The sequence below is a fragment of the Heteronotia binoei genome, chromosome 2 (assembly GCF_032191835.1).
Source record: "Heteronotia binoei isolate CCM8104 ecotype False Entrance Well chromosome 2, APGP_CSIRO_Hbin_v1, whole genome shotgun sequence".
NCBI lineage: Eukaryota > Metazoa > Chordata > Lepidosauria > Squamata > Gekkonidae > Heteronotia > Heteronotia binoei.
In genome coordinates this window covers 68,486,050-68,547,141 of record NC_083224.1, presented here as the reverse complement: position 1 = coordinate 68,547,141, position 61,092 = coordinate 68,486,050, and the positions used below count along the sequence as shown (strand labels likewise).

Here is a 61,092-nt window from a genome sequence, read left to right as displayed (position 1 = left end):
AATGGCAGTCAGTCACCCTTTAGGAAGTATAATAGGCTGAATAGGGACCCTCCAACTAGAGGGGGCCCAGAGTGTCCTCCTTGTCCTTAAGAAGGAACCCGCACAGTAAGTCCAATGTTCCATTCTTTCTCAAGGGGAGGCAGACACTCCAAAACGCTTGGAATGTTACAAAGCTCATCTGATGCAGCCCAAGCACAAAGATAACAGTAGGACTAGACCACTTGTTGTAGGGACTTTCTGCCCAAATGCTGCATCCATCATGGCGATGGAGTCCATCTGATGGTAGCCTGGAAACAGTTCTTGTCAGATGATGCAAGAAACAGCTACAACCAGCCACCCTGGATCTTCCTCAAGTATTGTCCTTCCTACATAATGGAGTCTCTAAGAGGAAGCCCCCTCTGTCACCACATAGCTGCTCTGAACATCATACTTCAACAGCTAGCAGTGCACCAGTCTCCAGGTACCCAGTGGTGAAGAGATTTCTAAAGGGAGTTTGTCTCAGCCCCCTATAGCCTGCTTTGGAACCATGTTTTTGTCAAGTCACCAGAAAACATGGATCTGTGATTTTTTGGGTGCAAGCTATGGCCATGGACTTGATATGTGATTTGATGGTGAGATTTGGGTGATCCAATGCAAAACCCATGAAGATCCAAACAGGATCTGTGCTTCAGAACCATGTTTTTGCGCTATAGTGTTGCCACATAGCCATGGATCTGTTTTTTGTGGTGCAGACTCTACCCCTACACATATGTGATTTGATAGTTTGCAGTGACTCAATGCAAAAACCTTCAGGATCCATGAAGATTCGTGCTTCAGAAACATGTTTTTGTGCCATGGTGTAGCCACCAAACCATGAACCCGTGATTTTGTAGGGCTGCGTATAGACTAAGACATGGCCTATAGTATGATGGTAGTTTTGTTTCAATGTAAATATCATGAATGCATGCGCATCCATGCCTCAGATCGTTTTTGTGCAGCTGCAGTGCAGCAGAGTTGGAGCCATGTTTTTAATGGTCCAATCCATAGTCTTAGCTTCCACATGTGATTTGACGTTTTTTTTCACTTTTAAAAAGTGGGGGATTCATAAGATTCCATGCAGATGCAACTTTTACTTTCCCCCAAATTTACTAGTGCAAGGCCATTTATGAGAGCTGAAGACTGGCCATATTTGTTATTTGAAGCTACACCATACTGCATACCAATAATTTGTCTTTAAAACTAACCTGCACATTGGTCACGACGGAAGATTCATACATCAAAACAGGAATATAGCCAGCATCCTGTCTGCTGTGTGTCTTTTGCAGCTTGAATTTCTTATAGCATGTCAATTTGCAATATTTTTCCACTGCCAACTTTTTTAGATGTGTCAATGCAGTTGTATTCAATATAATTGTCATTGTTAATATTGTAAAATGTATTCTTTGATAGTGTTCTTAATCATTGTTATTGCTCTGTAATTTGGGGATTACAATATTTTTTTCATATTTTTGCATTTTTTCTTCATATATGCACCTTCATTATTCCTTCTTATATATATTATAATTATTTTCAGACCTCTGGTACCCAGTACCTCCTCCTTTATTCCTGTCTCATCATGATCCAAGCCCGATGATTCATGGCCTATGGCTCTCGCCAGGAGTTCTGCTGCAGTGGAACAGCTGGACAAACAGGTTTGCAGGAACTCCCTACTCCTGCTACCTGGGGATCACCTCCCCCAACACTACTTTGGAGGAGGTCCCATGGTCAGAGACCCCAGCTGCAGACATCATGGTGACTGAAGCAGCAGGCAAAAGGCAAACAGCTTCGGGGAAGACAAAACTAGAACAACAAAGTTTGTTTTATAAACAAAGGGAGAGGCCCACACACCTGAAAAGACAAAAACAAAGTGCAACCAAAGGAGCTCCTTAAAGAAAAATCTCAGTTCTTTAAATCCACAGCTCTCTCCAGCAGGGGCAAGAAAAAGCCAGAGGGTGGGCTCCTCTCTCCCCCCTCAGATGGCAAGTATAATCAATTTCCTGCCTCCAGGGATTGTGGGAAGAGAAACCCAAGCATATCAGAATGTCCTCCTGAAGAACAGCTGTTTGCCAAGGCAACTTTCTCCATCCTACCCCAAAACCCTCCTAAAACTTCAGATTAATTATTGTTACCCCCAGAATTCCAGGAGTCTTTTGAATCACTTTGGGTGTAGCCAAGCTAACCCAAAACAGCCATTTTGGCGATCATTTTTGGCTTGAGTATATCCAAATGTATACCCCTAAAAGCCAAGGCAAGTTTTGGCCACAGCTAATTCTATCATATAGCTCCTGCAACAATATTTCAAAGCTATCCCATTTTCTTCACTGGTAGTCTTCAGTATAATGCAGGGGTGGCCAACAGTAGCTCTCCAGATGTTTTTTGCCTACAACTCCCTTCAGCCCATCAGCATGGCCAATGGCTGGGGCTGATGGGAGTTATAGGCAAAAAACATCTAGAGAGCTACTGCTGGCCACCCCTGGTATAATGGAAGAGTCACTCACATTTAATTAACCCTATCTGTACTTAAACAAGGTAAAGGTAGTCCCCTGTGCAAGCACCAGTCGTTTCCGACTCTGGGGTGACGTTTTCACAACGCTTTTACGGCAGACTTTTTATGGGGTGGTTTGCTATTGCCTTCCCCAGTCATCTACACTTTCCCCCCAGCAAGCTTTTTTACCGACCTCAGAAGGATGGAAGGCTGAGTCAACCTCAAGCCGGCTACCTGAAAACCCAGCTACTGTCAGGGATCGAACTCAGGTCGTGAGCAGAGCTTAGCACTGCAGCTTTACCACTCTGCGCCATTTTCAAAAAAGACAAAATGAGCCTGTATTCGGGTAGGAAACTTTCTATGATGAGACTTGAACAATAAACATCTGCCCCCGTGTGGCACAAGGAAAAACACAGCATATATAGCACAGACTGGGGCTTCCACATTTTTTCACTAGGCGGCCTCATGATCAGAAATCCATGTATGTTGGCTTTATGCATTTTTATTGATAACCATGGCAAAGCACAGCCTCCTAGCTATTCATAGAATCAGAGTTGGAAGGGACCCCCAGGGTCATCTAGTTCAACCCCCTGCATAATGCAGGAAACTCACAAATACCTCCCCCTAAATTCACAGGATCTTCATTGCTGTCAGATGGCCAACTAGCCTGTTTAAAAACCCCCAAAGGAAGGAGAGCCCACCACCTCCCGAGGAAGCCTGTTCTACTGAGGAACTGCTCTAATGGTCAGGAAGTTCTTCCTAAAGTTGAGCCGGAAACTCTTTTGATTTAATTTTGATTTAATTGGTTCTGGTCCTACCTTCTGAGGTCACAGAAAAAAATTCCACACCATTCTCTACATGGCAGTGCTTCAAGTGCTTGAAGATGGTGATCGTATAACTTCTCAGCCATCTCCTCTCCAGGCTAAACATCCCCAGCTCCTTCAACCTTTCTTCATAGGACTTGGTCTCCAGGCCCCTCACCATCTTTGTTGCCCTCCTCTGGACCTATTCCAGCTTGTCTATATCCTTCTTAAAATTTGGTGCCCAAAACTGAACGCAATACTCCAGGTGTGGTCTTACCAGAGCAAAGTAAAGCAATACCATCACTTCACGTGATCTGGACACTACACTTCTGTTGATACAGCCCTAAATTGCATTTGCCTTTTTAGCCACATCACACTGGACTCATGTTCAGCGTATGGTCCACTAGATCCTTTTTGCACTTACCACTGCCAAGACAAGTCTCCCCCATTCTATAACCATGCATTGGATTTTTCCTACCTAAATGCACAACTTTACATTTAACCCTGTTAAAATTCATTTTGATTTTAGCCCAGTTTTCCAGCCTGTCAAGATCATCCTGGATCCTGTTTCTGTCTTCTACTGCATTTGCAACCCCTCCCAATTTAGTATCATCTGCAAATTTAATAAACATTCCCTCTATTCCCTCATCCAAATCATTTATAAAGTTGTTGAACAAAACAGGTCCCAGGACAGATCCTTGAGGCACTCCACTTGTCACTCCTCTCCAAGAGGATGAGGAACCATTCACAAGCACTCTTTGGGTGTGATCTGTCAACCAGTTACAGATCCACCTAACGGTAACAGGATCCAAACCACATTTTACCAACTTGTCAACAAGGATAGTATGTGGAACCTTACTGAAATAAAGATAAATGATGTCTACAGCATTCCCCTTATCCAGCAAGGTAGTCACTTTCTCAAAAAAAAAAGATCTGGTTAGTCTGACATGACTTGTTCTTGAGAAACCCATGCTGGTTCTTAGTAATCATAGCCATCCTTTCTAAATGTTCCAGGACTGTTTGATTATTTGTTCTAAAACTTTTCCAGGTATAGATGTCAAGCTGATGGGTCAGTATTCAAAAATACCAAAGCAATGCCCAGAGCTTGGTCATGTTGCCAGAAATTGTAGGGTACTTCTGGGATTATGTTTTTATCCAAAATTCCAGGGATGCTATGGTGTTCTTCATGGCACTAGTTCACTTTCAGCTTCATCAGTTCCTCTTGAAACTAGCCATGCTTGTAGGAGGGGGAGATGTTTGTCAGTAATTCTTCACTTTCATGATGTAATCAGGCAGGCTGAAGCCCTGGGTCAGGTGGACTGCATGTGGTCTGTAAGTCGTATGTTGGATATCACAGAATCATAGAGTTGGAAGGGACCTCCAGGTCCTTGGTGTAGACAGAACTATTTATATGTATCTTTTAAAAATAATAGACTTGCCTTTCTTCCAAACAACTAGAGTTAATGAGACCCTAGTTCAAACACTTATTTAACAGGTACTCCAATTTGTATAGCAGAAGAGCAGACACACACCCTTGTAACCACACCAACTGGTGAGGCCGCTGAACAGCATCACTAAGCACAAAGAAGCTGCATGGGATAGGTTGCCATACAGTTTATGCTAGATGCTGTGTGAATGCAAAGCTGCAGAGGGAAACTTTTTTCTCACCAGCTACAAGCTTAAACCAGGCCTGAGACCAAAGCAGATGGGTGGCACAGAACACATTAATGTGAAAAATTTAACAGGGTAACTCAAGGTCACCTTTATTGTCACTGAAACCCATGGGACCAAATTCACATGGGCAGCCAGGATCAGCATGTCAAGTGTCTTCAGCATGCCTGTGGGATCTCACAGATGGGGCTCTGGATGTCTCCTTGGTGACTCATGTTCTGAAAACTTGACAAGAGTGCACTGCAGGGTCAACTGGGAGCTGAGAATCAGGTGTTGGAAGCTCGCCAGTGAATTTATTATTCCAACCGACGTGAATTACTTTCAACTGTACTGAGGGGTGGTGTATTAGCATTATTTTTAGGTTACTGCAAAGAAACAATGAGAGGCCTAGAAGTGGTTGAAGTCAACAAGAGACTCTTCAAATGAATGAATAATTTTCTCACTGATCGTGCTGTGTGGTGCTGCAATCAAAGCTTGTGTTGTCTGAAATTGTAGTAATACCCTACCACTGATTCCTGATAAGGTTTCTTTGCAAATACCATTTCATCTCCCATCATCTTTCAGACATCTGCACATAGCCGAGTGGCTAGGCACTTAAAATGGCTAAAAAGTGTGGCACCTACATGCAGATTCAAAGGAAGCAGAAATGAATGAATCATTGAGTGTGATGCAGCGAGTGTGGGCCAAATCAGTGACAGAGTTACAGCAAGCATACACCTGTTTAAAAATGAAAAGGGGTTTATTAAAAAACAAACTACCTTCCTTTTCCTGAAGTCATCTCTGTTCCTTTCATGTGACAAACAGGTCTTAGATTAGTGCTTATTATCAGCAACAAATCAGCATAATTTGTCCTTCTTTGCTCCAAAACATCACAGCAGAAGAAAAACAAACACCCCTCAGTAAGTTCTTCTATAAGTATCCCATGACAGTATCATGATGTCTGACATCAGCATGCCCATTCTAAATATTCTACTCCACCATGGAACTGTGACATGGATAAAATTAACAAAATAAAACGCTTGACATTGACAAGTTAGCCTATTTACCCAGAAATAGGCTGCAGGGTAAAAAAAAAGTTGGGGTTTCACAGAGCAGTTCCACAGGAGGCCTACAAAAAGATAAAAGCTGCCGGATCTCCTTTTGTTTTTAAGATCTGATAACCACATACTGCAGGAGAAGTGACTATCAGCTATCTGCCTCACAAAGGGGTCACAAATCACCAAGCCTGGTTGACCCACATAGTCTGGTGTAAGGGTTTCTGAGATCTACAGAGCAGTCTAACACACCTCTACCACCCAAAATAAAATTTCACACAATAATCTAGAAATGGTATGTAGTCGAAATGAAACAACCAGATTCAAAACAATATTTTACCACCGATGAATACTTTGCTCTCTTTGAGGATACATTAAAAAATAAAATAGTATCTTAAGTCTGAATGCCCCCCAAGTGTCCATGCTGCAGTAGCAGGTGAAGGCAGAATCCTCCAGCAGTAACCAGAATTCAAGAACTCTATGCAGACTGTCAGATATTACCAGAGCAAGTTGCAGTTGCTCAGCACCTCAGAAGGGATGAGAACACCCTTTCCTTCATATTACACATCCAAAAGCCAGAAGACACAAATGAAAAGAAAGCGTCCTCCCTTGTAACTGTACAGCGAGCCAAATGGACCATTTTCCCCTGGTCCTTCCTGAACCAGCTTTGCCTTCAGTATAGACGTGGCCTCACAGAAGGCAAGGGGCTGGGATTCAAAGACCCAGACAAAGGTTTAGGTTCAACCAAGCAGACGTTTTTGCTTCTCCCCCATCCTAGTTCTTTGAACAGAAGGTCCCTATGCTATTGTTTCCAAGCAGCATGGGGACCTGTAGTTCAAGAAATATAAATCCCAAGAATTTTTTGAGTACATGGAGCAAGTTCAACTATTCTATTCACCTAGGCCACAAACATCTATTATTCCATGACAGGGGTAGTCAAGGCAATAAACCCCCCCTCCCACCATTACATAATCTGATGATGAATTTTTCCTCTATAGAGCAGTTGCAGAAGAAAATTCAAATCTCTTAGCATTACAGTCATGGCTAAGGAGTGCTAGAAAGACTGTCCAGAGGACATTTTATATATGGCTCATGTTTTTATGTTTGATGTATACATCCCCATCCCTGCCAAGAAGCTGCTGTGATTACAAAGCATTGCATTCTTAAGGCAGAGCCCTTTAAAGTGATGCTCTCAGCAACGATGGGACCAAGATGGACGCTGACAATGGCCAAGTCTTTCAAGGCTTCCTTTGTATCATCTCTGTTCCTGTGGCTGATTACTTCCCTATTTCTTCAGTTTAACTCAAATACCTATCCAAAGTCGGCAGGTAAATTCAGTTTTCATTTCCTCATTAAAAATCCTCATCTTTTCCTAATTGGATGTTTTGAGAAGTACAGTGAAATTTAAAAGACAACAAATACATGACTTTTGCAGACAGATGCTCAAGTAGGCCTGTACCCTGCAATGAAATCTCTATTACAGGCAGATTCAGACTGGTGTAACAAGCAGTTGGTATGAGGCTAGCCCTCATCTAAGATGAAATAGTTACAGGACCTTTCTTCTAAACTGCAAAGACAGTTGTGTTCAACCCCCAGGACATGACAAAACAAAACAAATGCTATTCCAGGGAGAAGGACTCAAAAAAGAACATATAAAAACTATGCACTAATGTCATTATTTGTAGAAGGATGGCTATTCTGTGTTGGAACTACATGATGTAGAACCTGATGGTCCCATCCAACAGTCGTTAAGGAGCCTTTGTCTGACGGTGACCATGACAACCCTTTCACAAAATCTCGATGAGAGCGGTTTCTGAAACTGAGAAGAACATGAAATAATGTGCTGTTATTTGGTGATCACAATGCCACAGTCACAACCCACAAGCAATCCCCTCCCTAATTCTTGGCGTTACTAGAAACTGAATATATCTAACGCATGGTAGAGCTCACTGATCATGAGACCTTTTTTATCTGTAGGCTGAGGGGCTAACAGGCCTGTTCTGGAATATCACTGAAATAAATTCCAGTCCACGGTTTCCCAACTATCATGTAATCACTCAAAACAGGGAAGTCAGTGTATGAGGAGGGACAGAGACTGCCTTCCCTGTGTGATCCCTCCAGTAACTACTTTAGAAGACAGTCCATCACTCAAGTTGTCCCTGTAAATTGACAATAGTCCTAATGAACCATTCACAGGTTCCCTCCCTCCTTCCTTGTGAACCAGCAATGGTTTGGATGGACTGCAAAAAAATCTCCATCTCTCCACAGCTCTTCACCCATTTCAGCAGATCTGGAAATGGGCTCAGCAGTGTGCCCTGTTTTGCCATGCTCTTCAGTGGCAGCCAGGTTGATAACCCTCTATTGGCCCTCCAATCTACCTCTCTCCAGCAATGCATTGTTGATATCTGGCTACCCACTGATGCTGAGAGCCATGAGAAAAGTAACTTATTGTAAAGAGTGTCATTCTGGATTTGTGAAAGTTTAGATACCTCTCACAGGAAATGTCAAAATGAAATAATGCAATTTATTGGAAACACAAACAAGACTGATTAAGGAAAACGAAATCTCAATTTTTGGCTAGCCAAAAGTACTTTCCTGCTGCCCTTTCCCCTTGCCAGAGTTTAAACTGTTTATTAACTGTGCTGTTACCCAAATCAAACACCTACACATTAATGTCTAAATCATGCCTAATAAGATGGCAAGGAAGTACTTTGTACTCACATTTCTGAAAAGCTGGAGTCAAGAACAACTACAGAGCAGTCTTCACTGATGGAAGCTAGAAGGGGTGAACTAGAGACAGGGGAAAAGCTCATGAGCACATGCAGTGACTGGCATTTGGTCATGGTGGGCCACACAAACACAATGAAAAGAAAACAAAGGTCTGCACCAGTTGGAGCAAACTGATGAAGAGAAACTGGTTTAGTGGAGCATCACATTCTACAGATCCCCTGAGGAAGCTTAATGGAAAACATGTAGGGGTTACTAGTATTTTGGAATAAAGTTTTCTTCCCACTGCACTATTGTTTTTATTTCATCTCTTTGCACACGAAAGCAGGCCAAGGATAGTCTGCTACATTTTTAAAATATTATGTAGTGCCATCAGCATACTTGGGCTATTTAGAGTAACACAAGCAATAAGAGACAGGTCACAGCCCCAGGGTGGGGTGGTCTTTATGCCTTAATGGTTAAGGCAAAGCCTTCACAAAGCAAGTAGGCTTTGAAGGAAGAGATGTAGGGGTTATAGTTGGGAGGCAGTAAGGGAAAAATCATGGAATAGTTTTAGGCTAGAGTTGGTGGAATGCTTAGAATGCCATCCTAAGCCAATCTATTCAGAATCCTACTCAGGTCTATTCACTGGGGCTTATTCCCAGGAAAATGTTCTTTGGATTGCACTGTAAATCAGTTACTATTGCTTAAAACTGAAGATGCAGGACTATGCAAAGACAGACTAGCAATGAACAAAACTGAGGCTGATAATACTAATGATTGGATCTAATTTTAGTGAAATCCAACTTTGCTCCTCCTAAAACCTTTGGTTCAAATATAAAGCATTTTCAATGTGAAACAGATACACTGGATCTGGAAAATCAACCTGCTTCTAGGTGTCATGATTTCCAGAGAGGAAAAAAAGGAAACTAATATTTCTGTTATCACTGATTCTCAGCGCAGAACACTGCTTCACTTGGGAAATAATTTAGCTACTTTCAACATATAACTGAACTACATAAGTATGCAGTGCATATAAATAATTTCCTTTTGAGGAAAATCAACTGTACTCTACAAGGGAAGAAAGGAAATCCCAGCTTCGAATGAGCATCTCATATATCACATGGACCTACCCATCGGAAATGATGCTGTCTATTCAAAGCTGGCTTTACGGTACTTGCATTCATGGCTACAAATGCCAACACCTGCTTCTAATATGGGTCGTACCTATGTGCAGAAAAAGCAAATCCTGTAACACTTCGAGAGTGTACAACTGTGCTGAGTGCAGAGTCTGGTTTCTTTGTGTCTACAAGGACAACAGTTCCACTTTCATCACCTTGGAAAGGGTGAGAGAGACCAGCATTATTGTCAAGTCAACTGGAGAGAAACCAAATTCAACCATAATGTCTAAGTAGCAAGAACCAAAAAGTGCTCCTTACCCAAAACAAAAGTGTCATTTTGATGTGGATGCCACACCAGCGAGGTAGAAAGGTTACTAGAGGCACTGCAGGCTACACAGGACAAAAAAGAAAGAAAGGAAATGCAGTAAGTTTATTCTTATTTTATTTCCTAGCAGAACTGATTGCTTTAAACCAGAGAGGCAGAAAGGGCACAGAAGCCTGGTTTTTATCGACTTCTTCAGTCTTAGAATATATAACTATTCTTCCCCCAACACTGTCCATTTAGTTCCATCTAAGTTGCAGTACTTTGGGGAAGGGTTGTAGTAAAAAAATTGGCATCTTACCTACTGTACTACATTGAGCTTCAAGAGATCTTACTCTTTGGCCACTGAAAATTCAGGAGGATCCAAGATCCTTTTGCTGGGCAGCAGTTGCCTACATTTTTTTGACTTGCAGTAGCTAAACTAATCTGCCTGTATAGTGCTAACCACCACAAAAATTACATGTCTTCCCAAAGTTTAGTGTTGCACGGTTTGGACAATGCCAAGATGTTTTGCACATTTAACAACACTACCAAAAACAAAGTGTTTCCTTGTTTAAAAGCATTTTGTTTTAAGTATAGAATTTAAATGGCTGAACTAGATTTATTTATTGGACATCAAGCAAGGCTGCTCTATACAAAATACTGTTATAAGTAATGTAGACTTAGCTGGTCGGAAGCCCTGAAGGAAACAGGCTTTCAAGGAAGGTTTTTTGTTTTTTAATCACTGGGTTCCAATACAGTCCTAATTGAAGCATGGCATAAATTCTTGGACACATTCCTTCCACCTTGCACATAATTGCAACTTTCTCTTCCATGACTTGCTATGAAGTTCACTTAACCTACACAGGCACTAGAAATGATAACAGGTCTAATGAACCAGCCTGAGGCAAGATGGCCTGAAATCATGGCTTAAATTGTCAGCTGTGATTTTGGGCAATCCTACTTAGCCTTAACCATTATTGGCACCAGGCCTCGAATTCAGTGGGAGCTCACAGGAGCACAGCTCCTGAACCTGAGAGTTCCACCTCCTCCTTCTGAGAGTTCCACCTCCTTGTCCATTGAATAGTATGTGCAGCTGCATAACCATCCCTAGATGAGCTCCAGCACCTATTTTTTTACAAAATGACCCCTGATTGGCACCAAAGCCTGAACAATATGAAATTCTGGTTATTGCAAACCATGGAAGGAGAAATTTGCACACATGAGGAAAGGAGGTACCATGTAAATCCAATCAGCAGGTGAGTAATGTTGAGGCTGTATTGGATTCTGTTGTTTTCCAGCTTCCAGAAATGATTTAAATGTATATAAATACATTCAATGGTTTTGGTGGTAGAACAGTCCTGGCTGACATTCAGGTCAAGCATCTATAAGACTTGTAGCTGGAAATGGTTTGCTTAATTATCACTCTTTAGGCAACTCTCAGGTTAAGCAGTGTGGAATTTCTGCAGGGCAATAACCTTTTAAATTGACAAGCTGATTCCTCTAACTCCTAAACAAGGGAAACACAAAGAACATTTGGCAACAAAGGACATACTAATGCGAGTTGCTGGTTTTGGAGACCTGGTATCCCAGAGTAAAATCCTGCTATCCTAAAAACAAAACAAATGGAAGTTATTTTTAAAAGCAAAATCAACAGCCAAGAACACTTTTAAAGGAGTAGCTGTTTCAGCCTTGCCAGATAACCCCCTCTCCCCATGAAACTTATGCTTACAATATTAGAGAGATCAAACTTTGCTTTCAAAATCATTAAGAAGCAGAAACAAGAAGCTGGCTTTACCTCAGCACAGGACAAGAACATGGTGTCCTTTCCAGGGCAGGATGCGACACATGTCACTTGACCGGAATGAGCTAGGAAAAATTAAACAAAAGGAAATAAAACTTCAGTTAATATGAACACATCTGGCTGGTCAATCCAGGCCCAGTGTCATATATGTAACTTTTGTCTGCTAGGCAGTTTAAGGAGAAAAAAGGACCACCAGCTAGGATGGTAAGAGAAAAATCCTGGTTAGCATCATGGCTGCCAAAGCAATACACTAAAAAGCCTCAAACGGCAGCAGCAGAGACTCAAGCAGTTATCACAGCTTGAGAACACCACAGACCTCAGGGACATAGCTTGCATTTGGCAACAAATTAACAAAATGAGGGCTTTGGCTGCCCCTGCAAATTCCATTATGAAAGCTTAGATGAGATATATCCTGACAGTCGTTGGTGATAATGGAGGGAGGCTGTAGGGGTCTGTTTGTGTTTCTGCTACTACAACTGCCAGATGACTCCTAAGCATTAGTGAAATCACCTTAACAAGCCCTCCCTATTTTGAACTGTGAGGGTCAAGCTGGAAAGACGAAGACAATTTTTACTCAGAGTCAACACACCAAATCTAACAACCCAGAAGTGAAAGAACTCCTCCAGCAATTTTTATAACAGCAACTAATTTCAGAGAGATCAGCATCTGAAAGTAGCAATGCATCCCACATAAGAGGGGGAGAAGCTTTTATCACGTGGTCTGCTGAAATGTCAGCCATTGAAAAACAAATGTTCCTTGTCACAGCCAAGCCTTCTCTAACTAGAAAAACAAACTCACACATTTCCCTTCCCTCTTACTGCTTTCTTCCATCTATCTAGCTTTCAGCAGAGTTAATTTTTACTTAATGCTGTGATGAGCCCTGCATATGAGAGTTTGGAAGTATGCATAGAAGGGGCTGTTGTGGAACTTACATCTTCTTAGCACTTTTAACACACAATGTTGAACATGACAAAAAAGCAGAAGACCATCAGAATGTTCAACATGACCAAGAGGCAGAAGAGTCACAGGGAGAAGGTAGACCATGCAAGCAACACTGCTCAGGAAATGAAGATTCACCCCACTCTTGATCGAAATACACTTCCACTTAAAGAAGAGTATTCACAGTCTGAGTGATGTAGTAGTCCCAGTGATTCAGACGAACCACCAAGTAACAAGTAGAGAGCCTTTAAACTGTTTGGGCTGGGTTGCCAACTGTGGCCCTTCCTTTAAAAGTGAGATTAGGCTGCAGTTTTCCATGTTCTGGTCACTTCCAGGTTGAACTGCTGGCACACATAATACATGGACTGCTTCTGAAGATAGTCCATTGGTTGAAGAGTTTTATTGGCTGTCCATTAGTTTTTGGGTTGAATTCGAAATGCCAGCTTTTATCTGTGAAGTTGTAAACCCCCCAGTACCATGAAAGCGAAAGCAGTGCGTGTCACCTGAGCCAGTCTGAGCTCTAAAATCATCCTCTGAAGCCCTGCCCCACATGCCCCCAAAGTCTCAAAAGTTAGGTGGGTAGCCAACTATTAGGGACAAGGTCTTTATTCCCATGTTGCCTGGTTTGCAGAACACCTCATCCCCAGCCTTCAATAATTTTCTGACACCATGCAAAAGCTTTATTTATTGGCCCAGGAAATTATAAATTGTTAATTTTAGCATTCTGCAGGATTTACCGAGTCCTGCTTTTCAGGGCTTTAAGATCTCACATATATTTGCCATAATTTATAGTAATTTATAGTAATAAAACTACTTTTTTCCTGCTACTCTTTATTTTTAATAGGTTTTTCATTAGGGTACAGACACCTTTTGAAATTGGGCATGTCATTGTAAATGTGTTTATATAGCGATAATTCGTAACCTATTACTAAACAAAATATTTTATACCCAGCTCTTATGCTGTTATTATGCCCTTTACTGTAATTTTGCCTGTTTCTAAACAGATTTGTTTCTAAATAGTTCCCTTCTTAGGAGAGTACAGCACAAACACATTAGCTACCACACAATCTAATGGACTACTGTTTTCCTGCCTCAAGAGCTTTTGGTCCAATATAGGCTAATAATAACACTGACTGAATAATAGCAGCAACAATAATTTTTAAATAACCAAAATGAAGACTGCAACTTGATCAGAAGGCCAACAGGGAAGGCACACTATTGAAGTTTTGCAAAAGCTACTTAACTTTAATCCTGCTTAAAAGTGACAAGTGTGAAGAGCAGAAGGAATGCAAAACCAGGAACCAATGCAGTGCCTGTACTTAGACCCTGTACTTAAATGGAGAAGACCTGGCTGCAAATACCTGCTCAACTATGAATCAAACTAGGTGACTTTGAGCCAGTCATTCTCTTTCAGCTTAACGTATCCTACAAGGGCTGCTGTGTGGGCTGTGCAGGGCACTGTACCTTGAGCTACTCTTATGGAAGGAAAGGGCAGGACAACCCCGCCCCCCAATAAATAAAAGGAGGGAAACAACCAAGCTTAACACTCACCTCTGTAGGAATTGAGCACTGTTTCCTGAGGGATGTCCCAGATCTTCACACTACACATAAAATCCAAACCATGTTAAGAAGAAGAACAGATACTTTTGCATAAAGTAGAAAAAGCAACCCCACCAAGAGTCACCTGAAGTCTTTGCTGCCGCTGACAGCCTGTGTGTTGTTGGTGAGGACACTCACTGTCGTCACAATGTCATCATGCTCATACTTACAAAACTTATTCACTACCAGAGTCTCATTCTCATCCAGCTCCCAAAGTTCCAGAGCACCTGGAGAAGATGGGAACAAATTCAGCAGACTAATTCCTATGAAATCTCAAACATGCACATGAAAGATTACCCCCTCCATTACTTACTGTTCTTGGTCCACCTAAAGACCCTCTCTCAGTATTGCCTACTAGACCACATTCATGATCCCCCCACTGTAGGACCCCCTACTGATGAACAGGTTGCATTCCAGAAAATCAGTTTGAAAGTCAGAATACATTTTCCCAGAAGTACATGAAAGTTTGCAAGCAGGGCTTTTTTTGTATCAGGAACCCCTTTGCATATTAAGACATACATCCCTGATGTAGCCAATCCTCCTGGAGCTTACAGTAGGCCCTATAATAGGAGCCCTGTAAGCTCTTGGAGGTTTGGCTACATCAGGGGTGTGTGACCCAATATGCAAAGGAGTTCCTGCTACAAAAAAAAGCTCTGTTTGCAATGAAGAACAGTAGAAAACAATAATGTTGTAATTCTGTGCAGTAATTAAATGAGACAAGCAACAGAATTAACTGTAGAATAAGATTTTAAAAACTGTCCTTGAATGCTGGGCTTGCTTTAAGTACAGAAAGCAGGTTTAATTAGCAAACATAAAGATGTATGGTGTAGATTTGCACTTTGAGGAAGGAAGAGAGAGAGGGATTTCTTTAACTCATGCCTGAACAACTAACAGAAAATACATTAAAAAGGGGGAAGGGCTGAAAATACATATCAATGCATCATCTCCCTCCACTTCTCTTTGTGCAATTCTCGTGCTTCTCCCCGCTTCACTCAACACTCTCTCCACTCTTTGTCACTCCCCTCACTGCCTTCCATGTACACCTCCTGGTCTCTGCTGTGTATGTAAGTACAGGCTGTTTGTAACTCAGAAGCTTACTGCACATCAAAAGTCCCCAAAATGCTATTGTTCCTTACAGAAAATAACATCTTTGGAATTAAACACAGCTTTTGAAGCCATTTACAGTGTGAACTTGGTCCTACAGTGACCAAGTGAAGTCTCAGGAAAACTGAAGGCAAACACTAATTCATTGCTGGAAACGTAAGGGGGAAAAAGAGACAGTTTGCTACACAAGAGGTCCTTAATATTCACCTGAATCAGAAGCTACCAAGATGCCTTTATTATCCACCCATTTCAGATCTGCTATGCCTGCTTCAGTTTGAACACCTGCTGAGCAAAAGCCTTCATTAGGAGCTTTTGATGGATCCTTGAATACCCAAATAGAACCAACCCAGCACCGTCCACTTAAGCTGGATGCTCCCAGGAGCAAGGCACCATCTGAAAAATATGAGTTACATAAGAGTTAAGTGGCAATGAAATATCTATATGTTTTTATCATCTAGCACTAAACAAATGGAGAAATGTTACTAGTGATTATATAACATTGAAATTAAACTAAGTTAAGGAATGCAGCCTCTTTTCAGAAGACTCACAACCCACACTACACTGGACAATACTAGACCAGAAACCTCTTGTTTTGAGCTTTTTTGGGGAAAGGCAGACAATAAATGCAGTAAAATTAAAAGTAATTCAAGTCCAAACTTTGCCTAGGAATTGTTCTAGAATCCTGACTGCCAGAAATCTATACCCTCTATGGACCAATGTCCTAATAAATCAACAAGACAAGGACAAATACCATTTGAAAAGCAGTGGAAAATCCTTCACAAATTCATTAGTGTAACTGAACCGGTGTTTCAAAAACAGCGCTGGGGATGGTTTCAGGATGTGTAGAAGAGAAAAAGAGAATTTTACAAGATACAAAAAAAAAAAAAATCAGACTAGGCATGCATATCACCATACCCCAAGATATTTGGGGCGGGGTGGGAGGACAGCCTTCCTTGCACCTATTATACAGGGGAAGGAACATCCCTTATTATTCAATCAGAATCAGACCACTTCAGCATAAGAATAATAGTTTCTTTGTAGAATCACTGAACATGCCTGCTGGGTGAGTAGGATGCCTTCTGCCTAGTCAGAGCAAGTACAATTGAATTAGCTGCCGAATTCATAGAAATATCTAAAGGATCACTCCTCCCTATATGAACCCATGTGTCAGTTTTGATCAGCAATTGCTCCTAGCGCTGCCCTTACTGCAGCTGGCTCTTACTACCACTCATTCAAGTGCCTTCTCTATTGCCACCCCCTCATGCAAAGTGTTTACAGGATAAGGAATGCTTTATCCTCCCTTACAGTCTTCTAAGAAGCTGGCAACTCAAGAATGCAACTGGATGAAGCTAAATTCCGATGCTGGTGGCAGACAAATAGTTTTCATGGTGGACAGGGATTGTGTGATGGTTAGTTTATTATGCAAAGTTGATTTGAGTGCTTCTATACGGTACACTGAGTTACTTGGAAAGGTAGGAGATGTTACGACACAAATGGCTGTGTAGTTTGAAAGGATTGAAAGGATTTGCATGACTGCAACCCTCTGAAGCAAAGGGATGCTAAAATGACCTAGTTCCATTCCCTCCCACATAGGATTTCCCCTCCATTTCCCCCTCTCTTTCTTTCTGGCTGAGCAGTCCGTTTATCTGTTTTTTTCTTTTCTGAAGATCTATGGCTGTCCCACCCTGTCACTTTATTGTATTTTGATGCTGTCTCAGTCCAGGAATTTGAGGGAAGAGGCAAAATCATCCTCTTAATTTAACCTTCTGAAAATAGCACACAAGAGGCTTTAGAATGTTCAAAAATAAACGAGGTGTTTATTCAATGAAAAAGGGGAAGGTCAGGTGAAATGTCTAAGGTAAATCAATAATGAATGTTGAGGTAATGTTGAGGTAATTTAGTAATTTCACAGTCAAATGGTTCCAACAGAACCATTTTTTTATACCGTCATCACCTGTGACTCCTTGAGCGCTTTCATCAGCACTGCCTTCGCACCATCCTCAACATCCACTGGAGTGACTTTGTGACCAACACTGAAGTCCTCAAGAGGGCGGAGGTTACAAGCATCGAGGCACTGCTGTTGAAGACGCAGCTGCGCTGGGCAGGGCATATTTCTAGGATGGAAAACCACCGCCTTCCCAAGATTGCTCTGTATGGCGAACTTTCCATCGGCCATCGAAACAGAGGGGCACCAAAGAAGAGGTGCAAGGACTCCTTGAAGAAATCCCTTGGCACCTGTCACATCAACCATCACCAGTGGTCTGACCTAGCCTCAGATCGCAAAGCATGGAGGCACACCATCCACCAGGCTGTCTCTTCCTTTGAGAACGCACGCATAGCTGGTCTTGAGGACAAAAGGAGATTGAGGAAGAATCGCACTGCTACAGCACCAACCACAAATCAGACTTTTCCCTGCAGCCACTGTGGCCGGATCTGTCTGTCCCGCATTGGTCTTGTCAGCCACCAGCGAGCCTGCAGCAGACGTGGACTACTGCACCCTTCTTAAATCTTCATTCGCGAAGTCAAGCCGGGAGAGAGAGGTTCCAACAGATTAGAGTTTAAAGCTTTTAAAGTCTTAGAATCTCAGAGGTGAGAGACTTCAGTTTTTCTTAAGACACTCCAGTTCACTTTCATGAGTTTAACTTTACTCTTCAGTTTTCAGAAAGCAGGGATACACTACAAAGTACCAGAACTGCTTCTCTAAGGGATCACCAGGGATTACTCCATTCTTCAAGCTATCTCCCTTTCCAACTGGCAGGGAATTACTTCTCTATCTAGAAGATTGATCCCTTTTTCTGGCCAAAATGGGGGTCTTCACTGATCCTCCCACTCCTTCTTGCCAACCTTCCCAGTCCTCTGTCAATATTAAACTTTTCCCAATCAATGCTAATCTCTCCTCAGTCAGGGCTACATTGTTTTAGTTCTCAGTCAGAGTCAAATCAGTCCTCTTCAGCAGTCAGTTCCCAAGTCCTTCTGCTCAACTGACACTAACCAATTAAATCTCTTTGAGCAGCCTATCACTGTAGGCTCTCTAGCTCTGTGAGGCATTAACTCTTCACAATCCTTCACATGTTTACGCAGCACTTATGAGCTTTTCCAGCAGTCCCTCACAAATGCCAATTTGAGGAGCTTGGTGCCTGCTCTCTCTGTCGGGTGAGTACAGGTGCAAAAGGGACAAAAGGGCTACAAAGTCACTGCTACCACAAACTAATACCCAACATATGCTACAATATATTACTGACAGGCTTTACCTGGGACAATTGTACTTGCATTGTGGTTACAAAAGTTAACAGCAGGAGAATAAGCACCAGTAATCCCTTTGCTCACCTGACAGTCTCTTGATGACAGAAAATGCACATGAGGTAAGCAAGTTCTCCACTGACTGACATTAAGTGTGCAACTGAATAACAATTCACAAGCATTCTAGGGCCTGCGGCCTGTATTTTGGACCACAGACTACCCTCTCCACAAGCTAAAAATGTGGGGAAATCTCCATGTTACAGAAATGGAAATAACCAAGGTGAGCAGCCACCAGTAATCCAAATGCCAACCAATCCAAGTGCACAGATATATCACACTGCATAGAAACAACTGCACAGAGTGCTCCTGTGTCTATTTATTACTTATTGAGAGACCTCACATGTGCCAGTTACTAATAAGTGACCCTCAGGAACTAGTGGTTGCAGTTAAGCAAATAAGTTTCCATGTATTGGCTCTTTGTCGGTCTCTCTGAACTGCAACACTTTGGCTTTTTTATAATACGCTGTAGCCCCTGCAATAAAGCAACCCAGAAGCATTTTAGCGTATAAGCAGTTAGCTACAAGGGGCTTCTAAGTGCTGAGAGTCAGTTTGGTATAGTGGTTAAGAGTGGTAGATTCTAATCTGGAGAATTGGGTTTGATTCCATACTCCTCCACATGCAGTCAGCTAGGTGACCTTAGGTCAGTCACAGTTCTCTCAGAACTCTCTCAGCCCCACCTACCTCACAGGAACTCTGTTGTGGGCAGAAGAAGGGAAAGTGATTGTAAGCTATTCCAGGACTCCTTTGGGCAGTGAAAGGTGGGGTATAAAACCAACTCCTCTTCTTTGCATTGTCCCATAAACGTATTTCCCTGATAAACACTGGCTATATTTTAAGTGCTTTGAGATCATTTTGATATTAAGTCAACAGTATGAGGGCTCACCTTAATTAAGCTCCCAACCCTATTTTCTTTCTCCTGTCACACAGCTTGAAACCCAATATTACTCAGTTTAAAAACGAATCACCAAGCCTCTTAAGAAAAAAACGGTGAGTGCTGCAGAAAACAGTGACAAGAATCACTGAAAAAGTTAAGGCTGCATGCAGTACACAGAAGGCTACAAGGGCTCCTGCGAGAACCGTGAGTTGAAAAGGGAAGCTATGTACCAGGCGTTTCTGTTCTGCTTTTCCTCTCCAATTTTATTCTCACAACCCTGTAAGGTAGGCTAGACTGAGGGGCGGAGACTGACCCAAGGTCATCCCACGGAGTTTCAGGGCCCAGTCTTCCTGACGACCGGCACTCTAACCAAATAAAGACAAACCGTTTATAGCCGGGGAACAGAAGCCTGACCATCAGCCCAGCTCCCACGTAACCAGGGCACCGACTCGCGATGCCCGGTGGAGAAAAAAACCGTTTTGTTTGGAACCAAAGACTGCAGGTGGTGCAGCGCTTGAGAGAAGGCGCGAGGGCCGCGCGGCTACGAGAAGGTTGGCGCCTTGACTGACTGGAATGCACCGAAGTCAGAAGTGCCCAGAGGCGGCCACACTGTTTAACAACGGGACACGCTCGAGGCGACTACCTGCTCGATAGTGGGCTCCGTCAAGGTGCCGTTCCATGCAGGCGGGCGCGTTGGGTGGGATGCTCCACTCGGACCCGGCCTCTCCATCCACTGCCTGCCCGAGATTTGGCTTCGCTGTGTCCATGGCGGCGGCGGCGGCGGCGCACGATTCTAACCGAGCCAGAAGAAACTCAAAGCGCACCCACGTGCTCCCAAGACACCGTTCCACGCCCCCCCAAGGAGGTCACGCTAACCTATTCTCGCGAGAACTAAGCGTTCACACACACACCCCGTCATAGAGAACAAGAAGTGTAAGGTCAGAGTGGACGTTCGTTGGTCTCGTGATATGAAAGGAAAATTGCGAAAGGAAAATAATTTCTCTTTTTTCAGTTAGGCCCTTCTCATTGAATTAACCGCGGCCACTTGTGTCAAACCTAGATGGCCTCTGGCTGAAGGGGTATAATGTAACGTTATTATTTTGAGCGGAAGTAGTCATTGTTCTCAGCCCCATACTCCTCTCCTGTGTTGTGTTCTCGCGTGGATTTGCCAGCACTCGCGGGATTGAATTCAATCTAGCGTGTTCATGACGGCCGCCCAGTGACAGAGGGGGAGGTTCTCGCGAGACTTCCCTTGTGGGGGACGCCATCTTGTTGCTGCCACAGCCGGCGGGGGTCACAGGGACAGGAAGGGCAGCGCTGCTGGAGACGCGATGCTGGCCCGGTTGGTTTTGCGTGGCTTGGGTAAGCGAGGCTCATACGGGGTGGTTGGTGGAGAGAGGGTGCTGTCCTTCGGCTGTCCTATGATTAGCTGTTTCCTTTGTGTTCTGCAGCCCCTGCCGCCTTGAGGAGTTTGGCGCCCGCTCTCTCCGTGGGGTGAGTACAGGTGCAAAAGGGAGCTGGGGGTAGTTGGACTCTTGGCGGTGAAAGGCGGCTCTTGTCGGCTGTCTCGTTCCGAGTATCTGGGTTTATCGCGGGTGATTGGCATGGGCTTTCCCACCTTGTTTCTTTTCTGTGCGGTGTGCTTAGCCGTTTGATAGGGGGCGCTGTTTCCCAGTTGTCGAATCTCTATAGAGCGCTTATTCGGGCCTTTGGGCTGGGGGATGGAGGATTTAGTTAACGCTGTTCTCCCAGAGACCGAGGCTCAGTTTCTGAGTCCATTCACTGGGCTTTAGATTAACTGTGAAAAAAGATTAGCAAAATCAGTAAAAGTCATTTTTTTAAAAAAAAAAATCTTAGTTATTAGAATCGTAGAGTTGGAAGGGGACCATACAGGCACTGTTCAGTGCAGATCAGCCTAGAGCAACTCCAACATGTGTTTGTTTAACCATTTCTTAAAGACTGCCGGTGAGGGGGAGCTCACCACCTTCCTAGATAGCTGGTTCCACTGTTGAACAACTCTTACTGTCAAAATGTTTTTCGTAATATCCAGCTGGTACCTACCCGTTTTTAATTTAAACCCATTATTGCAAGTCCTGTTCTCTGCTGCCAACAGGAACAGCTCCCTACTCTCCTCTAAGTGACAGCTCTTCAGATGCTTAAAGAGAGCAAATGTCCCACCTCAACCTCCTCTTCTCCAGGCAGAACATTCCCAAGTCCCTCAGCCTTTCCTCATAGGGCTTGGTCTGCAGACCCCGATCATCTTTGTCGCTCTGTTCTGCACCCACTCCATTCTTTCCACATCCTTCTTGAAGTGAGGCTTCCGAACTGCACAGCATACTCCAGGTGCAGCCGGACCAATGCAGTGTACAACGGAACTATGACATCTTGCAATTTGGATATTATTTCTCTGTTGACACACCACAAGATGACATTAGCTTTTTTTTGCCACTGCATCACACTGACTGCTCATATGTAACTTACAGACCACCCATACCCCAATATATTGTTCACACATGTTGCTACCCAGAAGCGTATGTAGAACTTGGCACTTATCGTTAAATTGCATCTTGTTTACTTCCACTCACTTTTCCAGTATGTTCAGATCTTGTTGAATTCTTTATTTTCTGGTGCATTCACTTCTCCTCCCAATTTGATGCCACTGAAAAGTACTGGGCCCAGAACCAAGCCCTGTGGCACCCCATGAATTTTTAAAAGGACGGGGAGACCAAAGTGGTCAGTTTCTCACTTATTGGATTGAGCCAAGTTGGAGTATAAGTATCAGTCATCAGGCTGTAGAGAAAATTGGTCATCACTGATGAACGAAAGTTGGATTCTAAAATTGCTTGCTAGGCCAAATGTTTAAGTAACGTAAGACCAGTTTCTAATCTGAGATCCATAGTGAATGTACATCTAGGCACTTTAGGAATTGATGTCAGGAATTTGAATTGAATTAATACAAGAGAAGAAGTAGCCACCAGTATTCAAACCAGAGCTGTGTATAGAAGCTGATTTTGCAATTTTAGTAGTAAATAATTGGAGTTCTATTGGAATATACTGCATTCCCATCGCCCCAACCTCCCTTTTGGTCTTAACTAGGATTGATGCACTATTCAATGTCCAACATAACATCAGAAATAATCCTAAATTATTTATATGATGGAACCTGTTCAATTTTATATTTTCTTATCACCCAGCTATTTATTGCGTGAGACAGTTTCAAAGGAAATTACTTTGATCTTACCAATATTTATAGAGATTTCTTTTTCAAAACAATAATTAAATAATGTCTACAAGGTTGTCTTTAATACAATTTTTGTTAATGAAATATATCGTCTGCGTATAATAGAGTAGAAATTCTTTCATTGCCCAATTGAGCATATACAATTCTGTGCCTGAAAAGTATTTGCTACATCACTTAAGTACAAATTTCTCAGGCAACATAGAATAACTTATCCCATCTTGCTCTCATATCTTTCTTATGACTTTGAGTTTCTGCCTTCAGTTTACATTTAATTATACAGTAGTCTTGGGGGATTTTTCTTGATCATATTAAGAACATAAGAACATAAGAGAAGCCATGTTGGATCAGGCCAACGGCCCATCAAGTCCAACACTCTGTGTCACACAGTGGCAAAAAATTTTATATACACACATACACTGTGGCTAATAGCCACTGATGGACCTGTGCTCCATATTTTTATCTAAACCCCTCTTAAAAGGTGGCTATACTTGTGGCCGCCACCACCTCCTGTGGCAGTGAATTCCACATGTTAATCACCCTTTGGGTGAAGAAGTACTTCCTTTTATCCGTTTTAACCTTTCTGCTCAGCAATTTCATCGAATGCCCACGAGTTCTTGTATTGTGAGAAAGGGAGAAAAGTACTTCTTTCTCCATCCCATGCATTATCTTGTAAACCTCTATCATGTTACCCCGCAGTCGACGTTTCTCCAAGCTAAAGAGTCCCAAGCGTTTCAACCTTTCTTCATAGGGAAAGTGCTCCAGCCCTTTAATCATTCTAGTTGCCCTTCTCTGGACTTTCTCCAATGCTATAATATCCTTTTTGAGGTGCGGCGACCAGAACTGCACACAGTACTCCAAATGAGACCGCACCACCGATTTATACAGGGGCATTATGATACTGATTTGTGTTGGAAATTCAGTTTAAACTTCTTGTAAATGGAATTAATATTGCATCACTCTGCCTTTGTTACTGCAGAGTGGTGCATATCTCAAGACCACTTCACACTAGTCAACAGCACTTGGCTCCAGTGCCACCTCTGCCTGAGACAGGAGGTAAAATTCGTCATGGGATAATCCCTGAAGAGTTTTTCCAGTTCCTGTACCCTAAAACAGGAGTCACAGGTTAGTATGCCTGCCAGCATACATTCTTATATGAATGTTATTATGGGGAAAAGCAGTTCCTGGCTAATGGTATTCACAGAGTTGGATCTAAGCACCACCAATGAAGTTAAGCTGGTAGAATGGGAATTCCCTGCCCCACTTGCTGCATCCCACTGAACCCCTAAAAGAGTCTGACTGAGGATCACAGGAATGGGGAGGGGAGCGTGAGTGAGAATGGTATTAGCAAAAATTACACTTTCCTTCTTCATAAAGTGCTATGCTGTCGTTTGGAACTGTCCCAGAATCTTTTTAGTGTGGTGGTTTAGCATGGTCCTCTGAACATATGGTATTAAATGTTAACAACTGACAAAGTGAACAGAGACAAAAGATCTCTGAGAAGTCATTCAGTGTTAGTGAAAAAACACCTTTTTCAAAAAACTGCCAGGTTAGAAAGCACACAGTGCAATCCTAAGTAATGGTCCACCTTTATAAGTCTATATAAGTCCATAGAATTAGAAGGATGAAACTTTTCTTAGCATTGACTGAGTGTTCTATCGTGACAAATCTGCATGAATGTGGATGATAGAAATTCTCAATGTTCCTATACGATAGCTTTCTTTTTTAAAAGCTCAGTTTCTGTTATGCAGAGTATCTTGCTTGTTTATGTAAGGTGGATTTTTTTCCCCGTTTGCTTGCTTGTAGGCCCCTATATGTTGGGAACTGGGCTTCTGCTCTATTTACTTTCCAAGGAAATTTACGTAGTTAACCATGAAACACTTTCTGGAATTTGTATTGTGGGAATCATCATCTATGGAATTAAGAAGTATGGTGGAAATGTAGCAGCTTTTGCTGACAAGCTCATTGAGGTGAGAGAAGAAACTTGTATTACTGTCACTAGTAATATGTTGTTGTTGGTATTTTGCAAGTATATTGTAGCCTGCATTATGCATGAAACACCAAAGCTTTATCAGCCAAAATGTGTCCCTTTTTTTGTATTTGTAAATAATGTGAACTGTGCATGCACATCTCTAAACTTAACACTCCCCACTCCTCCCACCCTGGACACATAATGATTAGGCTTATTTTAGTACACTAATTTTTTTTCAGTGCAATTCAACAGTTATCCTTTAGTTCAAATTCTGGTTTCTTTTTGTTTTTAATAAGCATGCAATCTCAGAATATCCAAAGAATGAAGTGAATTTTAATTGTACATTACAGTAATAAGAATTTTAAAATCCTTAAAACTACTGAGCTTTCAGGACTTTGAACGTTTTAACACTTTAAGGTTAAATCTGTTTTTCATGCTGTATGTAGAAGCGCTGTTCAAATACACGTTTTTTTGTTGCATAACACCTTGTAAGATTTTTTTTTTATTTGCTGGCACAGTAGAAGAAACTTCATTGTGTAACTATGGCTGACTCTGCCTCTTGTGACTGCATTCATCATGCTGTGTCAGAATTCCAAAGGTGCCACAGGCTGAAAAAGGTTGGGGAACCCCATTCTACAGAGTAGGAACAATATGGAGATTCCACTTAGCATCTGATAGTAGCCAGATCACAGTATTCTGTACCAACTGGAGTTTCCATAAGTTGTTTTAAATTAGTCAGAATGAGAAACTTATGGCAAAAGATATTTTTAGGTTGTAGTTTCTCTGTGTAGGTAGAGAAAACTAAGTTGGAGTATTTGAATCTGTTCTTCTAAAGGTGATACTTCCCTCCAGCCAAAAAGACCCTTGACTGATGAAAGGTCCAGGCTTTAAAGAAAAGCATTGCTGTTAGCAGAATGGATCCACAGGAACTAATCCTGTAATAAATGTACCTGTCTGGTTTTGGGTTGTTTGTGCTCCTTTTGAGTACCGCTAAAAAAACCCCACACACATCTAAATCAGATAGCAGTACTACAGCTTCTAATTTTTTCTGCTGCTTCTAATGTTGCCTGGAAGATAGGCTGTAAATGCCAAGTTAGAAGTTGTTCAAATTAATCTGGTCTAATCTTTCTCTGTTTCTAGGAAAAAGTATCTAATTTAACAGCTGTAAAAAATAGTATGATAAACGACTTGGAGAAGGCAATTGAGAATGAGAAGAAAGAACAGTGGAGGGTTGAGGGTCGCCATTATCTTTTTGATACCAAGAGGGTACAGTATTGCAAATATATAAGCATTGTCTGTAATTTTACATGTGTTGAATAGCATTATGGAAAGTTATTTTGAGGGAGCCTCTGGACTTCATCCAACCATTTTCTAGAACAAAATATAAGTTCTTGTTGAACTGGTGTTTTGTCTTTTCTCTAAATCCCAAATTCTTCTGAATCTTTATTTTGTCCTTGTGTGATTACTTTGAACCTGTGATAGCACCGTATAGTAAACTCCTGTGAAAAATATTCTGAAATTTTGTTGGGAAAATATTTTGTTGGGAAAAGACTACTTATCTTTGTATACAAATAGAGATTTTGTTTACAGCATCAAAACATTAGCAGAAATTCTTAAATAAAAGATTTCCTAGCATTAATGGCCAGATAACATAATTACAAGATTTGTGATAAAAAATAGCCTGGGTCATCTGAGCTATTAGGAGAATGCTAAAATTCTAATCTTTTAAAAAAATTCCTATGGAGATATAGTGGAGAAAATGAATAATTAATTGCCTGTTTGTTCCCTGCCATCCCCCCTCCATCTCTATATTTCCAGATTTGGTTTGCTTTATTTTGTGTTGTTAAAAGGTCTTCTAGTTTTCGAGAAAATAAGTTGGAAGTACTGTTCATGGACATTATGGATATTTAGAAACAACTTTGGGGATTGCTATTAGTAAAGAAACAATTAGCTATTAGTTAAATTGGGGTCCCCAATGTGTCCAGGCGCAACTCGTATCCAGCAGAGCTTCTGTTTAGACATTGAAACTCTAATTGGCAGTGCTGATCACAATAATATTGCTTTGTTAGCAGCTGTTACCACAACGTTGGCTTTATTCTCTGTTACTGCTCTTTCCCAGTATATATTAAAAATTACACCTCTTCTCCCCAGTGCTTTTGGACCCATTTTGGTATGTAGATGGCTCTTCCTCCCAGGGCAGCTATTCTGTGGTTGTGCCTACCACCTGGTGTTGAGATAACCCAGACCAGGATGTCCAGACTCTCTTTATTTTTGGCACTGGAACTTCCATGATCTTCCTGGTGGCCATTTTTGAGATTCCTAACTTTATTTTCTGATGTTATGCCATCTACAAATGGAAAGATGGATGCACTCGTGGATCCTTTTATTATTAAAAAATTTGTGTAACAGCAAACTGGGGATCTGTATCTCATTAGTTTTATTCCATAATGTGAGCAATTTTGATGCCATTGAGGAGACAACTGATGTGGAACATTGTTAGCGGTAGAAAAAAATGGTGTGTTACTGGAAGAAGAGACATACAATGTATGAGGTAGCTATGTTTAAATTGACTAGTAGTATCTGGTACAGAACTGTTGCCAAGATAGATTTTATTTCAAATTTATCTTCATTTATGATGTTTGTTTACAATATCTATATGTAAACTTTAAGGGTATTTAATACTCTGTGTATGAATCGTGTAGTGAAGTAAATATTATTGGAAACGAAGTATGTCATACTGAAGCAAATATTATTGGAAGAACTGCCCTTGAAAATTGGTTTTCTTTGCCCATTTAGAACATTGTAGCTATGCTGCTGCAGAGCAACTATAGAGAGAGGCTGCTCACCGTATATTCTGACGTGAAGAAGCGGCTAGACTATCAAGTAGCTATGCAGCATTTCATACGGCACATGGAACAAGAACACATGATCCGTTGGGTGGAGCAAAATGTTAGGAAGAGTATAACGGCTCAGCAGGTAATTACAAAATGATTACCATCGTGTATGTCTCCTTGTAACTGATACTTTATCCCTACAAAAATTGCTTTACCTCTGGAGAAGCAGCAAATTGCACTTGGTCTACTGAAGAGAAGGGATGTTATTTATGTATTATTATTATTATTAGGGCTAATGTTTAGGTTGTTGCATATGAATTTTGCTGTGAAGAAGATGGATGCCATTGATTCAGATATGTCTGAAGCTGATGTTTGTATTCCTACATGTATTGATAGCTTCAGGTAGGAAGCTGGAGACTGACAAATATGAAATTATTAGCTGATCAAATTATTACAAAATAGAAAAATATTTTATATTCGCTATAAATGACAGAATTTGTGTTCTGATTACAACATATTTGAACAAATTAAGTTTACAGTAATACTCAATGATTTCTGGATAACATTGTTTAAGGCATTACAAAAGAAGACCATAGTCCAATTACTCCTTTGTTCATTTCAGTGAGTTTAGTCATGCCTAACTTCTTTTGTAGCTCACTTACACAAAGCTTTATAGAAAATGCTGATTTGGTGCAGGCCAGCATCTTTACATTGTTCCTGAAATCACAATGTATGAGGAAGCCACATATCTGTTACAGAACTGAGGTACAGAGTAGTTTGTTATTTACTTATTGAGGAAAAAGTCAAGGAATGCACAAAGAAGCCCCAGTTGAGTGCGTTTAAATCAGATGGGTTTAAACCTGTCCCTGGTCTACTTCTATGCCTGCCTGCTCTGTATGTTTGCAGAGCTTCATGCAGGCATCATACTCCTAGCCCCTTAATTCCAAAAGGGAAGACCTTGTCCAGGGATACTTTTTCAGGGTTGGGCTAATAGGTTTTTCTTTATCTTCATGATACTTGAAGAAGGCTTTGTAGATCCAATATAATTTTTGTATGTCCTTAAACATATCGTAAGTATTTCTAGGTCTCTGTTGATAATTTTTTCCATAATGCTCACATGGGCAAAACCTGAGGAAGCCTTGTCTTGAATGTGATGGGATTGCGTATTCTTTCAGAATTGTTCCCTACTGTATGGCATATAACTTCAAAGCAGTGTGGCTTCATACTAGGTTGCCTTAATTTTTTGCCAGTTCCCTAGTATAATCTGGTGACAACTGCACTTTTTTCTTTTGAAAGCCTCTTTTCTCCTTCTCCCTCCCCTCGTGTCTCAAACTGTTCATTTTCTTCTGTGTTGCAGGAGAAGGAGAGCATTGCCAAATGCATCTCAGACCTGAAGTTGTTGTCTAAATCTGCACAGGCAGCTGTCTAAATTCGGCATTTACTTGCAACCCAATAAACTGTATGATTGATATTCTTAATTAAAACATCTGTACTATTGTTGTGCTCTCATTCTTGCAATTGTAGAATAAGTTGCATTCCTTCCACTTGTTCATCTTACGGCAGTTTAATTTTGGCTCAGGGATGTGTCTGTGGCTTGAGCAAATGAATGAAAGTGCCAAGAAGTGAAATTAATACAATTGTTTTAACTTTCTGTCCTCAGCCTTTTAAACTAAATGGAATTTGGCACACATTACAGTTTTACCAAAGTGATGGCTAATGAAGGACATATTAGCCTCAATACATTGGAGTAAATGGTCCTTGCTTTTTTCTTACCCTCAACAGTATTGAATGTCAGTCTTGTGTTTGGATTTTGGATTCCAAGAATCATCCACTGTTTGTGTCTGGCATTAATCCTCCCCCAGCTTTGGGAAGTAGACTGGTGAGGAGGGTGGGTGATGGGTTCCTCAGCGGATCCAAGTGAAGCAAACAGCAAGGAGCTCCTGCCCCACCCCCTCCCCAGCTGTGGCTGATGTGAAGAAGGGCTTGGCCCACTGAGAGGAGAGGGGGTCCCAAGGTAGGGGTTCTGGCACAAGAGGAGGGAAGTCCAATGAGAAGCCATTCATGTTAAGGAGCAGGATGGGGAGGGGTATAAACGGGAGCTTTTTCCAACAGGCAAGGGAGGAAGAAGAGCTGGCAACTCCAGTTGCAAAGAGGGGTTATTGTCAGGTGAGAGGACAATGACACAGGTGGTTTAACTCCCTCCCCTCTATTTCTGAGGCCTGGGAGTCTTCACACTACTCAGCACAATGGCAGAAGGCAGCGTTATCCTAAGGATGGTCACAGACTGTGACAAAGCAAAATGGAGGAATCCATATTTATTGGTAAAATAACTGGCATAAGTATTTACATTTCACAGGTATAACTTTAATAACTTCAGTTATAATACTTGTTGGGTCAGTTCACACATTCAGCTGTGAGTCACAATGTCCTGAGCAATAGTATGTATAACATGGTATTAAGCTATGTAAACTCCATTACTGTTATCTAAAATGACTAATGATTGCTTCACATAATGAGAGCATTAGTAGAATCGAATAGGTATATATAGAGGAAGTATGACAGTACTTAGTACTTTTTTAAAATGTGTAATCTAAATTGCTCCCATTATCAAAAGGAGCTTATTTAGAGTTCTGGAGGGAAAACTCAAGGCATATGAAGGAAGGGACGTTGGGAATGCTCCAGGATGTGTATGGAACATGTTCTGAACATCTGCAATTTCTCACAGCTCTGCAATGTTCATTAAATTATATGCATAATTGTGAATGTGGGTATAAGCTTTTGTGTGCATGCACACTTCATCAGATAGGTGGGTTAGGTAGAGAGACTGTGTGTGACTGGCCTAGTGTCACCCAGTGAACTCCATGCTGGAGTGGGGCAGAAGGCTGAACCTGGGCTTCCCATGTCCTGGTACAGCCCTCTAACTGCTACATTCTGACACAATTTTCCTTTGTGAAGAATCAGTAGTAGTATAGCATCAGTGCTATGTATTCTAAGGCATAGAGTAATGCATGAAAAAGGTAGGTCCCTGCTCCAAAGACCTTACAACTGAACTACACTATAGGAGGGAAAAAATGAATAAAAGTATGGTAAAGAACATGAGTTAATCAAGCCTTGAAAATATAAAACTCATACCTGCCCAGTTTTATGTCTTTTTCTAATGTACTAGAGAGGAACTAGCACACTGGTAGAGAACTTACTTTGGGTAAGTAAAATCCTAAGTTCAGATTTGTGGCATCCAGTTAAGAACAAGCTCCCACTGGCCTTAAAATGTGTTCTGGCTGCCATATCAGAGAGCCAGTGTTGTTCAGTGCTCAGCTTGCAGGAGCAAAGGTCTGACAACTTCCCATGTTAAGATGTACTGTTAAGTGCGTGTTCTGGATCCTTGCATAAGATATAAATTCTTAAAATCTGGAAGCATGTTTCCCTGAATTTCTTTATCTTGAAAGCATAGACAATGGGATTCATGGCTGAATTTGAGTGGGTGAGAAGGATGCCCATATACCACACATGCTTGGGGATCTTAAGAGCAGGGTAGAAATAAAGAATACAGTTCATGATACACAGAGGAAGCCAACACACAGCAAATAAGAAAAGGATCAGAGCCAAATACTTGGCTGTCTTAAACTCTTTCCTGTAAAATGTTCTTCTTCTTCCAGCATCTGTTGACCATTGCCTTAGCTTTGTTCGGATGATACAGAAGACTTTTCCATAGAGGACAACCATGATGATCAGTGGGATGAGGGTGCTGACAAAGAAGCTAAGATAAACCATGTACTCCATTTTCATTACTCCAGTGAAACTGCATGTCTTCTTGCTTGAGTTTCTATAGTCTGTTGACAATGGGTTTTGTGCCCATCCAAAGATAGGTGTAAACCCCACCAGCATAGACAACAGCCAAACTGTTCCCAGAGCCACCTGAATTCTTTTCTGACTGGTTATTATTGTATACCTGTTTTCAAAGGGAGAAAACTGAATTCCATATCAAGTAATCTTAAGAGTTCCAGTTCATGTGCATTTGTGTTTATGAGTGACTGCTCTTGGCCATATTTTTTTAAAATTTATTTTTTACAAAATTCTGCCTTTCTGCTCTCACAAGGGCTACAAAGGCAGCTAATAAATTAAAACATAATAAAATCTAATGTTACAAGCAACCAAGTTATTAAACAATTAAATCCATATGTTTAGTATTGTACCACGTGGTTTAAATCTGCTCTCTCTTAAGAAGCTGATCTTGGGCACTTCTAGTAGCTAGCAGTATAATCTGCCCTCATTCCATTGTGAAGAAATAGTTTGGGTGGGGCAAATGTTCGTTGTATGTTGGCTTGATCTCCATGAAAGAAATAAAGGCATATGACTTTTATACCCAATGTTTTAAAAGTTCTCAAGTCAAAATTTGCCCCTCTTGAGTCAGTATCTTAAGCAATTCCCTTTGTTACAGTTTTATTCCATTGTTCCTCCAAGTAGTTCAGGGCTGTGTTCTTGAGTCTCTCCCCTTCATCCCCCCGCCCCCACACCGTAAGTGAAGCAAAGCTGAAAGAGAGAGATTGGCCCAAGGTTGACAAGGTTCTGGCTGAGTGTGGATTTCAGCCCTCTTCCTCTTTATTTCGCAATCATGGTTTGATAATGGAGAGTACAAGCCCAACAGGTCAGACATTCAAATAGTCATCTGCCAACCATAAATGCAGACAATCCTTTGCATATTATTCAAATGTTTAAACCCAAGTATCCAAGCCATCCTTGGAACAGTATCTTCAACAAGAATTACTCACCTGGTAATGAACCTCACTCTCAGGTATCTGTCAACCGCAATAGTGAGTAAAGACATGACCGAGGTTTGTGTAACAGCCACCAGCAGGCAACACATGAAGAGGCAGGCTTCAAATGGGAGTGGAACATCTAAAGCCACCACGATGGCCATTGGCATCACAAGCCCAACTGCAATATCTGCCAGCGCTAGTGAGGTAATGAAGTAGCAAGTGGTTGTCTGAAAAGCTGAGTTCAGCTTCACTACCCAAATGACAAGGGTATTGCCCAAGATAGCAAGCAACGCAATCACAGACTCCAGGCATGTATAAGCCTTATCAAGATCCATATTGAAAACAGAATTTCTCAAAACAGGAGGCATAAAATTGGAGCTTATTCAGCAGCTCTGACACCAGTTAGCCATAAATACTAAAGCACAGTGTTGCCAGCAGTTCACACTCATAAATTTCTGAGAACTAATTGCACTACCCCGCTAAGTGCTTTGATATTCTTCGGAAGTGAGGCTTTGAAGAGGAAGCAACACTTTGTGGTTTCAGGCCTTGATGCTAGATAAAGTTTTAAAGGCACTTTATATTTCATAACTATAGAATGACCCCTTATGGAGCAAGCGGATGGGATTCTGTGGTGTAGTACTTCATACTATAAGGACGTGGGTAAGGGGGGGGTTGTACTGTGAAAGCACCCTCATCACTTTGAAAGTTATATAATTGAAAACAGTATAAACATGTTGATAATTAAAACACACGGACACAGTCTAGGTTGGTTCAGTGCATTCTCTTGATGTAAGGTGTCAAGGAGACAGAAGCTCACACTGCAGGTTGGTTGTGTAACTTGGAGCTCTGCCCACTCATACCAAGGGGTCCCTGGGTTGGGACTTTTTGACAAGGTATCTTTAGTGCAAAGACTCTTGTTTCCTGTGCCAAGGGGAAAAATAATTTGTTAACTTGGGTTAAAGGTATGCTTTATGTAAATAAATATTTGTGGCACTTGAAGCACTTTTAAACAATAGCTCATGTACATCTTCACAGCTCCTTACATTGAATTCTTAACTATGACTTTTCAACAAGAACTACAATGGTTATGTGTGATTTTCTCTACCTTCCTGTGCAGTCTTGATACTTATAAATTCTTCAAAAATCAAATACATATAGTTTGTCTTCCACCTACATTTGGCCACACCTGGCCCACCCAGGGCTTTAATCAGGCCCATGGGGCTCTTTCCTCCCTTCCTCCACCTCCTGTCCTCATCCTTTGAAGCTCCAAGGCTGATGAAGTTCCTAGCTCTTTCTGCTTTGTCTTTGCTGGCTGCAGCATAGAGCAAAGCTGCAAGGAAAACATGAAATGGATTTTCTATTAAGGTCTATGTGTCCAGATAGATAGGGCCCAAAGACTTTCATGGAAAATCCATTCCACATTTTCCTTGCAACTTTATTTGTGCTGCAATGTGTTTCAATGGAGTGGAGATAGTTTTTCAGCTGAAAAACTCATGCTTCCTGGAGTTCTTTGCAAATAAAGGGTTGATGCTTTAAGCCAGCTTGCCTCTGCTGAATGGACCTGACTTAGTGAGTACTTTAACCTGGGGACCCATGGCCAAAGGGGGCTATTTCACTGAAGAGCCATTGCCAATCTGAGTAGACCCTGGGGTGAGGCGAGAAGCTTGCAATGTCATTTCATTGTTTTCCCAAGCTTAGCATCTTATATTTTTAGTTTCTGCTGTGGTCCTTGTGTTTTTTCTTGATGTTTTATTTTTAACAAAATGGATTACCAGATCCCACTATTCCAAATACATGTTTTCCCAGGCTCAGAGCATGTTATATTTTTAGTTTCTGCTGTGATCCTTAGGCTTTCTCTTGATATTTTATTTTTAAAATTGCATTGCCAAATTCCACTATTCTCCCACTTTCCATTTTAAACAAAATATTGCAAGAGTTTTAAACATGTTTGTATTTTAAGTTAAAATATAGTATCTTTAATTGTGTTTGTCTGTGTCCTTCATAAAGTTCTTTTTATCCCCACTACCTCACATTACATTTTATGGCACACATGGCCTGGCCCCACAAAGCCTCATTTGTGTCAGATGTGGCCCTCCTAACAAATGAATTTGATACCCCTGACTGATATGTTATCATTCAACTCTTTCACAGCTACATGTTCACCATGGTTGCTTTGCAGAGTTGGGAGTTTGCTCATATAAGTACACATGAGCACATTTTCAAGGAGACACATTTGGACTGCTTGCAGAATACATGTCCTCAGGTGTTAGCAGGCTTTTCAGCTGATATACACCCAGCTTCTTGGTATCATCTTTGGATTCCAGCTTCCATTCCCTGCCAACAAGATTCCAGCTTCCATTCCCTGCCTTTGGGTCATGCCTCTAGCACAGGGGTCCTCAAACTTTTTAAATAGGGGGCCAGTTCACTGTCCCTCAGACTGTTGGAGGGCCAGACTGCCGTTACTGTACAAGGCCGCGGGCCGTCAGTTCTCCGTCTTCTGTATCTCTCTCCCTTCCCCACACCACACACCCCGGCCTGGGAACTCACCTCACCTCGGTATCACCTCACACTCTGTCTCCGCCGCCCTCAGCCCAGTGCCGGAAGTGTGCGTTGCTAACGCGAGTTTAGGTCGAACGTCACTTCCAGTCTGATTTTGCCATAACCTGGTGGGCCGCATAAACGTCCTCAGCGGGCCGCATCTGGCCCGCGGGCCGTAGTTTGAGGACCCCTGCTCTAGCAGTTATTAGGTCTTGTGCCCAAAGGGATTGCTGCTAGAGAACTGAATGGAGAAATGTCTATCCTTGAACTCTCCATAGACAAGATGGGTCATTTGTACATAGAATATAAGCATAATCTGGTTTAATTAATTTTATTACAGACAAAATCTGTCATAGGACCAAAGACCTAATGACAGAGAGGTGCAATTCCCAGTTCTGCTCATAAGAAGTGTGCAGCGGGGCAAGCAAAACATTCCCCACAAGGTAAGCAGCCTAAATAGCCCAGTTTCATTAGAACTTACCAAGGCATGGAAACTAAGCAGGTTTGACAATGGTTAGTACTTAGAAGGAAAACCTCCAAGGAAGACTGGGGGTACTATTTATTTATTGAATTGCATTTATATGCTGCCCTCCCCTGACAGGCTCAGGGCAGCTAATAACAATAAAAACAACATGGTGCTAAAATAAAATCACAATAAAATCATTAAATATTTCAAATAATTTTGTACAATTTAAAAGCATCCTTCCAGTTTCAATTTCATTCCCTAGAGCCCAAGATGGCATGGGTAGTTTTTATTGAGCACTACATGTAATAATGATGTTAGGTGTTGCTTAGTGCTCTACATTTATAATGGGATGGGTTCAAATACCAGTGCTGTGGGATGGTGGAATAGTGGTCGCCTCCCCATTAGATGTTAAATGCCAGCCTAAACAATTCTGTCTTGCAGGCCTTGTGGAATTGTGGCAAGTCCCGCAAGGCCCTGATGTTTTTGGGGAGTGCGTTCCACTGGGCAGGGGCTGCCTGCAGACTATGCAGAGGAAGGCAATGGCAAACCACTTCTGCTTGTGTCTTGCCTGGAACACCCGATAGATGGAGTTGCCATGAGTCAGTTGTGACTCAATGTCATGTTCTTCATGACATCCAAAGTGCTGACAGCTCTCTAGAGAGCCAGTTTGGTGTAGTGGTTAAGTGCGTGGACTCTTATCTGGGAGAACCGGGTTTGATTCCCCATTCCTCCACTTGCACTTGCTGGAATGGCCTTAGGTTAGCAGAGGCTGTCCTTGAAAGTTGCAGCTGCTGTGAGAGCCCTCTCAGCCCCACCCACCTCACAGGGTGTTTGTTGTGGGGGGAGAAAATAAAGGAGATTGTAAGCCACTCTGAGTCTCTGATTCAGAGAGAAGGGCAGGGTATAAATCTCCAGTTCTTCTTCTATTTCCATCACAAGGGTGCTAGAAGAATTGTTGCCTTGGGTTCTTCAACTGAGAAAAAGTCTTGACTATTACGCTGTCATAGTACAAAGCCTCCATCATGCTGACAGCTTTCTTTAAAGTTACATTGAGTGTCTGATTTGTCCCCCGAAGATTTCTTTGCACCCAAGGAATGAACTCTGCCCTAACTAGTCTTAGATATTTCATAAGTACATCTTGCCATTGAGCAGGGGTAGTTTTAATCAACAGGCCACAGGGGAAGGTGCTGTGGGCTTCATGCAGAGTGAGGGTGACTGATAATGACCCCACATATCCTGATGGAGAGGGCAGCTGGCTTGATAGCAGTGGCTGCTTCTGTCTGCACTACCCAAATCTCGGGCAGATGGCTTCCAGTGGTGGAATGAGGGCTCTTGCTTGGACCTCAGTGGGGTAGGTGCAGCTGGGGGTTTGGTGAGATGATTCTTGGACCCCATTCTGCCCAGGATGCTGGAATCACCCTTCCATATATATTTCTATATATGACTATATACATCTCAAAACGAACATTTTGAAAGGGCCTTATGAAATTGCCCCATATCTGATATCTAAGCCTGCCACAGTACTTTGCAGTTGTAGTTCCCTTCCTTGTGAATGGATCACAAATGCAATGAACAACTCAGTGGCTGGTGGTTGGATAATGAGGAAGGAACCAGTGATACTAACTGAGTCTCTGGTATGTGTATTGAACGCTGTCTAGGTTGAAATTGTTCAGTTCTCCATATTTACCTCCCTTTCATCCATCCAAACTGATTTGCATATTAGGCCACACCCTCTGTCATAACCATTGTTTCACACATGGCTTTTTGTAGAAAAAGACTAGCAGGAACTCATTTGCATAGTAGGTCACATCCCCTGACACCAAGCCAGTCGGAACTGCATTCCTTTGCGTTCCTGCTCGCCCCCCAAAAACAAACACACACCCTTGATGTAATGGTGAATGCTGTTCAACTTCAAAAGAAACAGCTCACTGCTTGCATTTCAGAACATAAAACAGACCAGCTTTTGAATTTTAAAAAGTGATCCATAGGTTTTCTTTCATAGTGTGCTTCCATTCACCCTATCAGAGGTCCCTCTGCTGAACAGCCGTATATCTGAGATGGAATCAGATTAAAAATATTCTTCTGAACTTTCTACATATCAGTGCTGACATCAGAAGTTGGTCAGGTTTTCTCTGAAGTGGCCATCTTGGGAGAAGACAAACAGATTTCATAGTGCTGGATGAATGGGTAAGAAGATAAAGTTGCCAGCTTCCAGGTGGAGTCTGGAGATCTCCTGCTATTATGACTGCCCTTCAGACAATAGAAATCAGTTCCCCTGGAGAAAATGGGTGCTTTGGAGAGTGGACTCTACAGCATTGTGCCCTGCTGATGTCTGTCTTAGGGGTGCCAGCCGCCAGGTGGGACCTGGGGATCTCCTGCTTTTATAACTGATCTCCAGCTGGCAAAGATCAGCTCCCATGAAGAAAATGGCTGCTTTGAAGGGTGGACTCTATGGCATTGTACCATGCTGAGGCCCCTCTCCTCCCCAAACCCCAACCTCTCCCAGATCTACCCCTGAAGTCTCCAGATATTTTCCAGCACAGACCTGGCAACCCCAGTCTGTCCCCAGCTCTACCCCCAAAATCTCCAGGTATTTCCCAACACAGAGCTGGCAACTTTAGAAACAATGACTTTTTCACTGGGTGATCAAATCTTTTTAAAGACTTATAACAGACTGATTTCCAAAGGTGTCATTTTTAGGAAAGTCCCATCAAACTTGAAGATAGTCCAAAATGCTAAATCAACTGTGGTGTTAATATCCTCCTTATGGTGTATGATGTGAGTAAGGCAGCATGTTAGATAACCAATTCATTTTTCACTTTCAGTATTTGGCCTATGCAAAGTTAGTGAAGTTAAGCCTCAACACTACACTAAAGCAGGCAACAAATATGCATGAGTGATAGCACCCCAGTGCATGAGCACTTCTCTGCTCTAGATTCTCCCTTCCCAATGTGGATTAAAAAAAAAAAGTGTCAAAGCCCATCATCCTATGTGTGACAACAAAAAGAGGAGTTATTGGAAAAGATCAACAGAGCATCCTGAAAGGTATAATAGGGAGTACTTGAGTTCATTTTGAGTTATAAGGCTGAAAATGTTTCCCATTTCCCAATTTGCAGTTTCTAGTGTTCCTTATTCTTCAATCAAACCAAAAGTAACATCTGTACCCCAAAACAAGTTGTGGATTACTCAATCCAAACCATAGACTTCTGTAATGGACTCTGTAGATTGTACCGTGCAAGCTGCCACACAGGGGAGTCTGCTCCAAAGCCTGGTTTTTGTGCACAGTCAATGGAGAATTTTGCAAAAAACACGAACACGCTAGGCCTTGAACCGGGGAAATAGGCGATGTTACTTTTAGAGCAATCTTCAGAGTCTGAAAAAACCCTTTTCAGTCAATCAGTAAATGGATTACAAAACATGATAACATCAAATCAGTTAGCAGATTACAAGATTAAAAAACATGTGAATCTAACAGCCAAGGTTCCTAGTACAACAGAGGGAAAAACCAATGCAAGCAAATGTATCTGATTAAGGCAACAAGACAAACATTTCAGGAAAGACTTTATCTCTAAGAAATATCACCTCCTGAGCTGAACCATCACACCACAGCTTTACTTTTCTGCAAGAATGTCCATCTGAACAATTCTGCATTTTGCAAAATGATAGAAGCACAGGGACCTTCCTAATACCCTCAGGCAAACCATTCTGTAATGTAGAAGCCACATAGGCTTGCGAAATCTAGGTTGGAAAATATCTGGAGACTTTGGTGCTGGAAACTGGGGAGGATGGTGTTTGGGGGGAAGGGAACCTCAGCAGGATATATAGCAGGGATCCTGCTAGTAACCTGGTAAGTGGTAACACATAGAACAAGAAGACAGTATGACTCACAGCCAATCTTCAAGTACGACCAGGCCCTTAATATTTGGGACATTATGTCCAAGAATGAAAATACTGACTTGAAGGGCTAAAACACAAAGTCTAAAATAACTTTAAAATAGCAGTGTAAAAAAAATAATTGACCTCTACTGCTGAAGCAATCTGACCTGGATATCCCTGGCTAGCCCAATCTTGTCAATTCTCAGAAGCTAAACAAGTTTGGCCCTTGTTGGTATATTCAATGGGAGACCACAAAGGAAGTCCAGGGTTGCTACACAGAGACAGACAATGGCAAACTACCTCAAATTTATGATGAGTCTTTTTTGAGAATCCGGTATCTTTATTGGCTTCTTCCGTTTTGCCCCACCGTGTTCTCACTGCACTGACCACTTGAATAAGTCATGTTCCAATAATTATTCGTTTATTACATCTTCGTTGTAGGAATCAGACCTTCCCAATTTTTTTGCTCATGCCTGCAAGTGATGAATGGATGATCAGTGCAGTGAGAACTTGGTGGGGCAAAATGGAAGAAGCCAATAATAAAGACACTGGATTCTCAAAAAAGACGCATCATACATTTATATCCCCTTGAAGAAGGGACGAAACGCACTACGTAGGCATTAAAACTACCGGGAGAAATTTAATAAGCACTGTTACCATAAGCTTTGTAAAAATTATTTGAGTTGATTATGTCATAGCTCTTCAAGTTGAATTTGTGATGAATGGATGATTATATATTGTAACACTGGTGATATTGTCATTTGGACTGTAAAATTGTGTACTCAGTATCCTGAAAATAATGAATTGTATACTTAGGTACTAACATTTGAGAAAACAACAATACATAGATATTTTTGTACACTGAGAATTTACTTGGTATTTTGAATTTGTCACTCCCATGGTTTTTGTATTTCTTGACTACATAGAAAAATGACAGTCTTTCTTCACAGTGGGGGGGGGGAACCAAAGCATACATCATTTCCCTCTCCCCCTGTGTGATCTGAACAACAACCCTGTGAGGACAAGTTAGGCTGGAAGTGTGTGACTGGTCCAAAATCACCCAGTCAGTTTCTACAGCAAAAACCTGGGCTTGGCAGATCCTACTCTGAAGCCCTTATCTCCTATGCCACAGTGGCTGTCGTAGGGTGGCTGCTGCTGAACAATAGCAAGCAGAAAAAAACAACTGTGTATAAAACACGCAATAAAAATATAAATATGTAAAGTCTCTCTTGTTTGTCTCTTTTTGTTTCTAATGATACCAGATACACAATATACAAAAATATATCGCAAAAGGAAAGTAACCACAAAAATTCAAATGTCCACAGGATTTATAGTCCTTCACATCTCTTATTCAATTCCGTGTGGTATCTAGATTCCATATAAATCCTGGCTCCAAAGGTTGTGTTCCCTTTATGTGCCCGTCAGCTTGGATCACATTTTGCATTGAATGCTTCCTCGAAGAGCCAATCTGCTCAATTTTACTTTTTGATGTCAACTAAGACCACTTAATCAAATTTCCATTAGACAAAAGCTCCAAAAGCCTTGCTGTCTTCCCATCCACCCAAGTGAAGGCATTAACTCCCCAGTACACACCTCAAGGGGAGGTGATCTCTGCCATCTGGAAGTTCCTAACTTGGAGTTGGCAACTCTGCAGCCTAGGCTTGCCAATCCCCAGGTCCCAGCGAGGGTTCTTCCACTTTCCCAGGCTGCTTCCCGCCCCCAGTCAGCTGCCCGGTGGGGGGGAAGCCCCGCCCCCAGAGGACCATGTGCATTTCTACGGAGGCTTCCTCTTGGGATGGTGTGTCTGTGTTACCTTGAAGATGTTGGCAGTAACTCTTGAGTAGAGAGGCCAATCCCTCGCTTCAGAGTCACCAGAAACCCGGGGGGGGGAGGGAAACGTCTGCTGAGCACTTCATTATTCCCTATGTGGAGATTGATTCTCATAGGGTATAATGGGGAATTGATCTGGAAGTTTCGGGGGCTCTCCCCAAAGTATCCCCTAAGTTTTAAAACAATTGCACCAGAGGGTCCAATTCTATGAGCCCCCTATCCTTCATTATTTCCTATGGAAGGAAGACATTTAAAAAGGTGTGCTATCCCTTTAAATGTGATGGCCAAAACTCCCTTGGAGTTCAATTATGCTTGTCACATCCTTGTTCCTGGCTCCACCCCCAGTGTCTCCTGGCTCCACCTCCAAAGTCCCCAGATATTTCTTGAATTGGACTTGGCAACCCTACTGCAGCCTCTAAGGAAAAGGACAGTCTTTCTTTACAGTGTGTGTGTGTGGAGGGGGGAACCAAAGCAGCTGACATCATTCTCCTCAAGGCTTTTTTTGTAATAGGAACTCTTTTGCATATTAGGCTACACACTCCTAATGTATCCAATCCTCCAGGAGTTTACAGGGTTCTTAGTACAGGGGCTACTGTAAGCTCCAGGAGGATTGGCTACAAATATGCAAAGGAGTTCCTGCTACAAAAAAAGGCCCTGATTCTCCTCATTTCTCTCATCCCTTTGATCTGAACAACAAGCCTGTGAGACTTCCCTATCTCCTTCTCAGGCAACCATCTTGGAGCAAGGCTGAGGGAAGGAGGGAGAGAGGGAATGAAAGAAAGTAAAGGTAGGACAGCCATACCCTCTGAGCCAGTACCTAGGGTTGCCAAGTCAAATTCAAGAAATATCTGGGGACTTTGGGAGTGGAGCCAGAAGCAAGGCTGTGACAAGCATAATTGAACTCCAAAGGGAGTTCTGGCCATCACATTTAAAGGGACAGCACATCTTTTAAATGCCTTCCTTCCACTGGAAATAATGAAGGATAGGGGCACCTTCTTTTGGGGCTCATAGAATTGGACCCCCTGGTCCAATTCTTTTGAAACTTGGAAGGTATTTTGGGAAAGGATACTGGATGCTATGCTGAACATTTGGTGCCTCTACCTCAAAAAACAGCTCCCCAGAGCCCCAGATACCCACAGATCAATTTTCCATTATACCCCATGCAAACCAGTCATTTTCCTCCCCCCCCCCCACTTTCTGATGATCCTGACGTGGGCGGAGGGCCTCCAAACTGGGGGATCCCCTGCCCCCACCTGGGGATTGGCAGCCCTAGCAGTACCAGGCTCCCTTGCTATTGCAGTGGCCTTCAGACGCTATGTGTGCTGGGAGGCTGTCTGTGTGGGTTGTTGATAGGACCTTTCGTGAGGCCACAGGAGCTTTGCAGCCCTTTCTGAGGCCAGTTGACAGAGAAGAGCTGAGATGTGACTGTCTCTGTGGCGAGACTGCTTCTGGCAGTTTGTTCAACATTCCTGGTCCTGCAGGAGCCAGGGGCAAGGGAGTTAGGCAATGGGAGGCCAGAGATGGGTGATCAATGTGTGATGGACCAACAATGTGTTCCCACAGTAACTGCCAGAACTAAAGCTGGTTGTGTTTTATTGACAGAATCAGCTTTGCTGGCTGGCAATAGCCACTTGGGCAGGAGAGAAGAGCAGACTCAACCAATGGCATACAAGTACTCTTGTTTGATAGTTTGATGGCCAAAGGCTTGTGCTGTACAGTCCCATTGAGCCCCAACAAATTAGGATTGTCAGAATTGCTACTACACCTGGAAGGTTATTTGTAACAGATACCCTACTTTTCCTCTGTAATTGGGATCCAAAGTAGCTTACATCCTTCTTCTGTCCTTTATTTTATCTCTGTTTTATACATGCCATCAGGTGCCATCGATGGTCTTTGGCCATTTACGTTGGCCACATGTATTGAGAACATTCCACCCTTCTGCAGGTTGAATAATAAGAGCAAAATGTTGTAGTATTTTAGCAGAAAAGTTTTAAAGGGAAACTCAGTCAAGCTTCTGAGTAGAAATTCATATGCAAATCTAACATCACCAGAGTTTGCCTTGATAAAGACTTATGAGATTACTATAGAAGCAATTTTTCCTCCTTGCAGGTTTATTCACACTCTTCAGAGTGACCTGTTTTGATAATATATGAGTAGCTGGGAGTGGTCCACATAGGGTTGCCATATCCCTCCAGTCAGCTGATGGGGGAGTGGGGGTGAGCTTACCAGGAGCTGAGAGTTTCTTTGAATATTTTAGTGATGTGTCCATGCGACAGAGGCACATCAGAGACATTGAGGTGATGGTTTTGATGCAAAAATTCTATGGTAGAAATTAATTCTGCCACAGAATTCTACCAAAGATTTTTGCCCCTAAAACAGAGCATTGCCCTAATGTGCCTATGCCACTTCTGGGTCATATTGAAGTCACATAGGCACATTGCTGAAATGTTGGGCATTCTTCCCTCATTTGGGAGGTAATTCCCCCCTGCCAACCAGCTGATCCACAGCAGAGAGGTGGGGCCTGGCAATAGGGGACTTCCACCCCCCACCAGGGGGTCTACCATCCCTAGGTTCACACCTACCCTGAGGTTTCCTGAAAGGTCAGTTTCTGATCTTGGATCATAATAAACTGACTGATTAACTGACCTATCCTGAGTGGATTGATTCCTCCTTCAACTGGACATCATTTTCATTTGTTCTCTGCAATGTTATGTCACATACCATGCACTGGAAAGACCAGGCCCTCTGGGCCTTTTTGAAATTCTGAATATAAATACAGCTGCCAAATAATGCACATTATTCTGATGAAGCAGGCTCTGGTTCATCAAAACTTATAGCACAATACATTTGTTTGTATCTTAGGTACCACTAGGCTCTTTCACTTTAATCATTATCCTGGAAATTTTAATAAAGTATTTCTATTATTTTTGCTGGTTTTGAGGCTTCAGGCAGTAGGACATGGGTGCAGAGTAGGACATGGGTGGAGAGAGTTTACAGAAGATTTCACACATGCTGAATAATGCACTTTCAATCAACTTGAAATGCACTTTAGTCATCATTTGGAAGTAGATTTTGCATTTTATGCTGCAAAATCCAGTTGAAAAGTGCACTAAAAATGGATTGAAAGTGTATTGTTCAGCATGTTACATCAAGATCCTTTCCAACAACAGAAACATTCACTTTCTTGATTTAGATACAAGGAGAATTGAATATCAGTAGTTTACTTTTCAGGGTTTTAAATTTCAGGGTGTCATACTGACATTGCTTTGAAACAAGACCTAACTGTCTATGTACTTCCATCCCATAATAACTGTCAACAGATAATCTATTCTAGACTGGAAAGCATTTTTTCCCAGTGACATATAGATAGACAGAATTGTAGAGCTGGAGGGAGGAATATTGAGTCTCCTCACAAAAACACTTGCTTTGTCTTAATAAGGCCAGTGTTGTATAGTGGTTAAGAGTGCTGGACTAAGACCTGGGAAACCCAGGTTCAAATCCCCACTCATGTCATGGAAGATCACTGGGTGACTTTAGGCCAGTCACACACTTTCACTCTCACCTACTTTTACAGGGTTGTTGTGAGAATAAAATGGAGTCACTTTGGGTTCCCCCTGAGGAAAAATGCAGGGCAAAATGAATTAAATAAATATATACATTTATAAAATAACGCTGATATGCTAAACATTTGCAAACAAGCAAGTTATTTAATGTCAATAGACTCCATAAAACTCCAGTGATACGTTCTACCTTCCAAGGACATCCTGTAAAAGTTCATACTACTACTTGAGGGGAGAGGGTGGATGTAGAACATTTGGCAAGTTATGACATTTTGAAAGTGCAGCTGAATTTAAACTGAAACTGGAATACCAGTATAAGTCCTGAAAATGTCCCCTGAAACATTTCATTAAAAATTTAAGTTGTAACTTCCTGTGAGGTTAGATTACAACATTTTGTTTCTGCAAGTTTCCTCAGTGCATCTCACAGCAATTTGTAGGACGTTTTTTCTTTCAAAAACACATTTTCTGTATTGAGTGGTATTTGTATGTGTGCATATAGATGCCTAAGAACCTCTCAGGAGAAGCACATAGAAAGTTTACCCTCAAGCAGATTATGGTAGCTGTTGCCAGAAGCAGCATACTTTACCATTAGGAAACCCACTGAAGAAACTTATATAATTGCTTCCTCTTATGGATTTTAAATGTACATTTTATTTTTGCTACTTTAGTATTTTCTCAAAGAGACTGGACTGATATCTTTTATTCACATGTACTGTTTGTTTCAGGGTGGAGAGCCAACCAAACCTGGAATCTAGGGGTGCTGGGACAGAAACAAGAGTATGCCTCTAGGAGCAATTTGGTTCTGCAGATTCCTCTACAAAAGCTGCTTTTTTGAGATACAGAAAAACAGCTCATCTGACTTCTGTAATTTTGTATGAAGTGAAACTCTGGGAGTGCTTGAAGTGGATTATCATCTCTACATCAAACTTTTCTCTTGCTCTGAGAACAGCACTTAGATTTTAGGGGAAGATGACCAAGAGTAACTTGTCCAAGGACACCCTGCTTATTGCCTACATTGCTATTGAGGTCCTAATAGCAGTGACTGCCACCTTGGGAAATGCTCTGGTAGTCTGGGTGGTGAAACTGATCCCAGCCAACCAAAATACCACTTTTTACTTCATTGTGTCTCTGGCTCTGGCCGATATTGCTGTTGGGATTCTTGTTATTCCATTGGCCATTGTAGTGAGCTTAGGAATTACAATGCACTTCTACGTTTGCCTCCTTGTCTGCAGCCTGTTGATGGTTTTTTCTCATGCATCCATCTTGTCCTTGATGGCCATAGCAATTGATCGGTATTTGAGAGTCAAGTTTCCTACACGGTGAGTATCATTACATTGTGGCAAGGGATTTCATTCCAGAGTGTGGTAGCATGTTTCTTTCATCAATATGTTCATGGCTCCTGTAGCTTCCTCTTTATTCTTTCTTCCAGTTCACATAGATTCAAAAATCAACCTGTCTACAATCTCAATAACAAAGAAACCAGATAGATCCAGGTGGGCAGCTGTGTTGGTCTGAAGCGATAGAACAAAGTTGGAGTCCAGTAACACCTTTAAGACCAACACAGTTTTATTGAGAATCTTAACTTTCATGTGCTGAAAGTGCACTTCATCAGATAATAGTATGGGGTGGAATTAGCAGTCCTACATATAGAAAGAGTGGGCAGTGAATTAATATGCAAAATAGTGAAAATGTTTTTAGCAGATTAAAAGAATGACAAGTTGGGGGAAGCTTACTTTCTCAATAAACTTTGTTGGTCTTAAAGGTGCTACTGGACTCTAACTTTGTTCTAAAGAAACCAGAGTACATACTCAAGGGGAGCTAACCCTTCCCACCTTTTCTTGCTGTACTTCATAAAATGTATGTTTCCCTAGGCAGACTCCAACAGGTTAGTTAAAATAGATGAAGCAGAGTGAGCAAAACACAGCAAGGGATAGGATAGGGTTGAGCTTGAGCCTGAAATGTGGAAGGAAAGATCCCTTGGGTGATAGGTGAAGTCCTGTGGCATTTATTCCAAATGCTGGTTGTGGTGGTAGGGCTATACATGGAAATATATTTCCCTTTGAAACCTGGAAACGATTAATAGATTGATTTCATTATGCATCTAGATTTGCTCACAATGTTGAAATAAAGTCAAGTAAAACCATAAGAGCTAAATCCAAAGCAAGATGTTTTCAGCATAGTCCTACCTTTCCCATGTCCCATTGTTTCAAGAGCACGCAAGAGGATGCCTTTCCCTCTATAAATGTCCGAGCAATCAGCTAAAGATTCATTGCCTTATATCAAGGGAGTTCATAAGCTAAAATATGCAAACCCCATCCAGCCATGAAAACTCACTGAGTGACCTTGGGCCAGTCACTCCCAGCCAGACCTACAGACTGATGATGTAAGGGTAAAATGGAAGGGGGAGAAGGAGTAACTGCTGTGGGTCTCCATTTGGGACAAAAGCAGGGTATAAATATCTAAAATAATTGAATAATATAAACTACAGTTGTAAAATCCCACAAGCACACTGTACCAGAAGGATTGAAAATTTTACTGGAACAAAAGAATGGCCTTTCCTGGCCTCTACTTGAACAAAAACTAACAGCTAACAACCAGCAGAGGAAAGTGAAACTACATTACAGTATATGCTTTTCAGTGCTAAGGGATCAGAGGAAAATAACTAAACAGTTCAATAAGGGAACATCACTAAATTCACAACTGGTCATGATACAACGTCATTTTAATAATTTTTCCTGGTTTTGATAATAATTGGCAAGAATAACTATTATTTTATTTGTGTTTTTTATTTTAGTTTGATAGTTTAATAATCCCTCTGTGCCCAGAATAAGTGTCCTAACTGCCTTTGATGTTCCCATCAAAAACAGATGAGGCAAGACAAACCTTACTGTTTTTTTTATTTCTCCATTCTCCCTCCCACACACACGTTACCATCCATAGTGTATTTTTGCAAAATTGCCACATTCTTTTGTTCCCAGCCTACTATTTCTTAAATCTTCGTTCACGAAGTCAAGCCGAGAGACTATTTCCCCCACAATATTGTTTTCTTCTTTGCCCTTTCCCCTTTGCTGCTCTTTCTCAACATGAGATTCCCCTTCAGTCTCACTGGCTAGGGACCAAGTAAGGCAAGTTGCCATTTGACTTCACAAGCTCATGGGCTCTGTAAACTTAGTCAGCCTCCAATACCTTTATGATCATGGAGGTGTGAGGGAAGGAGACTCAGGGGTTTGGTTGGAGCTTAGGAACAGCAAGGCATCCTTTTAATCAATTGGCTTCATAGTATGAATAGGAGAGGGTTAAGGATGACATGCTGGCACATATTCATCTGTAGGGTTGCCAGGTCTGTGTTGGAAAATACCTGGAGACTTTGGGGATGGATCTGGGAGAGGGTGGGGTTTGGGGAGGGGAGGAGCCTCAGTATGATATAATGCCATAAAATCCACCCTTCAAAGCAGCCATTATCTCCAAGGGAGCTGATCTCTGCCAGCAGGAGATCAGTTGTAAAAGCGGGAGATTTCCAGGCCCCACCTGGAGGCTGGCAACCCTACAACCCAGAATGTCCAAGGTTCAGTAAGACAAGAGTGGGGAAGTGTATACCATATTAAGATTCCATTTAAATATGAATGGTTGCAACAGATTTCATGAAACTTGGCTATAAAAGAATTGCAGCTGATATGTGTGCTTGCTTTTTTTCAAAACAGGTACAGGATAATTGTCACACGGAGGAGAATCTGGATGGCTCTGGGAACTTGCTGGTTCATTTCTCTCTTGGTGGGTCTTATGCCCATGTTTGGATGGAACCAAAGGAACCCCCAAAATCCCAGCTATTTGGAATGTTATTACCCAAATGTGATGAACATGGATTATGTGGTGTACTTCAGCTTCTTTTCCTGGATCCTTGTCCCACTGCTGATCATGTGCATCCTGTATGCCAAGGTCTTCCACATCATCCGAACAAAACTGAGGCAAAATGCAACATCCATCAAAGGATCAAGAAAATTTTATAGAAGGGAGTTTAGAACAGCTAAGTCTTTGGCCTTGGTCCTTTTTCTGTTCATGGTGTGCTGGCTGCCATTGTGTATTCTGAATTCAGTCTCATATTTTTGCCAAACATGTAAAATACACCTAGTGTTATTATATGTAGCCATTCTGCTCTCCCATACCAATTCAGCCATGAATCCCATTGTTTATGCCCTCAGGATCAACAAGTTCAGGAAAACTTACATACTGATTTTGAAAACGTACATCTTGCAAATGAAACACAAACCAGATGTGCCTGGTGCTGAGAATGTTTCAACAGACCAGTTGTCAGAAGATCAGCTGTCAGAAGATAATCTCTGAAAGAACAAGTGTTCAATTACTCAGCCTCAGAGAGAGTCCGGTTCACATAAGTACTGTATCAAATGCAATGGTTGTCTATTTGCAACCTAGTGCTCAAACTGTTCTCCTGATATACTCTGTCCTCAGGCAGCCTTTTCCTGTTGGAACCCTCACCTAGGATGGTCCATTTGGCAACAGTTCTGTCACAGGCATTCTCTGTGATAACTCCATTTGTCTGGAATGACCTACCAGAGGGGGTGTGGCAGGCACCTTTAGTTGCCACATTCAGGAAGGCATGCAAGAGTGTCCTGTGCCAGAGACTAAATTGTTTTAGTGGGGCCAACTCTTTGTGGTTTTAACTCCATGCTTTAATTCTGCATTGGTTTTAATTTGCTGGACCCTTGTGATGCCTATTGTAGCTTCTGCTGTTTTCTGCATATTCTGGTGTTTTGTGTGTTCAATATGTGGAGATGAGTGGCATAACTATTTTATTTTATTTTTTTTAAGACCATCAAAGTTTTATTCAGAATGTAAGCTTTTGTATGCATGCATACTTCATCAGACAATGAAATAGGGTACACTGCCCACCAGCTATATGTACCCTACCTGCCTGCTTTCTTTTGTGGTTCAAACAATTTTATTAGTAACATATGGTAATAAATTTCAATTTCTTACTTCATTAATAATTACTTTTTTAAAAATCTATCCCATATATTACTTTCTACCCACCCCTCCCCCTGTTACTTGACCCCCGCCAGTGTTATATATGTAAAATCTTAATATTAAAGGTACTCTTAATTAATAAGAACCAAAATTAATATCCTCCTCCCTCTTGTACTTAGTCATTATCAAAAATTGTCCAATGTCCTTTTATTTTCCATTCTTTTTCTACGTATCTTCTGAACTTTTTCCACGCCATCTTAAATACTTCTAAATCATAGTCTCTTAAGGTTCTTGTTAACTTGTCCATTTCACTCCATGTCATAACTTTTACAATCCAATCCCATTTCTCTGGTATTTTTTCTTGCTTCCACTACTGTGCATACAATGTCCTAGCAGCTGAAAGCAAGTACCAGATTAAAGTTCTATCTTCTTTTGGAAATTTTTCCATTTGTAATCCCAACAGAAAAGTCTCTGCAACTTTGTTAAATTCGTATCCCAAGATCTTAGAAATCTCTTGTTGAATCATCTGCCAATACTTTTTCACTCTATCACGAGTCCACCACATATGGTAGAAAGAACCTTCATGTTTTTTTCATTTACAACATCTATCTGGCATCTTATCGTTCATCTTTGCCAACTTTTTAGGAGACATATACCATCTGTACATCATCTTAAAACAGTTTTCTTTAATACTCTGACATGTTGAGAGTTTCATAGAGTTCTTCCACAAATATTCCCATGTGTCCATCTGTATTTCTTTATTTACATTAATTGCCCACTTAATCATTTGAGATTTCACTGCTTCATCTTCCGTAGACCTAGTGGCATAACTATTTTAAATAAATAAATGTCTTTGCTTCTACAATGGAAACAAGAGCCTGCAACTCTGCAGTCACTTGGCATCTTTAGCACTAGCCAATCCCCAACTCCACCTTCTTCTCTGTTTTTGAAGGGAAGGGCCTGGAACCTGGACCGTACCACCAATGGCCATGGGCTGCATGCACATGCACCCACAAACTTTATGTTGTATCTCTGTGTTGGAAGACACTTGAGGGAACAAATCTGGAAATGTATAACTGCATAAATAAATAAAATACCATAACTATAGCAAAGCTATTTTTTCCCCACGGTTTTATAAGTTTTTATTGTTGTAAAGAAAAACACACATACTGATACACTAATATACAAACATATGAACCACCTACCATCACCTATACCACCACCTACGCACCCACTCATACAAGGAGTTTAAGGGCATTGCTTTATACAAATTCTATTGTCTCATCACAAACCCAATATTTTTTGCCCATACATATTTTGGTTCCCAAGTCTTTTTACACTCCTGCAAATTCCCATCTCTTAACCTTATAGTCAAAATGTCCATTTCGGCAGTTTCCAATAACTTAAATAAAAATTCTTCCTTATCAGGAATTTGGGGGACTTTCCAATACTTTGCGTATAATATTCTGGCAACAGTAATCATATAAATTAATCACTTTTTTCAGATATAGATAAATGTTCTTTGCATATACTCAATAAATACAATTCCGGAGAGTGCTTGAGCCTTTTTTTAAAAAAAATTTTTTTGAATCCAGATGTTAATTTGAATCCAAATTTTTTTGGCACTTTCACATTTCCACCAGATATGGTAGAGCGTCCCCTTAACTTTTCTGCATTTCCAACATTTGTTTGTATAGCTTGGATACATTTTAGCCAATCTCTTCGGGGTAAGGTACCATCGATACATCATTTTATATAAATTTTCCTTAAAAACCGATGATTTGGTCAACGTTATATTTTGTTTCCAAACCTTTTCCCATTCCGCCAATTCAATAGTATAACTGAAATCCTCTAACCATTTTATCCAACTTTCTTTTACCGATTCGCTTTGCATCTTGACCTGCAGTAACCAATTATAAATTTTCGAAATAAGTTTTTGGGGATCATGGATCAGTGAATCAAATTCATTTAATTCCAAATTTTTGGGAAAACCTAATTCTTTATCGGATTGATACCTTGACTTTACTTGACATCTGACCCACCAGTCCGATATTATATTACCCTCTAATTTTAGGTTATTTCCAGTATCCAACAACGTACCATAATTGTAAGAGTTTCCCCAATCATAAATTTGGATGCATGGCTGCCTCTACCGGGGATACCCAAAGTGGAGTATAAGTATAAAATTTACTTTTGATTTCCGTCCAGACCTTATAGATTGCTTTTCTTACTTCATGGTTCAAGAAGTTACTATTTCTCTGGGGAGTCTGGTACCAAGTATATGCATGCCAACCTTTAACCAGCCCTGCACCTTCAAGTACTAGCAATCTTTTATTTTCCAGTAGAAGCCAATCTTTTGCCCAGGTTAAGCAGCATGCTTTATAGTATAGACTCCAGTCCGGTAATGCCAAGCCACCTCTTAACTTACTCTCTTGCAGTACTTTTAATTTTATCCTCGGCTTCTTGTTTTGTCAAATGAAAGCCGTAACCATTTTGTTAAGTTTTTGGAGGAAGGATTTAGGTAAAATGATTGGAACCATCTGAAACAGGAAGAAGATTCTGGGCAAGATATTCATCTTGACTGTGGCTATTCTCCCCAGAAGAGAAATTTGCAAGTCTCTCCATCTATCCAGATCTATTCCAATTTCTTTTAAGATCTTCTTGTAATTATCTTGTTGGACAGATTTCAGCTCATTTGTTAAGTAAACACCTAAGTATCTAATTTTCTTTTCATGTTTAAATCCGGATCTAATTTCTAATTGCGTAATTTGCTCCTTGCTCATATTCTTGGTCAGAAATTTGGTTTTTTGTATGTTGACTTTAAATCCAGATACTTCTCCAAATTGTTTTAACCTTGTCTTCAAATTGACAATTGAGGAGGTAGGGTCTTCCAATATAAATAGCAAGTCATCTGCAAAAGCCTGAATTTTGAGTTCTTCATTTTTAATTTTCGTACCTCTAATTTCAGTATCATCTCTTATCTTCTTTATCAAGAATTCTAGCGTTAATACAAAAAGCAAGGGGGATAAAGGGCACCCTTGCCTGGTGCCCTGTTCTATTTCAATCAGTTCCGAGTTACATCCATTATGGCTGTTGAAACATTCATTTGACAAACCCTATAGGGGGTGAAGCACCAACTAGAGACTTAAGAGAGATCCATGAGTGACCACATTACTGAAACGGGTTATGCAAAGCAGATAAGTTTATGTGGTCAAATGAGAGAATGGGGCTGTCACAGGATTTAGAAACCTGGAAGCATTAGGCAGAGGGCAGCCAAAGCTTTACAGCCAGAATAAAAAACCTCTGTCAAAACATCTAGCCAGGCACTAGGGTTGCCAATCCCCAGGTGGGGGCAGGGGATCCCCCGGTTTGGAGGCCCTCCCCCCCACTTCAGGGTCATCAGAAAGCTGGGGGAGGGGAGGTAAATGTCTGCTGGAAACTCTATTATTCCCTATGGAGACTTATTCCCATAGGAAATAACGGAGAATTGATCCACGGGAATCTGGGGCTCTGGGGGGCTATATTTTGAGGTAGAGGCACCAAATTTTCAGTATAGCATCCAGTGCCTCTCCCCAAAACACCCTCCAAATTTCAAAAAGATTGGACCAGGGGGTCGAATTCTATGAGCCCCAAAAGAAGATGCCCCTATCCTTCATTATTTTTTATGGAAGGAAGGTATTTTAAAAGGTGTGCGGTCCCTTTAAAAGTGATGGCCAGAACTCCCTTTGGAGTTCAATTATGCTTGTCACACCCTTGCTCCTGGCTCCACCCCCAAAGTCTCCTGGCTCCACCCCCAAAGTCCCCAGATATTTCTTGAATTGGACTTGGCAACCCTACCAGGCACCTTGCTGAAAAAACATGAATTGGCAGAGCCTTGGAGTGTCCCAGTCTTGAAAATGTAGCAGAGAAATTCAAAGCTGGTGCACAGTGATTCATAGAACTGCTGAAATACCTTGGAGCTGCTAGCCCTATCTCATGAGGATAAGAGTGGCCTGAAGATCAATACCTTACACAATTCATTAAACTTGGACCTACGGAATATACTGAAGGCTGATTTTCTCACACTGCTTCTGGGGGAGCATGGTGCCTTCTCCTTTTATTTCTTTTCAAGAGAAGGGTATTATGAATAACACCTTCAAAAGATTGTCTTTGGTCTTGTGCTGCCAAACAGCCTTTTACTCTGATAGTTAATGTAACAGTTGACTGTTGCTCCTCAAAATGTATTGTATCCTTTGCTCAGCTGAAGTTTTACTCAAAGTCCCTTTCACAGTAAGACACCGGAAATTGCCTCAGAATGATTAGCTTGAGGCAGATTAAATGCTGCAACCAGCCACAGTATTAAGCAACCAATGATTTCAAAATAACATTTCTTACTAATGTTACATTTCTTATTTGTTGCAAGTCTAGGAAATGTTAGGGGCAGGGCTTAGTTGCTTTTGGGTGACAGAACATGAAGGGCTTATGATGTCTTTCTAATATTTGCTTTATATGCAAACATTCCAACAGAGAACAGTGAAGTCAAATACATTGATGCAGCAGGAACTCCTTTGCATATTAGGCTACACTCCCCTGCTGTAGCCAATCCTCCAAGAGTTTACAGGGCTCTTCTTACAGCACATGGAGGTGACTCTAAGGTAAAAGGGCATCCTTTATAATAAACAGATTTTCTTAAATGTAAAATGAGTCAACAAGTGGAAACCTGCAGGAATTTTTAGGATGCATCTCAATTTCCCCTCCCACACTATTTCCTCTTTCCTGAAAACTCACATAGCTTCTCCCTTTCCCATGCTTCCTCCTTTCCTTTAATGGCTGCCATCCTCTAGGTAGGGCCTGGAGATGTCCTGGAGTCACAACAGATTTCCCAGCAACAGAAATCAGTTCCTCCATTAGGTTTACCAGCCATCTCCAACTTGGGAAATTCCTGGAGATTTGGGAGTGGAGCCTTAGGAGGGCAAGGTTTGGGGAGAGAAGCAATCTCAGAACGTTATAATGCCATAAAGTCCACCCTCCAAAGCAGTCACTTTCTCCAGATGGACAGATCTCTGTCATCTGTACAGCAGTTGTAATTCTGGGTGATTGGCAACCCCAATTCCAATGGACAAAATGGCTGTTTTGGAGGATGGAGTCTATGACATTTTATACAATTTCTGAGGTCCCTCCCCTCCTCAAACTCCACCCTCCCCAGTGTCCACACACCAAATCTCCAGGAATTTGCTAACTTAGAGTTGTCAGCCCTATCTCCTTCCCATCCAACAGCCAACCTACTTTCACCTGCCCCTCCGTATTAAGCTTTCCCTCTCTTCCCACAGACAGACACTAACAAAGAAAACTATGCCCCAGTTGTGTGGTGCAAGCCCACTTGCACAGCAGGGAATCCTTAAGGACTTGTGGGGGAATGCCTCATTTTTCCCTGTATCCCTCTCCCCACACTATTTCCTATTTATCTCTCCCTGGCAACTACCATATCTTCTCCCCTTTACCTGCCTCATTTTCCCAGCCATTCACCAACCTACATTTTATTGGTCTCCTGGGGCAGGCAATGGCAAACCACCCCGTAAAAAGTCTGCCGTGAAAATGTTGTGAAAACAATGTCACCCCAGAGTCGGAAACGACTGGTGCTTGCACAGGGGACCTTTCCTTCTATCTTCAGTTATATTATTATTTTTACTTCATTTATACTCCTCTATAACAGTGCACCTCGCGGTCTCACTGGATCACTTCTATATGCGGCTTATGGCTACCCCAGCCCCTCTTCCGCCTCAGTTCTTCCTGTTGAATTTTACCTCACGACTATGAAACGCAAGGGGTGGGTGTAATATGGATTTCTCACTACTATCTTCGGGGGTTTTGTTTTGCTTTCAGATGGATATAAACTCAATTTGTAGGGGACCACAGCGATTTTGATAGTTTTCCCAATATACTGGCACCAGAGAACTTTAAAGTAAATCACAGAAATTTATTAACATACACACACCGTCTTCAACTGGGGAATGGGAAATATATACATGGGCTATATTGTATCTCAAGCAGTTAACAGTTTCTTTGTCGTTCAGGCTTTATAATATCAATTTCGCTTAGGTCTTTCAGGTTTCACAGATCATACAGCTTTCACTCTCCAACACTATTCTGGGTTGGCCTCTTGGGTATAATGTGCCAAGTACCTTAAGTCGACTGGTGTCTCTTCTCCCAGCCCTGCAGACTTCTAGACCCACATCTTTCCCTCAACCACCTCATTAGCTCTTAAGAGACGTGTATCTGTGTCTTTGACCTCTCGGGTCTTTTACTGTGACTCTTCTCTAGTCACACACAGCCCCGTGGCTGTCTAAATAGAGTGAACAGTGAACAGAAGACTCTCCTCAGCTCCTGTCTCAGCTTCTTCTCAGACCAACTGCTCTCTTCAGCAGTCTCCCTCAGACTCGGTCTGTCACTAACTGCCCTCAGCTGTTAGCTGTCAATCACCTCTGAGAGTTCCGAGCCCTCTGGCCCCCACCCTCAGATCACCTGATGCAGGCTGTATGCGTCCTTAGTTTTCTTGTTAACCCGTCATTACCGTCACATCCTCCTTTCCTTGCAGTGGGGACCAAAGCAGCTTACTTCATTCTCCTCTCTTCCATTTTATCCACACAGCAACCCTGTGAAGTGAGTTTGGCTGAAATGTATGTGAACTGGCCCAAAATCACCCAATGAGCATTTACAGGAAGATGGGAACTTGTACCTGAGTCTCCCAGATCCTGGTCTGAAGCTGTAACTGCTATACAGAAAGGGGGGGAAGGTAGAGCTTATTTTTCCAGGCTCTCTCAATGACACAGCAGAGCTACTAAGCCAAGTCTTTCTTCCTTCTATTGACTGAGGCTCCTGGTCCTCTGGGGAGGAAGGGAAAGAGCCAGAGCTTCCTTTGCCCAGTTCCCTGAATCCCATGGGAGAAATACAAAGGAAGCACCTTTAAGACTGCTAGTGCTTTAAGCATGTTGTTAAGTTGTTGGGTTTTTTTTTTTTTTTTAAATTGTGTTTGTCTTTGTCCCTTATAAAGTTTGTATCTCTGCTACCTAATCTTAAACAGGTACACACATGGCCCAGCCCGACATAGCCCGGCCCGACAAGGTCTCATTTTTATCTGATTTGGCTCTCATGAGTTCGACACCCCTGCTCTACAGAGTGAGAGCTGGGCCCTGAGGAACTTGATTAGTGTTCCCTCTAAGCTAAGTTAGCGTGAGCTAGCTCACAGATTTTTAGCCTCCATCTCATACATTTTTGTCTTAGCTCAGGAAGGATAAAATAAAAGTAAATAAAATTTTTATTTATACCCCGCCCTCCCTGCCAAGGCAGGCTCAGGGCAGCTTACAGGACATGGCATAAGCCATGTTATAACAATAAAAACAGGATAATACAATTAAATACAATTCACAATTAAACATTAAATAATCTAAAAACAGTCTAAAACAATATAATTTAGTGTTGCTACTATCTCAGTTGTGTTAAAGATGGCGTGATGCTTATGCCAGGTTCCATCTCAGAAGGCCAGTTGGAAGAGGGAGGTTTTGCACGCCCTACGGAATTAATTAAGATCCTGTAGGGCCCGCACCTCTTCTGGCAGCTGGTTCCACCATTGGGGAGCCTTTATAGAGAAGGCCTGTTCTCTAGTTGTTTTTAATTTGGCCTCCTTTGGCCCAGGTACTTCCAGAAGATTTTGTGAACTAGATCACAGTGCTCTCTGGGGAACATATGGAGAGAGGCGGTCCCTAAGGCAGGCAGGTCCTCAACCATATAGGGCTTTAAAGGTAATAACCAGCACCTTGTAATGAACTCGGTATACAATTGGCAGCCAGTGCAGTTCCCATAGCCTAGGCCGCACATGTTCCCACCGAGGTAGGCCCATTAACAGTCTAGCCGCTGCATTCTGCCCTCGCTGCAGTTTCCGAGTTAGGCACAGGGGCAGCCCCATGTAGAGGGCATTACAGTAGTCTAACCTTGAGGTGACCATTGCATGGATCACTGTTGCCAGGTCACCGCGTTCCAGGAAGGGAGCCAACTGCCTCACCCGCCTAAGATGAAAAAAGGTGGATTTGGCAGTGGCTGCTATCTGGGCCTCCATTGTCAAGGAAGACTCCAGTAGCACTCCCAAGCTCCTGACCCTGCACACTGGTACCAGTGGTGCACCGTCAAAAGCTGGAAGGGAGATCCCTCCCTCCGGACCGCCATGACCTAGGCAAAGGACATCTGTCTTCGCTGGATTCAATTTCAGCCCACTCGACTTAATCCAATCTGCCACAGCTTGCAACGTCTGGTCCAAATTTGCAGGGACATCGCCAGTTCAGCCGCCCATCAATAGATAGAGCTGGGTGTCATCCGCATACTGGTGACAACCCAGCCCATATCTCCGGGCAATCTGGGCAAAGGGGCACATGTAGATGTTAAATAACATCGGAGAGAGAACTGCCCCCTGAGGCACCCCACGATTAAGTAAGTGTCTCCGGGACAGCTCTCCCCCAATCACCACCATTTGTCCCCGACCCTCAAGGAAAGAGGAAAGCCACTGCAAGGCTAACCCCTGAATCCCTGCGTCGGCGAGGCGGTGGGTCAGCAGCCGGTGATCGACCATATCGAATGCAGCCAATAGGTCTAGCAACAGCAATACTGCCACACCGCCTCGATCCAGATGTTGCCGGAGATCATCCATGAGGGCGACCAACACTGTCTCTGTCCCATGGCCTGGGCGGAAGCCGGACTGGAATGGATCCAAGGTGGAAGCGTCATCCAGGAAACTCTGTAGCTGCAACACCACAGCCCTCTCTATGACTTTGCCCAAAAAGGGCAAGTTTGAGACTGGCCGGTAATGAGCCAATTCGGCCAGGTCTGATGTAGCCTTTTTCAGGAGGGGACGGACCACTGCCTCAGAACACAATAAATTATGCAGGAGCTCACAACGTTAATGCCAGTAGCTCACAAAGTAGAATTTTTGCTCACAAGGCTCTGCAAGTTAGAGGAAACATTGGACTTGATATAGTTCAACAAGGCCTGCAAGACTGAGATGTGCCACCAGGCCTAGACTGATCTTATTTTTTCTTTCATTTGCATTTTCTTTCCCCATTCATACTGCCAGAAAATGTGCCATCTTGTTGATTGTTGATTATTGATTACTATAAATCTTTTTTTGTTGTTCAGTCGCACAGTTGAGTCCGACTCTTTGCGACCCCATGGACAAAGTCACGTCAGGCCCTCCTGTCTTCCACCATTCTCCGAAGTCCTCTCAACTTCGTGTTAGTTGCATCAGTAACGCTGTCCAGCCATCTCATCTTTTGCTGTCCTCTTCTTTTTCTGCCTTCTGTCTTTCCCAGCATCAGGATCTTCTCCAGTGAGTGCTGCCTTCTCATTTGGTGGCCAAAGCATTTGAGCTTTAGCTTCAGCATCTGACTTTCCAAGGAACAGTCAGGGTTGATTTCCCTTAGGACTGACTGATATGATCTTCTTGCAGTCCAAGGGACTCTCAAGAGTCTTCTCTAGCACCACAGCTCGGAAGCATCTATTCTTCTGCGCTCGGCCTTCCTTACAGACCAGCTCTCACAGCCATACTTTTGTTGGCAGGGTGATGTTTCTACTTTTTATTATACTGCCCAGGTTCACCATAGCTGTCCTCCCAAAGAGCAAACGTCTTTTGATTTCATGGCTACAGTCACCAGCTGCAGTGATCTTGGATCCCAGAAATGTGAAGTCTGTCACTACTTCCATGTCTTCCCCTTCTATTTGCCATGGTGTGATGGGGCCGGATGCCATGATCTTAGTTTTTTTGATATTGAGTTTCAAGCCTACTTTAGTGCTCTCCTCTTTCACCCTCAACAAGAGATTCTTTAGGTCCTCCTCACTTTCTGCCATTAGAGTGGTGTCATCTGCATATCTGAGGTTGTTGATGTTTTTCATGGCAATCTTAATTCCGGTTTGTGCTTCATTCAGGCCAGCATTCTGCATAATGTACTCAGCGTATAAATTAAATAAACAGGGTGACACTATGACACTATACATCCTTGTCAAACTCCTTTTCCTATTCTAAACCAATCAGTTGTTCCATATCCCGTTCTGACTGTTGCTTCTTGACCCTTATACAAGTTTCTCAGGAAACATGTGAGGCGGTTGGGTACTCCCATCTCTTTAAGGACTTGCCATACAATCAAAGGCTTTAGCATAGTCAATGAAACAGAAATAGACGTTTTTCTGATACTGCTGTGCTTTCTCCATAATCCATTGGATGTTGGCAATTTGATCTCTAGTTTCTCTACCTCTCTGAAACCCAGCTTGAACTTCTGGTAGTTCCTGATCGACATACTGCTGAAGCCTAGCTTGTAGGATCTTTAACATGACCTTGCTGGCATGTGAAATGAGTGCAATGGTGCGATAGTTTGAACATTCCTTGGCATTACCCTTCTTTGGGATTGGCATATAAACTGACCTTTTCCAATCCTGTGGCCACTGTTACGTTTTCCAAATTTGTTGACATAATGTGTGCATCACTTTAACAGCATTATCTTTTAGGACTTTGAATAGCTCAACTGGGATACCGTCATCTCTGCTCGCTTTGTTGTTAGTAATGCTTTCTAAGGTCCATTTGGCTTCACACTCCAGGATGTCTGGCTCAAGGTCAGCGATTTCACTGTCATGGTTGTCAAGGAAATTGAGATCCTTTTAGTATAATTCTTCTGTGTATTCTTGCCACCTCTTCCTTATCTCGTCTGCTTCTGTTAGTGTAATGTACTGGGAGACGAGCCGTGGTGGAAGCTTATTCTTTATTTGCTGGTACATTACAGAACTGCCGCACGCGGCCGGGTCCGCTATATATATACATGCATCCCGGACATTCCCCCTACTGGCCAGCCCAATCCTGGCCAGTTAAACTTCCCGCCCTTGGTCTGGATTGGCGGTGGCTTTTCCCGCGCTGCGCGAGGCGACCCGAGGCCGGCTCGGGTCGCGCGGCGCGGGCGCAGAGTCCAATACTCTACACTCCTCCCCTCCTAGTTTAAACCACATAGTCCTGTAGGTACGCTGGTGCCTTCCGTTCCCGTGTTGATCTCCTCGGGGTTGCTGTCGGTGCGGCGCCCGATCCCGTTGTAGGTGGCGCCGTCTCTGGTTGTGGACGGTCCGGGTCTGGTACTGGCTCCGGTTCTGGTCTCGCGGCGCTTGGTGCGTCATACGTGGGTAGCTCCTGTATTGGCGGGGCCCTTTCCGGAGGTTCCGTTGCTGGCGGTTCCCCGCTCTCTGCCCCCTCTGCCTCCTCGGGTAGGGTGCGGCGG

General features: G+C 42.2%; 4 protein-coding genes across 4 annotated transcripts; 2 read left to right on the top strand and 2 right to left on the bottom strand.

Moving 5' to 3' along the window:
* Window positions 1-5,697: 5,697 nt before the first annotated feature.
* On the bottom strand, window positions 5,698-20,613 carry WDR77 (WD repeat domain 77). The gene is made up of 10 exons (XM_060231236.1): window positions 20,403-20,613; window positions 15,793-15,978; window positions 14,567-14,708; window positions 14,434-14,483; window positions 11,938-12,008; window positions 11,695-11,749; window positions 10,157-10,228; window positions 9,945-10,053; window positions 8,733-8,801; window positions 5,698-7,830 (listed from the first exon to the last, which is right to left on the bottom strand). Exons 1-10 carry the CDS (start codon window positions 20,524-20,526, stop codon window positions 7,671-7,673), a joined length of 1,038 nt encoding a protein of 345 aa, XP_060087219.1. The 5' UTR covers window positions 20,527-20,613; the 3' UTR covers window positions 5,698-7,670.
* Window positions 20,614-20,680: 67 nt separating this feature from the next.
* ATP5PB (ATP synthase peripheral stalk-membrane subunit b) lies at window positions 20,681-29,300 on the top strand. Its single transcript, XM_060231235.1, has 7 exons — window positions 20,681-21,121; window positions 21,211-21,253; window positions 23,977-24,122; window positions 24,804-24,967; window positions 26,110-26,235; window positions 27,766-27,945; window positions 29,161-29,300. The coding sequence occupies exons 1-7, from the start codon at window positions 21,091-21,093 to the stop codon at window positions 29,230-29,232; spliced, it is 762 nt and encodes a 253-aa protein (XP_060087218.1). The 5' UTR covers window positions 20,681-21,090; the 3' UTR covers window positions 29,233-29,300.
* A 1,819-nt stretch (window positions 29,301-31,119) lies between these two features.
* LOC132567310 (adenosine receptor A3-like) lies at window positions 31,120-32,895 on the bottom strand. Its single transcript, XM_060232991.1, has 2 exons — window positions 32,573-32,895; window positions 31,120-31,752 (listed from the first exon to the last, which is right to left on the bottom strand). The coding sequence occupies exons 1-2, from the start codon at window positions 32,893-32,895 to the stop codon at window positions 31,152-31,154; spliced, it is 924 nt and encodes a 307-aa protein (XP_060088974.1). The 3' UTR covers window positions 31,120-31,151.
* A 12,892-nt stretch (window positions 32,896-45,787) lies between these two features.
* Window positions 45,788-49,203, top strand: LOC132567576 (adenosine receptor A3-like). The gene is made up of 2 exons (XM_060233253.1): window positions 45,788-46,149; window positions 48,532-49,203. Exons 1-2 carry the CDS (start codon window positions 45,800-45,802, stop codon window positions 49,169-49,171), a joined length of 990 nt encoding a protein of 329 aa, XP_060089236.1. The 5' UTR covers window positions 45,788-45,799; the 3' UTR covers window positions 49,172-49,203.
* The last annotated feature ends 11,889 nt before the right edge of the window (window positions 49,204-61,092 follow it).

Coding starts and splice junctions, on each gene's coding strand:
- LOC132567310 (XM_060232991.1), bottom strand. CDS start 32,895: ATGGATCTTGATAAGGCTTATACATGCCTGGAGTCTGTGATTGCGTTG. Junction 31,753..32,572: donor AGAGTGAGGTTCATTACCAG/GTGAGTAATTCT, acceptor CTTTGAAAACAG/GTATACAATAATAACCAGTC.
- LOC132567576 (XM_060233253.1), top strand. CDS start 45,800: ATGACCAAGAGTAACTTGTCCAAGGACACCCTGCTTATTGCCTACATT. Junction 46,150..48,531: donor AGAGTCAAGTTTCCTACACG/GTGAGTATCATT, acceptor TTTTCAAAACAG/GTACAGGATAATTGTCACAC.
- ATP5PB (XM_060231235.1), top strand. CDS start 21,091: ATGCTGGCCCGGTTGGTTTTGCGTGGCTTGG. Junction 21,122..21,210: donor GTTGGTTTTGCGTGGCTTGG/GTAAGCGAGGCT, acceptor TGTGTTCTGCAG/CCCCTGCCGCCTTGAGGAGT. Junction 24,123..24,803: donor CCCTAAAACAGGAGTCACAG/GTTAGTATGCCT, acceptor GCTTGCTTGTAG/GCCCCTATATGTTGGGAACT.
- WDR77 (XM_060231236.1), bottom strand. CDS start 20,526: ATGGACACAGCGAAGCCAAATCTCGGGCAGGCAGTGGATGGAGAGGCC. Junction 14,709..15,792: donor CTTGGTAGCTTCTGATTCAG/GTGAATATTAAG, acceptor CATCTTCTCCAG/GTGCTCTGGAACTTTGGGAG. Junction 12,009..14,433: donor AGTGCTCAATTCCTACAGAG/GTGAGTGTTAAG, acceptor AATTTTTCCTAG/CTCATTCCGGTCAAGTGACA.